Source organism: Notechis scutatus, chromosome 1 (genome assembly GCF_049901735.1).
Source record: "Notechis scutatus isolate UNSWTSFEM ecotype Mainland chromosome 1, rNotScu1.2, whole genome shotgun sequence".
Taxonomy (NCBI): Eukaryota; Metazoa; Chordata; class Lepidosauria; order Squamata; family Elapidae; genus Notechis; species Notechis scutatus.
Window position 1 is genome coordinate 211,917,238 of NC_142009.1, and position 72,089 is coordinate 211,989,326.

At 37.1% G+C, this 72,089-nt stretch overlaps 1 protein-coding gene across 1 annotated transcript; it reads left to right on the forward strand.

Moving 5' to 3' along the window:
• The first annotated feature begins 1,470 nt into the window (after positions 1–1,470).
• ACTR3 (actin related protein 3) lies at positions 1,471–43,564 on the forward strand. The gene is made up of 12 exons (XM_026665402.2): positions 1,471–1,604; positions 26,521–26,576; positions 30,048–30,172; positions 30,566–30,676; positions 31,440–31,535; positions 33,093–33,200; positions 33,973–34,116; positions 35,471–35,644; positions 37,293–37,385; positions 38,244–38,369; positions 41,538–41,621; positions 42,415–43,564. The coding sequence occupies exons 1-12, from the start codon at positions 1,561–1,563 to the stop codon at positions 42,508–42,510; spliced, it is 1,257 nt and encodes a 418-aa protein (XP_026521187.1). The 5' UTR covers positions 1,471–1,560; the 3' UTR covers positions 42,511–43,564.
• Positions 43,565–72,089: the final 28,525 nt, after the last annotated feature.

Here is a 72,089-nt window from a genome sequence, read left to right on the forward strand (position 1 = left end):
GAGCAACTAACTAGGGTGTTTAGTTTGTGGTCCTGATGGAATCTGGACCAGGAAAATTGAGGTATTGAGTAAATCATTGGTCAGTGAATCCTAGAATACATTTACGGAAGCACAAATCGGTTTTGTGGTCGGTCCTTCCACTGTTCTTGGATGATCTGTTCTACCTCTTAATCTCAAATACATATTCAATATTCATTTATAAACATGTTTATAAAAAATGAAATTGAGTATGTTGCTCCCTGGCTTTGAAATATATCTTAGAGGAATTGCATTTAGTAACTACTTTCTCTGCCTTTACAAGAGCAGTCAAGACACATTTCTTTTGTCATGCTTTTAATGCTGAATCAACTATTCTGACAGATTAAATATTTATATTTGCTTTATTGTTTTTTATATTCCATTATTTCATCTTTACAGTTGACAAGCTTCAGTACAGGATTCAGGCTAGTAGAAAGATGGGGTATAAATCAAGTTGATAAATAATAGCTTGTTTAGGAAAAAATCAAGGCTGCAAAAACTGTTCAACATGCTAATCCAAATGCAACTGATAGGTAATCTAAAAATGTAATTTTGAGGAACCTATGTGCTTTTGTATGTTAAGCTATATGACAGTAACTAAATAATTTAGTCTGTACTCCAAAAAGCACTAAGTCAGATCTAGTTAATCCTTGGATGGAAGACCACGGGGAAATCTCATGTTTGTTTATATTGGAATGTAAGAAAAAAATCCCACAAATTTAATAATTTTCTAAGAAGAAACTTTACGAGGCACCCCAATTAATGTTATATATACTTGGTTGAATATGACGCCGGCGCCTTGTCCTTCCCCGTGTATCCTGGGCTCTTCAGGGCGAAATGGTTTTAGAAATACGGATAGAAACGCCGGGCCAAGTCGAAAAAGCATCCGACAAAGGTCTTCCTTTCGCTCTGAAAGAGGCGTGAAAATTCTGCCTAGTATTGCAAGCATTAAGGCTACTGCAAATCTACAAAATGCCTGCCTTTTATAACCGGGATTCTGAAGGCAGCCAGTTAGGAAGGTGGTCGAAGAAAGAGGATTCCATCATCACGTGCTGAATGCCGTAAAAATTCAACCGTGGCTTCCTAAGATGCCAATCTCTGTCACTGGATAAAGCGAGGAGGGCGACTCAAGTCAGCGAGAACCTCCAGCCCCCAACAAAGTGAAAGAAGAAACGCGAGAGCAGAGCCCGCCCGCGTTTCTTTTCCGACCCCGAACGGCGCGCTTCTCCTCTATAAATGCCTGTTTGGTTTGCCGCGCCCGCCCGCCCGCTCTGCCTCTTTCCGCGGCGCCCCTCCCATGGCCGCGTTCAGGGAGGGAGGGAGCGACGGAAGAGGCGGCCATCTTGGGCTCCCTCGCCGGGGCTGTGCGTGTGCGAGCGGGGGGGTGGGGAGGGAGGCAAGGCAAGGCTGGGGTAAGGGAGTGACTCGCTCCTTTGCGGAAGTGGTGCCTTCACTCCCCTAGAGTGAAAGGAGGAGAACGAGAGAAAGAGGCCCGCGGGGTCGTCGGCACCTTTCCTCAGCGGCGTCTCAAACCCGTGGAGGATGGCAGGGCGGCTCCCGGCCTGCGTGGTGGACTGTGGCACCGGGTGAGCCCAGAGAGAGAGAGAGAGAGAGAGAGAAAGAAAGAGAGAGAGAGAGATATGAATGGGTGATTGGGCGCGCGGCAGCGGCGGAGGCTGACAGTTGGCTTCCAGCACCGGAGAGGGCGGGGAAGGGAAGCGGCCGGGCTGCCGCTGCCTTTCATTGGGGCGCGTGGAGCTTCTCTTGCCGTTTCTTCTCCCACCCACCCCTCGCCGGGCATGGCAAGGCTTCCTGCCTCTCACTTAGCCACCCACCTCCCCCTTTATCGATGCAATTTGGGGGTGGCAGGTGGAGGCGGTATTCCCGACTGCCGGGCCCGACTGGCTTCTTCCCGGCAGCTCTTTTCTCTGCCTTTCGGGGCCGGCCGTCAATAGGCGAGGTTTTCGTGGGCAGAAAGGGGCGAGTCACGCCCTAAACTGCCCGGGTTCAAACCGTCCCCCGCTTTCCAACCCTGCGGGAGAGGCTCCGGCCTTTTGCCAGGAGGAGGGCTTCTCATTGTCTCCTCCTGATAAAAGTTACCCGAGGTGGCCTGCGATCTTAATTCATTGTGTGCTTTTGCGAGGATGACAGAGCACCTTCCGTGCCTGGGAAGGAGACCCTTTTGCTCCGCTGAGTCTAGCATTTCCGAGATCTCCTCCCCCCCCGCCCTTGGAGGGAGGAGGGTTGCAAGAGATTAGGTTTGGATTTTTGCTGTTGCATCGGTCCAGGCGTTTTTCCCCTGCATTGCTGTTAGGATGCAATTTTGGAGAAGAACGTCTGTAGCCTTTAGGAAATAGCCATGGGGGGAGGGGGGGGCTGTTCGTGAAAAATACAAATAAAAATCAGGGCCAGCCTTTCTCGGGTCAAACTGGCCTGTGTAGCATTTTCAACTAAGTTCAGTTTACTGGGACGAGGGGAGCCTTCAGATTGGTGGCTTCCTTTTGCAGTGCCATGATTTGTCCATATGTGCCATTTATTCAGCATTACTTCTCTCTGTGTGGGTGGAAAAAAAAAGTCTGCCCTCTGATGAGCAAGCGCAGAAGAACTTCCTTAGTTTTGTCAAAGACGCTTCCTCCTTTCAGGCTTTTATACCTTATAAGGCAGTTTTCAATGACAAACCTGAACCAAATCCTTTTGACAAACCACTTTTCTTATTTTGTAATTACTAATAAATGTGGAGAAAAGGCGCTCAACGTTGCTATTTTCTAACATGTCCCTTATAGAAAAGAGCTTCAATGACATTTCTTTCAGGGAAGAGCAGGCATGGAGGATAGCACTGGAGGTTTCTCTAGGAGGCAAAGACTTCCTGGTACATAGGTACTTTATGGCCTTCATTACAGTTTCTTAAGGAACTGGGTTGAAGCTACTTCATTTTGTGCTTTCACTTTGCTTCATGCTAATAAAAGATGGGTTTCATAGAAAATTTTGCATATAAGTTGGTTGTTGCAGCAGTAACTCAATATAATTGCAAGTAAAACATTCATCCATCAGCCGTAGTTTTCTGTTTAAAAAAGGTTAATTACATTTTAAAAAATATTTTGAGAAATGTGTCATCAAACATTCTTTGGAAATTGTGACCTTACCTTTCCGTTTCAAAAACAAACCAAAACCTAAATGTATTTACATAAGGAATATGATTGCGATAGTTCACTTAAATGGAGCACAGAATATACAGTTGGGTGTAAAATTGCAGTAAATTACAACTTGTACTGGTTGCTGTTCTGCCTATAGTAACTTACAAGACATGTGTAGGTACTGTACATTGAAATTACAGTACAGTGTTCCTTGTAATACACTAATTAAAGAATGTCCTTTTTTTCATACGAAGCTGTTTTTGCATATTGAGAGGCTAACTATACCAATAGGGATCTCTGGTGACATGTTTCATTTGTAAATGAAAATGATGGGAAATAATCAAAAGAGAGAAAGGGATTTAATTTTAGATTCTGCAAAGGGGGCTATCAATGAATTCACAGTCATTGGTGTGCAAAGTGCAGCATCTTTTAATTAGTAACTATGATCACACAATTACTAAATTGAATGCGTCAGTGGCCCTGAAAAATCTGGACTCTGAGATTACAAGCTTTAAAACATTAGATCTGAACATTAGATAATTAGAATTCCAGTATGTTTTAAGGACTCAACTTTTTTATAATCTGTTTTAGTATCACTGTATAGTGATAACCTATATTTCTTGAGGTGACTATATACCCCAATTCTATATGTGCACATGTAAATTTGTGCAAGTTTCCATTGTATTCTGCTAGTCTTACATATTGGTCTCAAAATATAAGGGTAACAGATTAGAATATTAAAGGGAAAAGGATGGATGCCTGTTATGGAAATATGTACAACATGAAAATGTTTTAGAATTGCTTTAGAAAATTTGCCACATATATTTATGCCTTAATAACTTTGGGTATAGCTATAAAGATTTGAATAATTACTGGTTTCCACTGTTGGTTAAAATGTTTCGTTATAATACTTTTTGCAAATGTATTATTACATTTATGATTGCTGTAGTTTACAGTTAAAAGCGCAAAGAAGAATTACAGGTAGTCCTCAACATACGATTACAATTGAGCCCAAAAGTTATGTTGCTAAGTGAGAAATTTGTTACATGAGTTTTGCCCCATTTTACAACTTTTCTCACCACATTTGTTTAGTCAATCACTGCAGTTCTTACACTAGTAACATGGTTGTTAAATGATTCTGGTTTCCCCATTGACTTTGCTTGTCAGAAGGTTGCAAAAGAGGATTACATGACTCTGGGACATTGCAACCATCATCAATCTGAACCTATTGTCAAGTATCCAAATATAAATCATGTGACCATGGGGTTGCTGCAATGGTCATAAGTGTGAAAAATTGTCATAAGTCACTTTTTCAGTGCCGTTGCAACTTTGAACAGTCATTAAATGAATTGTAAGTTGAGGACTATCTGCAGTGGCTTTCCAGGGCACTTATATTTTGCAGCATTCACTTTATGTCCAAGAAGAGATGTATTGGAGAAGAGCAAAACTAAAATACTTCCTATTGCATTAGGAATACATTGCGGTTCCTGAATTAAGTGCATGGGAAGTCTTAAAATGTGACACTATGTCTATTGAACTAAAAAATTAGAATGTGATCAGCTTAACATATCGAAGTGTAGCTTAATTCAGGCATTGTATTAAATCAGGTTTACTATATAAGTATGGACTAGATCAGTGGTTGCCAACCAGTGGGCCGCAGCCCACTGGTGGGCCGCAGCCCACTGGTGGGCCGCAGAGAAGTCTCAACCCCAGAGCACCCCCTCAAAACAATTAATCCAGGCTGCGCAGAAACACGAGGCTGCGCCATCCACATGGCCCACGGGAACCCTCCCCGCCCACTCACTCCTTACCTGGCAAATTTGCCTGCTAAATTTCTATTTTTCCTTTTTCTGACCATCATCTGTTCTGCTGTGCCAGGAGATTTAGATTAGCTAGGAAGCAGGAAATGGTTGGATTTCTTGCTTTCTAGCTAGTCTTTAGATCTTCGGCTTTGCTTTTAAGTACAGTGAACCTCCCTTAGGACTGAAGGTTTGCTTGCAAGCAAATTCAGTGCAGACTCACGGCAAGCAAATTTGAGAGACTGAGCTAGCTGATGGCAGATAGATAGGTCACTGAATGATTCTGTGAGCAACTCAATCTGCCTTCTTTGCCTGATTTTGGGTAAAAGTTGCTCTTTTTTATAAATAATTCAATATTTACATATATGGTGTGTTGTGAGTTAATTTTATTGCCTGCGAGCAAATTTTATGTGACAGACTGAGCTAGCCGATGGCAGATAGATAGATTTCTGAGTGAATCTGTGATTCTGTGAGCAACTCAATCTGCCTGCCTGCTTTGCCTGATTTTGGGTAAAAGTTGCTCTTTTTTTTAAATAAAAAATTCAATATTTATATAAATATTTATAATATTTACATACAAGCCATGCCCAGCCAGTCACATGACCACCAAGCCACGCCCACAAATTAGGCCACGCCCACAGAACCAGTTAGTGGTCCTTGGGATCTAAAATTATGAGTTTGGTGGTCCCTGAGGTCCAAAAGGTTGGCGACCCTTGGACTATATGATATTAATTTGGTCTGCTTTAATTTGGAATCCTGCATTTATCAGGAGATCAGTGACATAAAAGTATGCCTCCAATTCTGGGATTGATGACATAAAAGTCTGCTTCAACTTCCAGAATTCTGGGATTGCAAAATACTGTTTGAATATTTGTGAATGATTTGAATATGTACCTAAATGTGCTTATTGAATTACATTTAGAGAAAAGTAATATTTCTGAATTTACCATATTTTATAAATATATTATGTAACCTTTTTCATCTGGATATCAGGATGTTTAAGTGAAATGCTTATTATGGGTTGTTGTTGATTTATATTTTGAATTCCTTTTGAGATAAAACATCCTATGTGATATATTACTAAATATGGTTAAGATTGTAGTTGCATTAAATGAGAAAACGTTGCATATTCATTTATCAATATATTTTATAAAAATTGTGCACTTGGATGCTTATGCACAAATTCTGCTAATTGTAGTGCTTTTAAATATGTGTAATCAAGCTCCAAATTGTTATACATGAAAAAAAAATGGCTGCAGAAAAAAATGGAATTAGTAAAAACATGAATCAAAAGTCTTATAAGTTTGTATCTTTAGGCCAAGCTGCACAAGTGATGTTGCATTGTATGCTTAAAGACCACACTCCAGAAGTAGAAAAGCAGGACCCCAATGTGGTAAATGGTTTTCAGGAGTAAAATAGTGTATAAAGCTTTTTTGTAAATTCATCATTAAGGGCTCACTTTTTTTCTGCTTTAGGCCTCGGAACTTTTTCAAGAGGCCATATAAATATTCCACTCATAAAGCTACATATTTATTCCCAATAGATAATATGGAATGGTGAAAATAAGATTGAAAAAAAAGTTGAATGGTTATGATTTGGGCTTGCTAATAAAACTACATTCTTCCCAATAGTCTCTACACGTTATCAAAAACTGCCTTGGTTTTGGAATATGGACTTTGGATGATTTTTAGGGATATTGTACACAGAAAAGCAAGGAGGACAGAAGATCTCATTGTATATTATATTATACCATATAATACCTTACGTAGACCAGTGTGCCGATAACTAGTGAGAAATAGTTTCCCCAGCATTGCTTACTAAGAAGTAATATGAGTTGTTTTGCCGGAACAGTTATAACTAACAATTACTGCAAAAAAGTGCTTTATTTTAGGAAGACACTTCGGACTTGATAGCATAAATGAAATAGGTCTCCTGCCTAAATTGTTTTTTTAACATTACAGAATGAATAGGAAATGTACCTCACTGAATGACTATGAGCTAGTCACCCAACCTATCTCAGGGCATGTTTATAGGGAAAAATATGCTTCTATGCTACATTGAGTGTTTGGAAGAAGTTGGAGTATAAATCTAACACATTTATATCCTCTCTTTTATGCAGTACAATAAATTCATTGTTTAGCAGCGCGTTCTCTTTTAGTGGATATAATGGATTATATTTATGTACAGGGATACATAATTTGTGGTTATGTATAATATGTATGTATGTATGTATATACGTATATGTGTGTGTGTGTGTTTATATATGGTTCGGGTATTTTCCCACGTCATTGTAGTTCTTTTAAATTTGTAGAACGTTTCAGCAGAATTCATCTGCCATCATCAGGCTTCTGTATTGCCTGATGATGGCAGATGAGATTCTGCTGAAACGTTGCTACAACTTTAAAAGAACTACAATGACGTGGGAAAATACCCAACCAAGCCGAACACCATACATGTAAGTACCATGAAAACTTAAGAAAACAAATTATATATATATATATATATATATATATATATATATATATATATATATATATATATATATATATTGTAAAATCAATAGGTATGTTTAATAATATAAAAGAAAAATGTAGCCAATTAATGATAATGTAGTATTTGTAGTATTTTAATGATAGCAGTTCAGCTATAAGTACATAATATTACAAGTGTCACATATATCCTGCTTTTCTAAGATTTGTTGTTTTCATCATTTTTATCAGGTAGCAATGTTACAAAGCACAATTGACCAGTATCTCCAGATATATTGAAAAAAGATATCCTTGGTGGAGGTTCAAAAAACTCAAGATGATGGCCTCTGCAGAGGTCCCTGATGTTGAGATTATTGCTGTATCTATTCCTTTACATCACACTTTTATTATTTCTATAAATAAGTCAAGACAACAAACATACTTAATACTCCTTCCTCCTTTTATTTTCCCACAGCAGCCACCTTGTGAGGTAGGTTTGGCTGAGGGAGAATGACTGGCGTAAAGTCTCCCAGCTGGTTTTTCAATCTAAGGCAGGACTAGAACTCTTATGATTTCTAGCCTGGTGCCTTAAACCAGGGATGTCAAACTCACAGCCCATGCGCTGGATGCATCCCGCGTTGGCAACCCCCACCCCTGGTTTAGCAAAGGGGAAAAAAGTTGCAATATATCACAAGATGTGTGGTCACGAATTTGACACCCCTGCCTTAGTGCTGAAGTCAGTGGCATTCCCAGTACAACTGAAAGCAAACTGGGAAGACTGCATTATGTAATCCATAAATATAAATAGTAATGACTTTAACAATCCTTTAAACATTTTGTTTGCTTAGTAGGTATACTGATTTTACTAGTTATATCCTGTTTATCAGGTCAACCTGCAGTAAAGGATAGTTTATTTTATTAACATTATTTAAAATAATCAAACAATGGCTTCCATAACAAGGGAAAATGGAACTACTTTAAGAATTGTGCACAACATGTGAAATAGGTCCCTTGCTATGCATGAAGCCTGTACAGATCTACTTTTTTTGAATTATTAAAGCAGCTACATTTTCAAGCTTGCTGGGAACAAACCAAAGTGTTCCTGTGCATTCATGCACTTGGAATCAATTAGGAGTACCTTTTGAAGCAGCTGTAAAAGCCTTTTAAACAATTGCTTTGTCCATATTACTTGCAACAAATAATAGTTGTCAATATTCCCCAACATTGATATGTTGTATAGAATTCCTTAATAACTTTTAAAAACTGACAATACATAGAATACATGGTGCAGTATATAGAGTCAAATAAAATCTATTATAGGGTGAATAACCATAGTAAAAAATGTTCAGTAAACAAAGGATTCTGCAGAGTTCATTTATGAGCTTACGTGCTTTCTTCAGTAAAATAATCCATGTGATTTCAGATCTGGTACAATGTTACAGGGGCTCCACTTGGTAGACTTCTGTATCTGTAACCCACTGCTTTCTGCGAACCTTTTCTTATTTGCTAGCTGGGAATGTGAAAGTTGTAGTCCAGCAGCAAGTTGGGAAGATGTTAAAATGTATCAGACTGGATAAAGTCATTCAGATGAAACTCACAGGTATGGAAGTGAATAGGTCTGTTACTTCCTGTCACTTGAATTCTTGTTCCTTTACAATTGTCTCATTATAGTACTGACAGAGTTTGGCATGCATTATTGTATACACATTCTTTCCTGTCTTTCTCAGATCTTAATTCCAATGTAATTTCATAGGCTGAAAATATATTTGGGTGGTTTTTAAAAAATTATAACATTCCCTCCACCCCCAATCTCTTCTGCTGCTTCAGTGTCAGCCTGAGTCCACATTCAGAGCAATTGAGCAGACTGATTTGAAAGGCCCTATGCTAGGACTACCAGATCCAAAAATCCAGGAATCAACCAAATGCCACCCCAGATGTGGTAATGCTACCATTTGCTATAATGATCAGTGATAGCCATTGAAAAAAATATTGTTTTAGTTTTTAGTCTTGAGTGTTTATTGACCTCTGCAAGTATACATATACTGGGCCGTAAGCTTATGTGTAAATATTATTTGAAAAGACTAATACTTGTTCCAATAATAATTATTGAACCGAGTAAGCCAGACTCTGGTCTGTCTACGAAGTGTTGCCTTTATTCCATCTTCCTCTTTATAAATTAACAAAGGGTTATTTGTCTGCAACCTTCAAGTATTAGTTTCTTCTTCCAACTTCACAAACTGCAGAATTGAAGTTCCTTATTTTAAATCATTATTAGTTTAAGTACTTAATCAACTAAGAAGAAACCTGCAGACCAATATGCACCATCACAGCACAACCTTGAAAAGGTAGTTTGGTGAATGTTTTAAAGCAAAACCTACTTTTTAAATGAAGTAGATATTGCTTATATTGTTTATATGAATCTGACGTTTACCTAAATTAATTTTCAACTGATTTGAACATGATTTGAGTTATATCACCGTGTCCTATATATGAATAATTTCAGAGCAGGTATTTGTTAGTTACTATTTAGCAATACTGAAATAATATTTGAATTCTAAACATGTTATTTCTTCAATTGCATTCTTAGCTGTAATTTGTCTTAAATTTTTATGAACTAGCTATATTGGAGAATTTCAGTTTATAATACTAAACCATTAATAGTGTGATTAAAAACTGTAAACATAGCAAAAAGTAAAAGTGAATAAATAATTGAATATTATCACAGGTGCTAACTCAATCAAATAGCACTTAACTTTTGAAAGCCCAGTGGAAATTTTTGTCTTAAAAACTTTAAAAAAGGGTGAGCACCAACTGGACCTCTGTGGAAGTGAGCCAATTCCCTGAGGTGCAGTCCACCACAGAGAAGAACTTTTCCTAGGCCTCTGCCATTAGCACCTCTTGAATCTCAGAAAGGCCCAATATTCCCTGTTGAGATGAGCACATTGGACAGGTTGGTTCTATTTGGAAGACGTGTTCCTGCAGATATAGAGCTCTTAAGGTTAATAACCACACATTGAATTGCAGCTGAAGCTTTTCTGCAATATCAATGTTATATGCTTGCAGTTGTTCTCATCTGCTAACATGGATCTATACCAGGGCTGTGAAACTTGTGGCCCATGGGCTGGATGCATCATGCGCTGGCTATGCCCACGGCTGGTTTAGCGAAGGAGAAAAAAGTCACAATACATCACGTGATGCTGCTGTGACAACACGAGTTTGACACCTTTGATCTGTACCAATGGCAGTTTCCAAATAGTTGCAGTAGTCTGTTGTGATGCTAGGAGTATGAACAGGGGTGGGATACGACAGATTTAACTACCGGTTCAGGATTTACAAGCTTCCCTGCCAGCTGTGAGCCGTGCGCCTGTTAATCGTCATTAGCACACTGCGTGTGGAGAAGCAGCCTTTGAAACAGCCCTCTTGTTTTTTTAACTGCAGCTGTGCCTCGTTGGGCAGCTGAAGTTAAAAAATCAGGAAATAAAGATCAGGTAAGAGCCCGGGTGGGCAAAAACATCAGCAGACATAGAACCGGTTCTATGTCTGCTGCTCTTCAGAGCTACCGGTTCTACAGAGGTGGACAGAACCGGTAGAAACCCACCCTGAGTATGAATAAGCATCACCAGAGCCTCTTGCAGGTATATAGATTTAAAGCTGGTAAATCAGACACAGTTGGTTTGTTGATTAACAATCATGATATTGATCATTGAAATCAAATGAGATAGTGGCTAGGAAAACAAGTTTAAAACATCCACAATAGGAATAAAATCAGCATTAAAAAAGTGATGGTGAATTCAGATACCTGCCTTCTAGATTCATGCCTCTGTTGGCTAATTAAAGCTGCCTGGTGGTGATGGGAGGTCAGGGTTATAACAGCAGTGAATTCCTCCTTGGGTGAGGAAGTTGTTCTTCCACTTCTTGAGGAGGTACTGGTTCATCCTGTCTTAAAAATCATAATTGGACCTTCTAGTGAAGGTAATTGAGAAGGTAGTTACAGAGCAGCCTCGGGACCCTGGCTAAAGAGGATTAATTGGACCCCTTTCAGTCAGGATTCAGGCCTGAGTATGGGTCAGAAGTGGCATTGGTTCATTTTCAGTGACCTCTTGCAAGGACAGGATTGGGAATCTGCATCCATCCTTGTCCTGCTTACCCTTTTGATGGTCTTATGTACCATTGGTCATTATATCTCTCTGGATTGGCTCCCAGGCTTGGGGGTAGGTGGCACAGTGTTGTACTGGTTCACCTTCCTCCAGAGTTAATTCCAGTTGGTGCTGATTAGGGAGAAGATGTCTCACCCTTGGCCCCTAGTATGTGGAGTGCTGCAGGATTTTTGCTCTCTGACTGGTACAAAATATAGTGGCATGGGTACAGCTAGAATGACACATTACACCTCTGCTCTCTGAGCTGCGTTAGTTGCTAGTTTGCTTCCAGTTCAATTAAATATGCTGTTTTGACCCTTAATGTCTTTTTATTATTGGGGTTGGATTATTTGAGGTAGTGAGTCATGACTTTTCCCAGTTATTTCTGCTCATTCCATGAAGTGGGTCCTATCTGCTAAGGAACTACACCTGGTGGGACCCAGGAGGCAACGCTTTTCTGCCAAGGCCCCTGCCCTGTGGAAGAACATCTCCCCCAGGGTGAAATTGGCTCCATCTTTGAAGTTCTTTTAGAAGTTCCTCAAAAGCATCACTTGAACACCATCAGCATTGACCAGTCAATTGCAAAAGGCAGCGTTGCTTGTAACATCTTACATACTTGTAACGCCTTACTTGTAAGTTGTTACAAGCAAACCTCCTCCCTTTAATACTATCCAGCAACAGTATGTGCTTATCCCAGATCCTTAGTGGATAAATAAGTGGATAAAAATGCCAAATCCACTCTAAACATTTGGCTGACTGTTTGACAAACCATAATAATGTTTTTAATTGTAAATTTTAAAAAATTACTTTATGGTTTTTATTATACACAGCCCAGAATCACAGTTTGGGAGATGAGTGGTATATAAATGATAAACATGACCGTTCAAAACAAACATGGACTGATCAGAAAGAACAGAATACATCTTTCTAAATATATGATCAGGGAGGGCCAGCTTGATGCTTCAGTGAGACTATTCTTCAAAAATTGTACTTCTTGAGAAGGAATGTATTCTGGAGAAATAGCAACACTGCTTGTTAGAGTTGAAACTCAACTCCAACTTGTCCTATGCAGACTTTGACTGCCTTTAAACTTTGAGTCAGGAGTTCCACAGCATCTCTGGCCTGATCTGGAATGCATAACAGATGACCTCTTACCATGGACTGAACAGTTAATCTGTCCCTTTAGTCTTCTGTGTTTGTTAAAAAGTGGGAAAGAAAAGAATGATTCCAAGTAGCATAGTGGCTATTTAATTATTTGTTCAGTGTGTTTCCTCTGTATTGAATTGGAAACAATTGGAATATTTTAAAGCTTATCCTTTTTTCGCAGTGTAGTCTGATTCAGTTCTTTAACTTAAAAATCTAGGAAGGTAAAAGGAACTATTTATCTGGTCCTGCAAAATGGCATTGGAATACTTCCAACTCTGAATCGGATATAATAATTTGCTCTCTATAAGCTAAGTTGTACATTACCTACTCAGAAAATAGGAGATTATAACATATTGCCAGTAACAGGTCTGCCAGATAATTAAGACTAGTGTTTGTAATTAAATTGGAAATTAAAGATGTATGTCTTTTTCAGGTTTTAAAATAATGTGCTGAGATAAAAAAATTCTTAAATATCATTTTCTTTGAAAAAAAAATCTAGATCTGTGTATTGCTGAGTATCATTATTTCTCCTGTTCTACTTGTCCATTATTTTCTTGCACAGTATAACTTGGTATCTGTCTTATTCTGAATGAGAAATTACTGTTTAAAATGAACTTTAAGTTTTTGAACGATAAAGTAGTAAAAGAGCAAATGGGCTTGGTATTAGGTGTCCTCAGTGTCTGCCAATAACCATGGTTATTTTCATGATTCATTCTTCTACATTTTTGCTAAAGTAGCTATGAATATTTTTAGATATGCTGAATTGTGCAGTATAGGGTTTACTGGAAATAAGAGTAACAATTTTTTTCTAATCCTTAAAATACATTGCAGAGGATATTTTCCTTCATAAGATACTAAATTTTATATAGTGAATCTATTTTAGTTTTCCAAATTTATCATTTCTGGAAGTTGGAGTATTGCTTGACTTATGTTCTTTTATTGGATCTTCTTTTCCACTAATAGTCTGATCTCAAGAGTCTTTAAAGTAACTCCTGATTAGTAATATTATGGTATCATGCAAATAAGCAAGTGTAGTACTAAATACTAAATTTTCAGTTTCTTAGGTTATTTCAAAACTTACTAGCACATGTAATCCTTGATTAACAATTGTTCTATTTAGTAAAATTAAGATGGCGCTGAAAAAATAATTTTATGACCAGTCCTCAAACTTATGATTATTGCAGCATCCCTGCAATCGTGTGATTACTTTGGAGGCTTTTCAACCAGTGTGTGTTTATGACTGTTGAAGCATCTCGAAGTCATGATTGCAATTTAGAAACTTCACAGCTGGCTTCTGACAAGCCAAGTCAACAGAGAACCTGGCAAGTCGCAGTCATGTGATGTCTCCCTAAACTGTGGGTGATTTGCTTAATAGCCATAATGGTGTTAAGCCGGCATGATCAAGTGATGTTTCATTTAATGACCATGTCAATTAGCAATGGAATTTCTGTTCCCAGTTGTGACTGTTAAGTTAGGACTACCTGTACTTTCTAGCATAAGATTTCTCATCTTCACAGGTAAACTTTTTGTGATCAAAATTTGGGTGCTTGGCAGCTTGCCCATGTTTATGATCTCTGTGCAGTTCAACTCCCCCACCTACTTGCCCCTCCTTCATCTTTGCCCTTTTGGCAAACCCTTCCACCACCTCTGCCTACCTCTGCCTCTGCTGTCTTTTTCCTTCCACTGCTTTTTTTTTAAATAAAAGTTTTTTATTTTTATCACAACAAAAACATAAAACCTTCTTTCTGTTCCACAGTGTGTCAATTGAGTACATATTTCTTTGTGCACAAAATAATATCATACATATTTAACTTGTATATATTTATAATTGTTCTTATCAATATTTTATATCACATTTGTCACTTATTCTATTATCCTTAACTTTTAAGTCCTTAACTTTCAATAATATATTTCAAGTTCATTTTCTTATTCTGTCTAACTCATCTATTTATCAGTAACAATATGTTATACTATACTTATATAATTCAATTCTTTACTCTTCTATCCAACCATTCATAAAATAAATTCCAAATTTTATAATAGTCTCTTTCTTCTTGTTCTCTAATCTCCATTGTTAATCTACTCATTTCTGCACATTCCATTATTTTCTTAATTATTTCCTCTTCTGTCGGAATTTTTTCATTTCTCCAATTTTGTGCAAATACAATCCTAGCTGCTGTTAAAGTATTAATAAATACGTTATTTCTTTGTTATAACCCTCAGGCAAAATTCCCAATAAAAATGTCTCTGGTTTTAAGTCTATAGGTTGTTTTATCATCTTCTCCAGCCACATGTGTATTTTAGCCCAATATTTTTTAGTCTCTGTGCATGTCCACCACATGTGGTAATATGATCCTGGTAACTTCTGGCATTTCCAACACTTCACTGACTTATCTTCAAACATCTTAGCAATTCTCATTGGGGGTAAATGCCACCTGTAAAACATCTTATACAAATTCTCTTTATAGGCTGTTGACATAGTTAATTTATAATTTCTAGACCATAATATCTGCCATTTATCAAGATCTATTCCACATCCAAATTTTTCCCCCCATGCAATCGTTTCTTTTAGTTGTTCATCCTCTAACTTCACTCCTAATAGATAACCATATAGTTTTTTAATCAACTTCTCATCAGTGCCTGTTAGGATTTTATCTAATTCAGTCAATTCCTTATAAAACCCAGTCATCTTAATTTTTTTTTCATACCTTGTATGTATTTGCAAGTACGAGTACCAATTTATATTTATCCCTTGTAAATCAAATTCTTGCTTTGTTTTGAGTTCACCCTTTTCATTTAAAATTTAATCATATCTAATTATGTGTTCCTTTTTAAATATCTGTGGATATGAAAAGGCTTCTAAAGTTGATAACCAGACTGGTATTTTCAAATAATGATAGTCTCTTATCTTTTCCCATGCTGTTAATAAAGCATCTCTAATATAATGTCTCCTAAAATATCCATGTGCCTTACTTTCTTTATACCATACAATGCATGCCAACCCAATTGTAAATCATGTCATTCTAACGTTAGTAATCTGGCATTTTTCAATACAATCCATTCCTTCACCCACATCAATATTGTTGCCTGATAGTATAATTCCCAATTGGGTAATCCAAAACCCCCTCTCAACCTTGCTTCCTGTAGTAATTTTATCTTGATTCTTGCCTCCCCCCACCCGCCAAATAAATTTCATCATCATTCTCCCATGAGCTGTTCAGAGCATCCAGTGATGGGAAGGTACTTCAGTCCCTTCTAGGAAGGCTGGGCTTAAACTTGAGGACACTCCTCCTCCTCCATGAGACTCCTCCTTAGCGCCCCCAGTTTTAGCTCAGCCTTTCTTCAGACAGGTTGTGTTATTGTTTTCCTGGTCAGAACAGAACACTGGATTTAGCTGATTTAGCTGATTTATTTCTCAGGTCAGGTAATACCATAGTTTCTGTCACCAACCACCCCTCTGGGAACCTCCAAAAGTCATTTCGCTCGGTTTTTTGTTTTTGTTTTTTTACGTTCCAGCCTCCCGAGGCTAAAGCCTCATAAACGGGGAGGCTTATCTTTCCAATCTGCCCTGAGGGTAAAAGCCTCTCCTTTCAGAGACTTCTAAACAAGGAGGCTTATATCTTTGATATCCCAGCTGGCTGAGTAAATGCTCTGTCCCTTCGAGGTTTGAAACTTCCATTTAAAAGTGCAGCCTTTTCCCCTTTTTATTACGTGGCTTTGCCTGCAGAACACCTCAGGGCACGGAATTAGCCCTTGCACCTTCCCGCTGAGCGGTTTTGCTTTCAGCAGGCTGGGCGGTGATAGCTGCTTTTGTTTTTATTCTGCCACGAGGCAGCCAGCATTTTAAAGGCCGCGTGGTTAAATTTGCTGAGTAATTGTTACTGTCTGTGAGGCAAGTTACCCAACAAGGTTTCCCTTTTTGGGGACCTGGGAAAGGGAGGTCCCTACTGGATGATAGAGGACTTGAACTGCTAGATTCCACAGGCAATGTGCAGCTAAACGGATCTAATTATCAGTTACAGACCTCTGTGCCCTCATATAGGTGCCAGGTCTGGAGAAGGGTGTTCTGGTCTCCATATTTGATATTACAAGTACTTTATTCAAAAATTGACTTGATTGACTTAAATTCTACAAATCTTTAAGTTGTTAAAAGATAGATAGATAGATAGATAGATAGATAGATAGATAGATAGATAGATAGAGCAAAACAGAACAAGGAGACAACATTTGCTAAAGGCATTGGGGAACTATTTATTCCAGGATCCCCTGCCACTTAAGGGAGCAGGCCCCTAGGTGTTCCAGCCACCTAATTTCATAGCCTCTTTCCATTGCTATCAATGGAGGCATTACCATGGCCAGCAACTACAACTCCAGATCTAGACTAACTGCTAAAAATAGAGATAAGTCCACGGAGCCCAAAAAGACCTTTAAGGCAGCAGAGAAAGATGCATGCAGATGCCATCAGGCATTAGAAAGGCAGGTTGAAAAACATACACGAGCAGCTGCACAGCCCATCTCTTCACCACTCATCATACCCTCTACCTCATAGGCCCAGAACCCTCCAACCGCCCCTCTGGATTTATCCAGAAGGAGCAGTATATCGATACAATCTCCCCAGGAGGCTCTTTCTAACATTGTCTCCCCAAGGAGGGCCCCAGAGGCAACATTTACGCCAACTGCAGCTGGCCTCAGACAAGAGGAGGAACTTCCGGAGGAAATCCCTGCCAACATGAGGGCGTGGATGGAGCTAGCTATCCAGAAGGGCATATCAGCAGGCATCCAAGAGGCTATTCAGGCAAGACGAACACCCTCAGCTTCGGTTTGCAGATCTCTTTCTGAATGATCTCTGGGCATCACGGATCCACATCTTCATCAGGTACACCCCCCCCCCCGCAGAACTATCCTTGCCCACTGTCCGAGACCCTCAGTACACACAGGATATGGGAGATCAAGGGGATCCAATGGATCAAATGGAGGAGGGGTCGGTACACACCGTTGACCAGGTATTGTCAGAGGTGGATCCGCTAGAAAGGGGGATGTCTGACGATGAAGGCCTCTCACCTGACCTCCCCATATTTACAGGATTATTCTGCCCACAATTATTTAAATCCCCGCTGTTTAAGGCCAAGAACAACGTATGGCTGGATAATACAGGTACCCTTCCCCCACCAAATACTCCAAGGGAAGCAGAGGATCTCATGTTCTCTCAACCAGTCACTGAGGCAGAGGTTATCCCTGTGCCACACATGTTTTCCAATTTAGTACAAAAACAATGGGCTGCAGCAGCCTCATATCCTGCTCCCACAGGACATGATAAAAAATACTATAACTTGGCACCCAAGTTCTCTAAATTTCTAAACACTCCGGAAGTGGATGAGCCTATCATTGCACTTTTATCTTCTTCAGCCATCCCAAGTGAAGCTGAAGAGGCTCTCAAGCCTAAGGAAAAGAGGGCAGAACTAGTCCTCCGCAGGGCACACGTCTCGGATGCATGGGCCATCAGAGCAGCCACAGCCTCCTCCTTTTTCACCAGATCATCTCTCAGATGGCTCCGCCACCTGAGGGATACCATTCCAGCTTCAAACATTAGGGCACATCAAGATGTGGCTAAATTAGTCGCCGCTGCAGAGTTTTCAGCAGACGCTACCTTCAATGTAGTTAAATTTTCCTCTAGGGCCATTGCTTCCCAAATTGCAGCTAGAAGGTTACTTTGGCTTAGGCATTGGCAGGCAGACGTCAAGCACAAGTGGCGGCTTGCCTCAGCTCCCATCTCGGAGAACAAACTATTTGACAGTGCGCTTGAACCCCTCCTAATTGAAACCAGAACCAAAAAGAATATTCTTCCCTCTTTTTTTTTGTCAATCAGAGTCCAGATCACCACAGCCCTTTCATAGGGGTTCCTTTCGCCCCTTCTACCAACCCTGCTATCCAAGATTTCAAAGACAGCCTGGATTCAGACAACAGGCAGATAGAATTGAACCTGGGGACAGATATAGAAGGGGACTCCATCCTAGGAGACAATTTAGAGGAACAGGATTTAGGCCCTTCCGCAGGTCCAAGTAACAACCACAACGAGATTCCCATTGGCGGTCACCTAAAAAGCTTTGCCGACCAATGGGACTCCTCTACCACTGACGCATGGGTTAGGAACACAGTACGATTTAGTCTGGCACTGGAGTTCAGCTCCACCCTACCCCCACCCGGATTTTTTTATGAAGTCCCCAATTTCCAGGGATGCAGAAAAAAGGTTTCTCATGGACACAGCCATAGCACATCTAGAGATCCGGGCCATACAACCCATCCCTTCTAATCAGAAAGGTCTTGGTTTTTATTCGCATCTCTTCGTGGTCCCTAAAAGTTCAGAGGGATGGAGGGCAATCCTGGACTTAAAACGTCTAAACCAATATTTAGTTTACCGAAAATTTAAAATGACCATTTTCCAATCCATCTTACTCAGCATCAGAAAAAACGATGTCCTTACCTCCATAGATCTCACAGAAGCTTACTTACATATCTCAATTACATATCCTCACATTTCAATTCCTTCGTTTCTGTTACAACATCGTCCATTACAAATATATTGCTCTCCCATTTGGCCTAGCTTCAGCTCCCAGAACTTTTACAAAGGTCTTGGCTGCCTTGGCAGCATCACTCAGAGATAGTTCCATCCGACTTCAATGCTACTTGGATGACATTCTTATTCTGGCATCTTCCATCAATCAAGCAAATTCAAACACTCAAACTACACTTGTAACCCTACAACAACATGGGTTCTCAATCAATTGGTCAAAAAGTCATTTAACACCCTCTACTAGACTCATTCACCTTGGCGCCATCATTGACACCCTGGAAGGCAAAGTTTTCCTCTCCCCTGACAGACAAGAAAGCATTAGAGATTTGGCTCAACAGATCAGAACTCTTAGGAAAGTACAACTATGTCTCCTTTCTAAATTGCTCGGAAAAATGATTTCTTGTATTTCTATTATCCCTTGGGCCCGGTTCCATGCAAGAACCCTGCAATGGTTCCTGTTGCCATCCCAATGCGCCGGGAGAGACGACGCCAGGACTTGTGTAAAAGTTCCATCAACCATTCTCAGGTCTCTACGATGATGGACACGACCCAAAATCAACAAGGGATGCCCTTTCAAGGATCCACACAGGTCGATTGTTACAACAGATGCCAGTCTAGTGGGATGAGGGGGGCACTTCCAATCACATACAGCGGAAGGCCTTTGGACGGATTCAGAGAAGGCACACAATATCAACTGGCTAGAACTGAGAGTGGTGTACTTGGCACTTCGACAATTCCTCCCGCATCTCCATTGCAAACGTGCTCATCTTAACAGACAACGTAACTACAAAGGCCCATATCAACAAACAAGGGAGCACTCATTCCAATCTACTAATGAGGGAAGCAAAAACACTATTCCTGTGGGCCGAAATCCATCTTCTCTCTCTAAAGGCGGAGCACATATCTGGACTAGCGAATGTACAAGCGGATTGGCTCAGCAGAGCCACGTTGGACCAATCAGAGTGGCGTCTGGACCCCAAGATCTTTCTGGAGGCTACTCGGAGGTTGGGCCAACCGGTCGTCGACCTGTTTGCCTCCCCACTCAATGCACAGCTTCCCTGAATCATTTCTTGTTACCCATCGCAGGGAGCGGAGGACGTGAACGCCCTCTGATGTCACTGGCCCACCGGACTGCTGTACGCCTTTCCTCCCCTCCCTGTGATCCCCAAATTGATTCAGAAGTTGCTAGAAGAAAAAGCAGACCTGCTATTAGTAGCTCTTTATTGGCCAAGGCGAGCATGGTTCGCGGACCTGAAGGACCTCTCGACGGTACCACCGTGGAGGATCCCATCGTAGGTCGTATCACTGTCTCAAGGCCCAGTGCTACACCCGGACCCCCAATGGCTAAACTTAGCCGTATGGAAGTTGAACGGTGACGTCTGAGAGATGAACACCTTTCTACTCAAGTTATTCACACTATTCAGTGGGCTCGACGTCCTTCGACGAACCAAATCTATGAGGCCATCTGGTGTAGCTTCTGCCGTTGGCGTCAGAAGGTTCAGATCAACCCCACTTCCCCATCAGTAGCGCAGTTATTAGAATTTTTACAGGAGGGCCTAACCAAAGGGTTATCACCCAATACTCTGCGGAGACAGGTGTCGGCCCTGGCTTCGGTCATATCTTGGGATGATCTTATCTCCATATCTCATCACCCTCGATTCGCAGTTTTCTGTGCGGTGCCAAGAACTTGAGGCCCCCGTAGTGCACCGATATCCAACTTGGGACTTAAATAAGGTACTATTGGCCCTTACTACAGGTCTCTTCGAGCCACTAAGGACCACGACACTTTGATTTCTAACCTACAAAGTAGTTTTCCTGATAGCAATTATATCTGCCCAAAGAATCTCCGAACTAGCTGCATTATCGGTGCGCAAGGATCTCTGCATTTTCTGATAGAGTGGTTCTCAGACCAGATCCTCCTTCATTCCAAAAGTTAATTCGGCATTCCATAGAGCTCAAGAGCTGGTGCTCCCAAATTTTTGCTCACGTCCATCACACAGGCTCGAACACCAATGGTACCGCTTGGATGTAAGAAGAGCCTTAAGCATCTACATAGAGCGCACGGTGCCCTCCAGAAAGACAGAAGCCCTCTTCGTGTCCTTTCAGCCTAACACCCTGGGGCGCAAGGTTTCACCCTCTACCATAGGTAGATGGCTAAGAGCCACCATCGCTAAGTCTTATGACTCTCACTCGATTCCAGTGCCCCAAGGCATTACTGCTCACTCCACCAGGAGTGCAGCCACCACAGCAGCATGAGCGACCCAAGCTACAATAGAGGAGATGTGCCGAGCTGCAACCTGGGCTTTTCCATCTCCATTTATTAGAAATTATAAAATTGACGTATTTGCTTCTGCTGAGGCTTCATTTGGTAGGTGAGTTTTGCAGTTATTTCAGAGACAGTTAGGTCTGCAACCCAGATGGAGTCCCTCCCTTAGGACAGTGCCAAGTTTTGGTATGTCCTATCACTGGATGCTCTGAATAGCTCATGGGAGAAAGGGCGTTGGTACTTACTTGATACACCCATTTTCTGTGAGCTGTGAAGAGCATCCAGCCCCTCCCTTTTATTCCGTTTGGTAGGGGGTCTGTTCCAGCCAGGGTTATTACATAGGCTTAAGCATATAGGGTATCAATACCTTGGCTTCGCAAAACGGGGGATGCTAAGGAAGAGTCTCGTGGAGGAGGAGTGTCCTCAAGTTTAAGCCCAGCCTTCCTAGAAGGGACTGAAGCACCTTCCCATCACTGGATGTTCTGAACAGTTCACAGAGAACGGGCGTATCAGGTAAGTACCAACGCCCTTTTTATTTAAATCTTCAAAGTATTTTTTTTTCAGTCTTATTGGAATCATTTGAAATAGATACAATATTTTTGGCAGTATGTTCATTTTAATTGTCGCTATTCTACCTATTAAGGATAGTTGTATATTTTTCCATTTTTCTAGATCTATCACGATCTGTTGTAATAAACTGTCATAGTTATTTTCTTTAAGTGTTCCACACCTAGCTGTCATTTGTATCTCTTAAGTATTTCACTTTTTTTGTAATTTGAATATTTAATTTGTCCATTAGTCTTTTCTTTTGTTTTTCTGTCATATTTTTCACCAAAATTTTTGTTTTTTCTTGGTTTATTTTCAGTCCTGCTACTTCACCAAACTCCTCTATTTCTCTAATCAACTTTGGGCCTTTTCCAATGGTTCTTCCAATATAAAAACCAAATCATCTGCGAATGCTTGTAATTTATACTCTTCATTTTTTATTTTCATTCCTTTTATTTCTCAATTTTTTCTAATATTTCTATTCAAGACTTCCAATGTCAATACAAATAATAGTGGGGATAACGGACAGCCTTGTCTAGTTCCTTTTAAAATATTGAAGTTTTCTGTCAATTTCCTTCCACTGCTGATGAGATGCACCTGGCCTCTTGCGATCTCTATGCCAGGCATCAGTAGCAAGAGAAAGAGGATTGGGATCCTTCCTCCCTTCCCTTCCCTTCCAATTAGTAGTACACAGACAGACAGACAGACAGACATATATCCATGTGTGTACACATGCACACACAATAAAAGCCTGGCACCAAAGTGAAGATTTCATATGCAATTTTCTCATCCACCTCACCATATCCCATACCTGGGGAGCCAGGTCTTTTCAGAAGTCTAGGAGCATAAAACCCTGTCAAACTTCAAGAGTTGTGCAAATAAGTCTTGGAACTATATCTATTCACCAGTTTTATTTTCTGACATCAAAGACATTCTCTTAAATAGGGATGATAGCAAAACCTGGTTATTTGGTTTCTGAGATGCCAGTTTCTCAATCAGTGTTTTAAAATAAGCTTTTAAATAAAAAAATATATGAGCAGGGATCCTGACAAGCACTAAGAGTGCCCATAGTTACCATAGAAACATATTGCCTGTTTCTCTTATATATAGTTCACAAATTAGCTTTTTAGATAGGGATGTAATAGTATTGTATTGCATGGCATCATTATATGAATGACTAAAGACATACAAATAATAACCCTAACCCCCTTTTATGACTGATCTTTAAAAATGTCAGGTACAGGAAAAAGAGGAGGAGGCAAATTATTCAGATCCAACATACATATACTTCATTGAATGCCAGATGGTGAGAGCAAATTGGATTCTGAAAAATAACAAGTAGAAAGGCATTTCAAAAATCTCCATGAAAATCTCCTGCTTTTAATTAGGGAATATGGCCCATTTGAGAACCAAGAGCAATCAATGGTGCAGCTATTGCAAAGGGGAAAAATGTGATATTTACAGAGAAAGATGAAAGTTAATGCAGACAACAAAGACAGGACAGATGAACTGTTGAATACATATGGATGAGCAACAAAGCTGAAGTGAGGGACAGATTTGCTAGGTTGTGCAGTACTAAATATGACTGAATCTTTGTAGTGGCTAGTATAGTAAGGTACATTGCTTATGGACACAGGTTCACAATGTTTGGCTTTATAACTGACTTAAATATCAAGCAATTCTGGAAACAATTATTTAAATTTTCAGCCTCTATTCAGCATAATATGGTGTTTGATTATTGCATTTATAGTTCTTTGGGAATATATATTTCTTTGGGAATTCAAGACACAAAGATAGGGAACTTCTCATTTTATCACTACATCAAGTATCCTGATGTAGGTTTGGAGGAAAGTTGAGTTAAGCATTCATTTCACAAACTCCATAGTTGAATGGGAAGTTTCACTCAAATGGCATTTAATAATGACATAGAAGACGATGAGGCTGTAACTGAAACATTTGATTTCAGTAGTGGAATAATGCTTCCTCTACTTCTTGGAAAGTAGGATATTTATCTTTTTTTCCTTAACAGCCTAATAATGTGAGACTAGAACTATAAAACCAGGCATGTCTCAGACACATTTATTCGTAGGACTTACAGGTAGTCCTCAACTTATGAACACAATTGTGACCATAATTTCTGTCACTATGAGTTGTGGTTGTTAAGTGAGCCACACATAATTTTATGACCTTGCTGTTAAATGAATCACATGGTTTTTAAATGAATTTGACTTCCCCCATTGACTTAATTGTTGGAAGTCCCTGGGAAGATCAGAAATGGTGATTGTGTGACCCCCCCCCCCGGGTACTAAAATAAAAAATGGTGATCATGTGACCATGGGGCCGTTTCAACAGTCATAAATGTAAGGACCGATAGTAAGTCAGTTTTTTCACCACTGTTGTAATTTCAAATGCTCACTTAAAAAACTACCTGTATGTGGGTGCCTATTTCATATGATGACTCACAATAAGAGAATGATTTTAATTACAAGCAGTCCTCAACTTACAACAGTTAATTTAGTGACCATTACAGCAGCACTGAAAAAAGTGACATGACTATTTGTCATACTTACAACTGCTGCAGCATCCTAATAGTGACATGATCAAAATTCAGGTGTTTGGCAACTGGTTCGTATTTATGATGGCTATAGTGTCCTAAGGTCATGTGATCAACTTCTGCAACCTTCTGACAAGCAAGGTCAATATGTAAGACAGATTCATTTTATAACCATGTTACTAACTTAACAAATGCAATGATTCACTTAACATCTGTGGCAAGAAAAGATGTAAAATAGGGCAAACTCACTTAACAAATGTTTCAGTTAGCAACATAATGTTGGGCTCAATTGTGCTGGTAACTCAAGGACTATCTGTATATGGCTCATCAAACTAGTGTATTCTAAATGGAAAAGCTTTTTTTAAACTTGAATGTTCAGTTGCAGTGAAGCTTTAAACATTGCTGAGTGGGTGTGCCTCATTATTTGGCTGCCACATTTCACAAGAAGTTCTTTAACAGCTACAGCCAGTGTCAGTGCCGTAAGGCAGCTTAGCAACCATAGCTATCTTTGTTCTCTAATTCTAATCAATAAGGTATACAACAGCAAAATAGTCCCAATGATTATATAAAGTCAGAAATGTTCCCTTATTGGAACACATATAGAAAAGTTTCAAAGAAAGGATCTTGGATGTTGCTGCCCAAGATGATATCACATCTGCCACAAATTAGCCTCCCAGATGGAAAAGTATTTAATAACTATTTAGACCAGCTTTTTACTAGAGCACATTTTAACAAATAGATTCTATGATAAGGTATGGAAGGTTCCATACAGTTCTGTTTAAAGAAAGACTATAAATGGTGCACTAGCTGTTAAGACATACCTTGCTTGAATACAAATAGTATTCACTCAAGAAAACTGAAAATTTCTTGCAGGTAATAAACCTGCGTATCCCTAGCAAGACAGCATTTTTTATATCAGATCATTTTGAAGAGAATAGACCAGTGGTGGCGAACCTTTTGGGGCTTCTATGCCAAAAATTGTGCGCATGCTCGCACTCGCATGCCAGCACCCAGAAGGCAATGCGTGCACCCCCACGCCCTCCTATGCATGCATGCGTAATAACCACCCACCGACCGCTGCTGCCCCCTTACCTGCACTGCGCTTTGCAGCTGATTTTCGGCCAGTTCGAGGCCTTTTTCAGCCTCCCAAAGGCTTGAGGAAGGCTTCTGCAGGCTTTGCAGGCCGAAAACTAGCTCTGTTTCGTCACTTCCGGTATTTTCAGAAAAACAGGAAGTGATGAAACGGGGCTGGTTTTCAGCCTGCAAAGCCTGTAGAAGCCTTCCTCAAGCCTTTGGGAGACCGAAAAAGGCCTCAAACCAGCCGAAAATCAGCTGTGAGGTGTGCACATGCCCAATGAGTAAGTTTGCCTGCAGCTCACGTGCCGGTACAGATGGCTCTGCGTGCCACCTGTGGCACGCATGCCATAGGTTTGCCATCACGGGAATAGACTATTTAGAAGAGATTGGGATTGACTGTAAGGGTGACAGTTTATTATAAATATGCTCTACAATTTTTTTATTGTTTTTATAGTTTTTTTTGTTATGGTCAAATAATTAATCAGTACAAGATATTGTATTATATTGTTTCTGTATCTGTTTTCAATATATCTTAGGATTGTCACTTGGAACAAAAATATTATCTTGTGCAGTCTGACTTCACAGTTCTTATGGGCCTTGTTTTGACAGATTTATAGTTGGCATCAAGCACTACCTTTTCAGTACAGTCCTGAAAAAATTAGGCTAATGACTCTCAGTGAGGAGACTGTGCCTCTGATTAGTATCTTTTGTACATCAGTATTAGATCATGTGATTTTGATTTGTAAATGCTGCAATTTTGCTGATCATTTTTTAAGTAGCTTGTTTATATTGCTTTGTCTTACAGGTATACTAAACTGGGATATGCTGGTAATACAGAGCCACAGTTCATCATTCCTTCATGTAAGTGTTTTGGGTACACTGTTGTGGTTTTAAAGGATGTAACTGCATTATCACTTTATTTTAGCTCACAGTTTCAAGAATAGTCATACTTTTGAAATCCCATTTAAATGAGGTTTTATACTGTATATTATAGATTTCTTTTTGACACCACTTTAAATGTGCTTTCAGATTACTTGATACATTTAGAATTTACATAATGTTTGAATTTATAAGGAGGCAATCATATTTCGCCAATGAACTTTTTGATCATTGTATTATTTGGCTAATGGAAAAACCTGAAAAAAATATGTAACAACATTAGTAATGAGTTTATTTAGGCCCTCTTTTGCTGTTTATCAAACTATGTCTTTTAGTTAAAGCTATTCTGATTAGAAAATAGAACAAAAATTAACTATCTGTTCAAAATTTTTATCCTTTCTGGTAGTTTGGCACTAGTTGAATGATTAGTTGAGTCTTACTGGAGCAGGACAATTCATTTCACTGATTAATAAATAGAAGCAGGTGCTATTAGAACAAAAGATGATTAAATGAGAAAGTTTTATCAATTGTCAGGAGAATTGCAGTCTTGGCTCTTATACTGAACCAGGATTTTATCATTCCCCCTTCCTTTTTTTGGTGCTTGGCTATTCTGGATTAGTAATAGCATTATTCTATGGGGGACCAGCTGGTATGAAATTGCTGGTTTGATTTGGCTTATCTGCATAGCAGTTTATCTTTGGAAGCCTTTCCTGGTTTTTCCTTTCTAAATGCATGTGAAATTTGGATGTATTCTGGAGAGAAGTTTTTCATAACAGTTTAATTTAACTTACGCCTGGTTATTAAGCATGTCAAAATAAATTCCCAAAATACAGTGAAGAACATATGTATGAGAAGCAAGAGAATGGGCTATGTCATGCCATTGTTGAAAGGATAAATAATATTCTCCTTGATGATGAGTTGAAGTAGTTAAATGCTGAAAGAAGTCAGAGTGTGGCCATTGGTGAATAAGAGAGAAGAAACAGTATGTTGAAGTAAAAGATACAGGGATTCAAAAAGTTAAGTTGAACATAGAGCATCCCAAAATAAATCAGAAAACAAAGTAAAAGAAAAACAAAGTGAGAATTGAATGGGATTGGTGCTACCACAAACTGCAAGATGTTTGAAAATGAGAACTAGAGTGATTATGTAATGACTTTTCTTGGTTGAACCCCTTAGCAAGCTCTTATAGTGTCCTAGATTTATTTTATTATTTTATTTTAAACATTTATATAGCCACCCATCTTATATCAAACTGAAATTATGAAAAAGCCTATTTGGCCTAAAAATGTCATTATTGTTATGGGGTAAGGATTTTGTAAATATTTTATGGCAGATCCTATAGTGTCTTGAGAGCCATTTATTGTGATGCTTTAATTTGGATATTTGAAGTGGGCAGAGGGTTTTGTTCCATGGCCCTTCTGTCTCCATGACTCATTGTAACATTTTGCTAACCGTATCATTGGTGTCTTAAATAATGCCTTGCATACATAGCACAGCAAGTGGCAAGCTCAAATCCACTTTAACTCATTTTATTAAATCTAAACATGTTCGAACTAAGTTGATACAGGGCTTCAAGGATCTTTCCCCTTCCAATAACTTGGATGTTGGAAAAAGATACACTGGAAAAAGGCAGTAACAAATCACTTCCATATTGCCTATGAGTTAGTATGACTATCTTTGTGCAATCATTAGGTAAAACTCTATTTGGGATAGATTTTACTTTTTACCTTACAAAAGGATATGTATTTTACTGCAGAAATAACACATTCATTAACAAGAAATTTAAAAGTATCTACAATATTTTTTGAAAAATCTTTTGGCCTGTTTTCTTTGCTATTGTCATATTTTCAATAATTTTTCCTCAGTATATGACATTTCAATGTAAAAATGCTAATTTATTTTTATTCAGCACACTGAGCATTTATAGGTTGTAAAATCATCAACAATATATGTAATTTGTATATTTTACTTATTTTAATAAGCTTCCTTTACATTTTATTAATTATCTTTAAGAGGTTGGAGTAATGACTTAATCATTGAAAGTGCTTAAAATATCACATTTGTTTCAGAGCTTTTTAAAATTCTCATGCAGCATAAATCCAAGGCAGTCATTTTATATTGCAGGAATAAGTCCTGTCTTTAAACACCATGGTAACCTATTTTTTTTAATTATCCAGATATAATTTTTAGTTCACAGTGTCAGGTGCGTTTCTTTTTTCAGATCTATTTTTCTTTTTTAATATCTTAATTAGCCATTGATGTTGCATGATTTACCAGCCAGATTTTATATTTTATATATGATAGCTTGTTATTTCTGTAATCTAGAATCAGACAAATAGATAAGTGTCATTAGTAGTGCACTTGAGAAATAGAATCTGATAATGTATTTCAGCATTGGTTAAGGGCCAGGAAGGGAGGTGGAGGAAGGAACACAGGGTTTATAATCTGTTCAGGCAGTCTGTCCTTCCATTGATTTATCACTTATCAAGTATTGTGATAATTTGATTATTTCTGTTCTTTTATTAGTATTTCTATTATTTCCATTCTATTGTTATTTCTACTCTCTGTCTATTCAGATTTATTTATTATTTACATCTTTTAATGAAGAGTGTTAATGCTCTGTGTTAAAGATAAAAGTTTTGTCTGCTTATAGTGATCAATTGATTATATACTATCAGGTTGTCAATTCTCAGTGATCTCTTTTCTAAAAAATGGCTTCTGTACTATTTAATTTATAATTATGCATTTTTACACATATTTAGAATGTATAGTGAACATTTTGACAAACAGAGCATGGATAATAAATGTTTGCTATACAAAAGAAAGTTAAGAAATAAGAAGAAAGCTCCATGAAACAATATTCCTAGAATTTATTGTTAAATAACTGGTATTATATAAATGTGATTAGGCTGTGTTTCTGGTATAATTGTGCTTGGCATAAAAAATAAGATTCCTACTCCATTTATATATTTGAAGCATACTATATTTAAGCCCTTTTTATTGAATCAAAAATAGTGAAATTACAATTTGAATGTTTAATGTAGAAAACCAGATTTGTACGTTGGCTTTATCCCTTAAAGTCCATAGTTACTGAGGTGTGTCTGTATTGTTGGTTCTAGTACTTCTGTGCAGAATGTTCTTATCTCTCAACTCTGCTTGATTCAGGCAAACATTTAATACTGCCCATATCTATGAGCTTTGCACACTTTTTTTATAGTTAAAAAAGATAACATGTCCCTTGGACATTTGCAATATCAACCCCCACCCCCCATTGTAGTGTTTCTTTAAGTAGAGGGTTGACTTGTATTTGAAATTTATTTTTTCTAGAAAACTGGATAAATATATCAACAATAATATCCTTCAGAGTAACAAATCTTTTTAGAAGAATTAACTTTTTATTAAAAATTAAGGGTATAATTCTATCTAATTTGCCCTTGTTTTCTTATAATAAAGGTATTGCCATTAAAGAATCGGCCAAAGTTGTCGATCAGGCACAAAGAAGGGTTACGAAAGGTGTGGATGACTTAGACTTCTTTATCGGGGATGAAGCAATAGAAAAACCCACATATGCAACAAAGGTATTTAAAATAAAAAGTGGCATTTTAAAATCTTTTTTGAGCAAAGAAAGAAAAATTGTCTAACTTTCAAGGATGAGTAGTAATTTGAACTTAATTTTCCTCATACAAATTAATGTTTTATTTATTGTATAATTTATTATAAACAGCAGTATGTTAATATTTCAGGTTCAGATAAAGTTTTAAGATGCTTATCAGTATATTTTAAAACAAGTTATGATAATTGCTTTAATTTAAAAAGAGCAATATCATGTAAAATATAAACTGTATACTAAGCAGTGTACAAATAAGCTAGAGCTAAGTTGAAGGCTGCCTTCTATATTTATTCATATTTATGTGATTCTACCATAAGTTTAAATTTAGTATTTTATTTAATAATGTGCACATTTTAAACAGTGGCCCATTCGCCATGGCATAGTTGAAGATTGGGACTTGATGGAGAGATTTATGGAACAAATTATCTTTAAATATTTAAGGGCAGAACCTGAAGACCATTATTTTCTTTTGGTGAGTATAAAATGGATTCTTTCCATTTAGGAGGGAGTTGGATTCAGTAGCCCAATTGTTCCCTTCTATATCTATAATTATAGCAATTATTGTGACAATAACAAACTTAAAGTATTCCTCTAAAGTGCTTCTGCATTTTATAGCTTCAACATCTTCAAATAATATTTGTAGTCTCTGAAGCCAGATGAGAGAAGAAAATCATAGCTTACCTATTTAACGGCTGTAAGGCTATTATAATAAAATACATAATTGCAATATATGAAAGAATATGTAAAATTGCTGACCTCATTTAGCTCACTAAAGAATTCTTAAGGAGCAGTCTTGATTTTTAAGACAAAATGTTTATGAAGTTATGTATATTGTCTCGCTATTAAACCTTTTCCTCACTCATTAACATTAACAAGGTTTCCAATTTGTATGTAGAGTTTCTTAACAGAGTTAAGAGAATTAACAGAGTTCCTCTGTTTGAGAAGGTAATGTCTGGAAATAATGGGACAACAATGTTCTGTATTTGCAGGCACTACTTTCTTTTTGTGGGGGAAAAATAAGCATACTTAGGAAGTTAAAAAAAGTCTCAACTCAATTCAAGCACAATATAGCAGAGAGAGAACTTACAGTTCTTTTGGTAAGAAATCTGTTCATCTGTGGTGTTGGATATATTAGATCCTGTAAAGCTATCAAAACAAGTAAAATGAAGTGTAATTTATTACATGGCCTACAAAAAGTAGATTAGATTGAGCTGAATAGTTATTTTTCTTCACAGACTGAACCTCCTCTAAATACTCCAGAAAACAGGGAATATACTGCTGAAATCATGTTTGAATCCTTCAATGTTCCTGGGCTTTACATTGCTGTTCAGGTGAGATGTAGAGTTCTGATTTTATTAAGTAATACTCCTTAAGAAACTATATGTATTTTGTGTCAGTTGCCCTAGAGTTAGCCTGTTCTGCATCAGCTGCACTTAAAGCTTTTCTTCTGGCATCTGACCTAAATGATAATGGTAATTTTATGGGAACTTCTTTCCTGCTATGTCCCAACTGGCCCACTGGGCGGACAATGAGGTCATCCCAGTTTAAGGTAAGAGGCCTTTTGCATGAAACTCAAGCATTTGGAAATGTTCCCAGATATGTTCTGAAGTATAATATAAAGTTTTGTAAAGTCTGTGTTTGAAATGACTAAAATGCACTCCTTTATCAACTTTGTTTTCTTCGGAACTTTAATTTGGGATACATAAATCACTGTTCCTAGTATGAGGCATAAATCACTGTTCCTAGTTGGGGCATTCTTTTTCCTTTCATTGGATGGCATGCTTAAACAGTGAGCACTAGTGATGCTGCTTGGGAGGGGTCGCTCATAGTTTCTGTACAAAACGCACTAACTGCCTCTTATGATTAGGTGTGATGTGGAAATACCACCAATGTGCAAATTACACTAATGTAGAATTTCATAAAGTAATACAAATTAACTTTCTATCAAATCGAGGTAAGAGCAAAATCATCTCATAAAGTATAGTTGACTGTTTTACATGATCTATAATTGTGTGTGAACTCTGCTTCTTGGAGGAAAGAATGATAATTAGCGCAGCAATTGCTATGTAAATTGTCAATCAGAATTTCACTTCTGCCTACTTTAGGATATAGAGCACCTTATAATAAGTGTTTATTGGATAAAAGAGCAGATGGCACCTATAGTTTTATTATTTCTATACTTAACTCTTCTAGAGTATGTCCATGGTTTACTACCACAGTATTACTTGTGATAGAATTTATTTTTTGTTTAACATTTACAAGATATTTGTTATTACTTTGCAGTTGAAGATAATATTTTAAGTCATGATTCTGACATTAACATTTCTTATAAATATTTATTGAATATGTATATTACACTTCTTAACAAAGGAGTGATAATAAACCTAATTGCTATATTGGAAAGATTACATAGTATGAAACCGATTGTAATACAGTGAATAGTACAATAAGAAAGGATATTCTTAACACAATACTATGTTGAGTTCTTCTTATACCTGAACTCATCATATTTGCAATCACTTTATGCCAGAAAGGTAACATGAAAAAGAATATTATATTTTCAGCCAGTTTAAAATTAATGTAGCTTTAGTGAGATAGTGCTGCTTTCCATCAATACTTTGCCTACTGAGATTGTCTCAGTGCTTGAGTGTGAATTTCAGAAGAGTGCTAATTTTCTTTTCTATAGTGCTGCTGCAATTATTTACAATTTAACAAACTGTATCTGTATCTGTTCTTATATGTTCTTCATTTTCTTTTGCACTTTAATCTTGTGTATAATTTTCTTGGGCTACGTAATGCAGTATAAATATATTGTATGATTTTGTCTCATGTAGTATTCATTTTTTGGAGATTATGAAACACTTATGCTCAAACTGCTTCCTTGCTAGGCTGTCCTTGCTTTAGCTGCATCTTGGACATCAAGACAAGTAGGAGAACGGACACTGACTGGAACGGTTATAGATAGCGGGGATGGTGTCACTCATGTCATTCCTGTGGTGAGATATAATTACACAGTTTCATTTATTAAAGTACAGTTCCTAATACTGTAATTATTATTGAAAGCACAATCTTTTCTTTCAGCCTCTTCCTCATGAGTTCAGAGCTATATAACTATCCCCTACAAATTACAAAGTATGCAAAATTTTAACACTTTTATTATTTTTAACTAATGTTAAAATATGTTTTCTTAGTTTAGAAATTATAAGGCACTTAAACTGCCTGTTTATTTTATTTAAAAATAATTTAGTGATAGCTAACCTGGTGTCTTCAAGATGTTTCATTAACAATTTCTAAAATTCCATACTTGTGGTAATTTAAGTCTAGAAATTAAAGAAATTAAGTCTAAAATATCAGCAAGAACACCATTTGATATATCTGCTGAAAAGTTATGCTCTTCAAAGATTTCATGACATAGAGAATTCTAACACTGAAATTGTTTTGGTTCTCTTATTCTTGAGAAAGTGATATTAGATATTATTATTAGATTGGGCTGTAGGCTGCCTTGAAAGTTATATAAATAGAAAGGCAGGATATAAATGCATTATTGAAATGTCCTACAGGTGATATGTAGCCCTGTAGGGAGTGGGAGGAAGGGGGAAGGATTATTAGATTATTATCTTTTCACCTGCTTAATGTGACATCATCAAAATTGCTTCTGATGAGGTAGAGTGGTCAAGTACATTCCTGCCCAGGAGTGCACCAGTGGGAAGCAGAAGATCAAAGATAGTCTTTATGATTATCTACTGAGGACATTTCTTTTATTTCCAGGCTGAAGGTTATGTAATTGGTAGCTGCATCAAACATATTCCAATAGCCGGACGAGATATAACTTACTTTATTCAGCAGCTGCTAAGAGAACGAGAAGTAGGAATCCCTCCAGAGCAATCATTGGAAACTGCTAAAGCAGTCAAGGTAATATATTTGGTTAATTTAAATGGACATATTCATTTACTTTTAATGAATATTTATTTATTAAGACCCAAATGCAAATTGATATATTAAAATGCAATGCCTGACTTTGCATATGTATATTCTGTGCCATCCAGCAGCCTTCATAGCAAACTGGAATGAAGCTCAAAAATGACAACCCACTCTACAATTATGCACTTACATCAAGATTTTGTGATGCACCAGAAATGGCTACTTTCAGTCTGGTGCTCTTTAGATGGCTTTTATTTCTGCTTCCATAATCCAGAGCCTCAAAATGTACATCCAATCTTTTCTATCCAGCTTCTGCTGAAGGTTATCTATTTCTAGTTTGAGCAGAGAGTAATGAAATGGAAGGAAAATGACAGAGATAATCAATAGCTGAAAAGAGTTTCTCCTTCTGCTCCCAATAAAGCCAACGGCAACAGTGAGGAAGATATTAGAAAGGTCAGGAACAATAATCTGGAAACAACTAGTTTTTTTGTCTACTCGGCTCTTTACAGTCCTGTATTATTTATTTGGATTGCTTAATTTTTTCAAGACATTTGCATTCCCTGTAGCAAGATTCCCTTCATGTTTGGGTATACTACAGCTTTCTAACTAGAACCGCCTTTGAAGAGTGGACATTTTAATAGGTTCAGTATCTTCATGCAAAATGATGACTCAATCTTTGTACAATTCTAAATTACAAGAATTTGAGTTTAACCCTTTATTGTAAGTCAATAATTGCTTTACATCACTAAGTTAATTTTATTTACTTGTCAACTCTGATAGATTTTATGCGAATCCATGAATAAATGTAAAATAATTAATATTAGGAACTGAGAAGGTAACTCGCCAGCAACTCCCCCCCCCCCTGTATGTTATAATTCTAAATAGATTTCTGGTTTTACATTGCAAAGACCTATAATTCCTTTTCTGGAAATTCTTTGTCTATATCTTCTCATAAACACATCTTTTATTGATAGGTTTTTGGTTATACGAGAGTGCAGTATGTTACTATAGCAACAATATGTATGATTGCATTTTTCCGTTACTGTCTTGCTGTTGAAAGAATTAAAACTATTCGAACTCTTTGGATTCTATAATTTTTGTTAATGAGGCATGTACCAAGTACTTATTATCTAAACATAGGTAATTAATATTAATTTTTGATATCCTCCCATTATGCCATTTGTAAACTGCCTATAGTCACTTAGATGAGAAATAAATAAATACTAGTCTGTATCTTAGTTTTCAAAGAAACTTTTAGTCCTGTTATATTTAAAAAAAGATCATATTTAAAAAAAGATCATGGATATTTAATCATTTTGATAAATATGTGTACTTGTTTTTCCAGGAACGTTTTAGTTATGTCTGTCCTGACTTAGTAAAAGAATTTAATAAATATGATTTAGATGGTACCAAGTGGATTAAACAATATACTGGAATCAATGCTATCTCAAAGAAAGAATTTACCATTGATGTTGGCTATGAAAGATTCTTAGGGCCAGAAATCTTCTTTCATCCTGAGGTAAATTGAAGCATATTATGTGTATGTGTGATTTCTTCCTAAATAATATTTGAAGTAAAAGAAGGGATGGTTGTTACATTTTAAATCTACACCAATGGTGTATCTCTCTTCCTGCAGTGAATTGGTTTAATTATACCACCAGTGTAGATTTTATGCTGAGTTGTAAGGTTCAGTGTTTCTCCCAGCTGATACCATTTTTTTATATTGAACTGCTTGATTCATTGCTTAGTATTTGAGATGTGTAGGTGGACTCTGAATTGTTCAGCATAAGATAACAGCAGGAAAAATAGAAAGAGGAAAGTGATCAGAGGACACATTCTGGCTTTCAGTGGGCTGAATCTGGCCTTTACAAATGCCCTTTCTCTCAGAACAAATGTTTCTATTCTGTTTTCCCTCTGCAGTTCTGTGTGGCCCTGCGTTCCACATCTGTGTGCATGATTAAGCACATTGCATCCCTTTATCTGTATTATGAAACTGGAATGTTTTGCTTTAAATCATAATGATACTGTTAGTCACTTTTGATGTGGTATGATTGAAGGGCTGAATTGCATCCTCCTAGATCAAAATAAGTTTATCTGAGATGTTAGATATTTGAAAGCAAAACCCTACTTCTACATTTACATATGTCTTAAGATTGGGCAACTGGGTACTTTAGAGCTATATTGACCTAAAATTTCCACAATTGCTGAAAATGGTGGCATGGTTTCCATTATTTAGACGTAAGAAAACAATAAGTCTAGTATAAGTTCTCAAATACCTTAACAGAGCTTTAAAAAAAAAATGAAGGAAATGCTCAAATTTTAGCAATAGCACTTACTTATATACTGCCTCATAGTGCTTTATAGCACTCTGTAAACAGTTTACAGAGTCAATATATTGCCCCAACAATTTGGGTCCTCATTTTATTGATCTCAGAAGGATGAAAGGCTGAGTCAACCTTGAGCCAGTCAGATCAAACTCCAGGCTGTGGGCAGAGTTTGCTGCAATACTGCATTCTAACCACTGCACCACCACAGCTCAGGGTATTTTCCCTTATAACCCAAAGCTATTACTGCAGAAAACATGTTCCTATCTATTTTATATTACTACCTCACCACAATTGTCCTAGATGTCTACAGACATGTTAAATACAATCACAAAAAGCTTATCCAGGCCTATTATAACAGAAAACAAGGCAGAAGTTGTGGATGTTTGTTTTCCTTCACTTTTCTAACTTCACTTTCTTTTTAATTAGAAATAATTCTTCCCTAAATCATGCCATTTTTAATATAAAACTCTAGCCAAATCACAATTTCTTTTCATACATTGATTCCCATTTAATTTCTGGGTTAATTATCTCTAGTTGTTAAATTTATTCCATCTTTCTTCTAGTTTATTTTCTTGAGGATGCTAATCATATCCTTTTTTAAAAAAATGTGGGATAGTGATTAAGGCATCAGGCTAGAAACCAAGAGCCTGGGAGTTCTAGGCTTGCTTTAGTAATAAAAATTGGGTGATTGGGCTAGTCATTTTCTGTCAGACCACCCTCCCAAAGTGGTTGTTGTAGGGAAAACAGAGGCAGGAATATTAGGTATGTTACAAGATAAAATACAACAACAACAACAACAACAACAACAATAATAGTAGGAATACCTACTTTTGTTTTCAGTTTGCTAATCCAGACTTCACACAGCCCATCTCAGAAGTAGTAGATGAAGTTATTCAGAACTGTCCTATTGATGTTAGACGCCCACTGTATAAGGTTAGTGAAATGAGAAGGTAAGAAATTATGGATGTAAAAAGGTGTTGCAAAGCATCTATTTTTTTCTATTTCCTAAGAATTTCCCTCCCTCTCTTTTAGATAAAAGCAGTTTTTAAAAAGTCTTAATATAGATAACTAAAAATATTTGAAAGTATGGGGGCTGTATTTATTATTTGATATAAATGTCAGGATAATAACAATTGAGCATGATATTAGCTGATTCTACTTTTTGCTTTACCTGTGCTGTCTTCCACTATGTCTGATGGGATTTGTACATGAAAAGTACAATTTTTTGATGTGAAGAATTAACATTTTGGTCATAGTCAAACATAGACAAACTTCTGAAATCAGTTGTCATGTGATCAGGGGGCCAGTTTAGTTTGTGAAACTGAAAAAGGGGGTTTTGTGATCTCTGGATTCTGACTCCCCCAGAATTAATGTCTCCTTGGAGACCTTTGCACAGGAATCCCTGGGCCTTGAGGATAACTCTGTTAGCTAGCTTGGAAATGCTTTTTGTCAACAGAAGGTCATTTTATCTCATCTGAATCCTCTCAACTCCTGCCTGACTTTTAAAATTTGCTTTTGTTCTGTAAATTTGTTCGGTTCAAATTTATTAAATTTTGTTGGATTGGTGAAAGCATATTTGAGCAATGCTATTCTCCCTTCTTCAGAGTGCTCAATGTGTTACTTAAAAGATACAACGTTGCCTTCTGTGTAGGAAATAAAGTCTTAGAAGAGGTCACATGTATGGAAATTGCAGCTGTCTTTTATGACTGGTTAGAAATGTCATTATTACCACTATTCCTAATTCCAGAAGTGAATATCTCATTTAACTTTGTTTGTGCAATTTTAATTCAGAATATTGTCCTTTCTGGAGGCTCAACAATGTTCAGGGATTTTGGACGGCGTTTGCAGCGGGACTTGAAGAGGACTGTGGATGCCAGACTGAAACTCAGTGAAGAACTGAGTGGTGGCAGACTGAAGGTTTGTTTCTTAGACAATGGGATGCATTGATGTGGATGGAGTGCCCTCTGGTTTAAATGCTTGTTCGGAATGGAAACTTTTAACAATGTCCTTATAGTACTGAATAGAATAGTATTAATCTGATTTTCCTTGTTATCTTCGTAATTTTTTTATTGCTGTAGAAAGTACTCAAATCTGACTTTTGAAATGAACAGTTATGAAGTGGAAATCTTTACCACCTGATGCAGGCAGCTGAATACTTGGTGTTTCAGAAATTCATAGGCAGTTGATCTTTTGATCGCCTAGTGCTTAGGGTCCTTCATTTTCTCTCTGCACCTCTTCCAGTTGGCTCAGTTTCATTTTACCTCATTATTTGATAGTGTTTACTTGATTTTATTCATTATTATTGTATTTAATTTCTGTATTTTTCATTATCCCTGATGGATGATGTATATCCTAAAACATGAAAAGCAGATACTAAAAGCATATTCCTTTTAGTATTATTCAGCAATTGCAGTTAAATATTGCTTGGGCCTGCAAGTATTAGTGAGCTAATAGTGGCAATAACCAGCTATGGCATTCATCTATCTCAAGGAAAGTTTTCATTCTCTGTTATGAAAGAACTTGCCATAGAAGCTTCAGTACTACCCCCTACAAAGCAAGTATCAGAAATGATTAATAAGATTAATTTGAAGCATCTCAATTTTGCAAATTTGTAGTGGCCTGTTCTATACATTCAGAAAGTGTTTCAAGTTTGAAAAGCAGCGACAAACAATCCCTTACCTGTTCAAAATACCCTTTCAAGATTCACACCTCTAATTTTGAGAATCTTTTTCTTGTTTAAAAATTCATTTTGGTCTTTACTAACATGTACTAAACTAGATGTTATTTTGCTTCAGCTCTGGATGATGCTCTGACTCAAGCAGCATATTAGGAATAACCAGTATTTAATTGAACAGTATTCTCTATATAGTGATTACAATAAAATGTGATGAACTTAAAATAAATTTATTAGAATTTAAGAAATAAATTGCTATTATTATATGTTACTATTATAAATAAATTTAATAAGAGTGGCTTGGTACTTTGTTAAACTTTAACTGCTAAATTATTTTGACTACTTTTACGTGGAAATGCAGTAGAATTCAAACAGATATTCCCAAAGATAGAATACAAGTATTAATACCGTGTTTCTCCAACAATACGGCCTCCACCAATAGGAAGTCCCAGCATGTTTTTGGGGCATAAAATCAAATTAAGCCCCTCCCCCCAAATTTAGGCCTATCTTAAAATATGCAAAATAAGGGGGAAGGGCGGGAGACTTGCCATTAGGAGTGCCCGGCGGGCAGGAATTCCTCGCCACCAGCCGCTCCATGGCAAAGCGCGGGGAGCTCCCTACTCCCACTAAACACCTTTGCTGCAGACACCTTTGGCACCCGCCGCTGTTGCTTTCCCTTCTGCCCATTCCGCCGCCACGTTTGGAGCTGGCGCTTCCGTGTTGGAGTGCCGCCGCCATTTGGAGCTCCAAACGCAGAAGTGGCAGCTCAAACATGACGGCGGGCGATCTTTTTATTTTGGTCGGCGCGAAGTTCAGAGCGAGCAAGAGAGGGAGACTGCGATGCCTCCATCCGAGATGGCAACCTCACTAGTGGATCACAACGTGGCTGGAAGCCCGAATCGGCGGGATACGATGACAATCTTTTGGAGCGAGAGGAAAGGGAGAGAAGAGTTGCGGCGTAATTTGCAGGAGGAAGTGGGTGTGTACCCCACGGCAGGGAGCCCAAGGAAGAAGGGCGGTAGGCAACGGAGAGCGTCCCATAGCTCCGGAAGCAGCCTAGAGACACGCCCGGGAAGAGCGCAGATGCTGCCTTGTAGTCCCCAAACCAACTGCGTGCGCCGCCTTTAGTTATGTGCGCTCCGCTCTCTGGGCATCTCCGTGTGATCGTGACCCTGTCCTTTCCACCTGGTGCCCTTGCTGCTTTCTGGCTCTTTAGCGACCGGCTTCGCGTTTGGAACACGTTCGCGTTTGGAGTTGGTTTGGGGACTACAAGGCAGCATCTGTGCCTCTTCCCGGGCGCGTCTCTAGGCTGCTTCCGGAGCTACGGGACGCTCTCCGTTGCCTACTGGCCCTTCTTCCTTGGGCTCCCTGCCGTGGGGTACACCCACTTCCTCCTGCAAATTACGCCTCGCAACTCTTCTCTCCCTTTCCTCTCGCTCCAAAAAGATTGTCATCGTATCCCACCGATTCGGGCTTCCAGCCACGTTGTGATCCACTAGTGAGGTTGCCATCTCAGATGGAGGCATCGCAGTCTCCCTCTCTTGCTCGCTCTGAACTTCGCACGGACCAAAATAAAAAGATCGCCCGCCGTCATGTTTGGCGCTGCCACTTCCGCATTTGGAGCTCCAAATGGCGGCGGCACTCCAAACATGGAAGCGCCAGCTCCAAACATGGTGGCAGAATGGGCAGAAGGGAAAGGAACAGCGGCGGGTGCCAAAGGTGTCTGCAGCAAAGGTGGGAGTAGGGAGCTCTCTGCGCTTCGCCATGATCACCCGTTAGGAGCGGCTGTTGGCGAGGATGCAAGGGGGGAATTAAGTCACCCCCGAAAAGACGGCCTAGCCGTTTTTCGGGGCTCAAAAAAAAAATAAGGCCCGGCCTTATGTGAGAAACACGGTATTAATTTGAGATAAAATATTGGAACCTTATTTATATTACACTATATAGACTATTTACCAGTAAGGTTTTTGCTAAAAATCTACCCTACTCTTTTTATATGGAAGTGCCAGGAATTAAATATAGAAATTAAGCCTCCAAAGTATACTTTTTCAAATAGGAAATTGATTATTGATCTATAAATTATATTTTTAATGTTATTTCTTGAAGCTGTTCAGCAATGAGACTATATGAGAATTGGGTTACAAATAATCAGAGTCAATCTTCCTCCTCTCTAGGGATATGCAGATCATATTAATCAGTCAAGTGATTCTTGTTAAACTAAACAAAAAAGTTAAATAAAACTGAATAAAAATTGAGTTAAAGTTGTGTAAATCTATTCTCAATAGATTGTAAGTATGGAATAATGTTAAAGAATTCATTTTTATACAAAGTAATATTGCAATATAGTAAATTTTATATGTAGATTTGTACTTTTTGTGGAATTAATCTTATATTGATTTTGTTTTCCACTATAGCCAAAACCTATTGATGTACAAGTTATTACTCATCATATGCAAAGATACGCTGTTTGGTTTGGAGGATCCATGCTGGCTTCCACAGTAAGTTTACAACAATGGAAAAGGAATCTGAAGAATTTACTACAACAGTTATTGTAATATTACAATAGGTAATAGGCATAACAATAAAAGTTGTAAAAATATTCAGAAAGAACTTTAAGATTTCTTTGACAGGAGCTGCCCAGAGTTGGCTGAAAGATGCATGGCTATATCAATGTTTTAAATAAAAAATAAATTTTGGTAAATAGAATAAGATTATCAAAGGCCCAGTCATAACTGCATAAGTGTCTTTTTCTCCTCCTGGTCCAGATGATATTCTGAAGTTTTAGAACAAGCAATAGATAGCACTTTTATCTAGGATAAGCTATAACACTTATGAATTTGTAGAAGCTTAAATTATTTGGCTTTAAGACTTTTCAAATGGGAAAAAACACCAAACTCTTTGAGTAGTTCATGATTTTTAATAGGAGTATGAGTGCCTCAAACCACTTGAGATGGCTTCCTGAGAATAAAAGGAAAGACTTTAAAAGTTCAGGTCCATCTTCTCTGAAATTCCATATACCTAGCCTATGTATATTAAAAATGAAATGTACATTAAAAACTGAAAAAAATATTCAAGAACACCAATTTACCACTTATATCTTCATTTCAAAGATTGCAAACATTTTTATAGGGTAGCTTCATCATTTGCGATGCACATAACACAAGGACAAAAGTCTCATCTTTTTTGTGGATTTTTTTTTGTCCTTTTGCCAAAATGTTTATTTTAATCAATATAAAATTGCAATATGATCCAGTGCATTAATTTAATTTTATCTTATGTCCTTTTTTTCAGCCTGAATTCTACCAAGTATGCCACACCAAAAAAGATTATGAAGAAATTGGTCCTAGCATCTGTCGTCACAACCCAGTTTTTGGAGTTATGTCTTAAATCTGACATTTAATGAATTGAGTTTAGCGAGGCAAGGAAATGGTCTTTCTCAGTGCTTGTTTGTCTGGATGGTCGAAATTAAGATAAGAAACATGACTTGAAAATAAGAAAAAAAAAAAGACCAAACACAATTAAACAGGAATATTTTAATAACTGTCTCAACATGCTGATATAGTGGGAAGCCAAAACAATTCAAAGTGTTTTTTCTTTTCTTTTGACTGAATATTTGAAGCTGTGCATAACAAAACAAAAGAAGTTGGTCTTTGTTCTTTTTGTGCCCTAATATTTTGTATATTAATGGAATATCCAAGATTTGATGGTATGTAGATAGTCAGCTCTATAATTCTTCTATTGTACTCTTAATTGTGTACAATGCAAGAACCTGTTTATATTTCCTACTTTTTTATACATTGAGAAAAAATATCAGTGATTGAAAGTAATGTTAATATTGACAAGAAAAAATACCAGTGACCAATTGGAGGGGAATGTGAAAATTAATAATGCCCACATGGAGTTTCATCATGTAAATCTCTAATAATGTCAAAATATGACCAATCTTCCACTTGCATTCCATACACAATGCAACTTGGCAAATGTTTTTGGACCTGAGGGACTAGAATCTTGGATTAAGTGATGCCTGCTAGTGCTTTCTGATTATTCGGTGCATTTTCATTCTATTTCTTGCTTGGGGAAGGGGCGGGAAAGTAAAGACAAGACTGTTGGACAAGTATTGCAGTTCTGTAGTGTCATTTTTAATTGCAACCAAATATTCCAATTATGAAAATGGGTGTATTCCACCATTCCAATAAAGACACAACATTCTTTTTTAATATTCATGTGAGGCCTTTCAATTTCGTTGTTTAATCATTTGTGAAGGTCCTTCTAATCTGCAATTACAGTTTCTCACTCCCTAATTTGGAAAAGATGAGAGGGGATACATGTATGCAAGTGGTGTGTTATCTATTTAATAGCATAATGCAGTTTTAGAAGCGTAATTCTAATTAAATATATGTTTTTCATGAGATTTTGGTAAATAAAGCTGTTGCATTCCTGGCGTCTAGTGTCACAGATTTGATACTGTAACTCAAGAGAATCAAGTATAAGAACTATATTGATAGTATGTTTAGTCAGAAGCAGACTTGGTGGGGCTGAGTGAGTATCAAGTATGTAGATTATGTAAAAATAGAAATATTGCTGCATTTACCTGAATGTCATGACAAAGCTTTCCTTGACTGGAAGCCTTGAACAGAGAAAATTTCTGATCATTCAGATTTATAATAAATTTCCATCTTAAACATTTAGGTAAGTGTTGGGTGGTCATAACAGAAAACTGGGACTTAAAGTGCATCTTGGCTGTGATTCAACTTTGCAAATGTTGAATGTCTGAACAAAATTATAACCAAGTATGACATCTGAATCTAGAATTATGTTAGATATGCTCACACAATGCAGGATAATAAGCTTGCTAGGGTTTATTAAGGGCTTACAAATCCATCTTAAAATCTATTTTTTTAAAAATAGTTTTTATTGAAGTTTAAAAATGCAGAGAGAAAAAAACTAATGCAAAGTAAGAAAAATACAAAAAAACAAAAAAGTGCAGAGAGAAAAATAGCAGGGGAGAGAAAGAAGAAAAAAAAAACAGTCCAAATTTGGATATACCATGAAACTATCCCCATACTGGTTGGTTTATCTGCTGATGTGAAAAAATGAGTAAAGCAGAAATTGGAACCTGCATGTAAATGACTTCATTCACAAGTCAGGATTCCTTATGTCTTAGTGTAGCTCTAACACTTGTCTCCTAAAGTATAGGGGTTTCTTCACCGTAACACAGACTGAACTATATGAAGCCTGAAGTGAAGTATCATATATGATAACCTATCTATTTTGTGGATTTCCTCATGGAACCTAGGATTAGCAAATTGCCATAGATTTGTGCCAGAAGATGCCTTTTGGTATCTAACTCTGACTATCAAATAAACTCACCAGAAAGAAGTTGTGCTTCTGTGTATTTAAGATTCAATTATATTTTTTTCAGTGAGTTTAGTTTAAAAATTAAGGATATTTATATAAAATCTTGATTTTAAGGCCAATTATGTGGAAGAAATATCCATTAAATTTATGTTTACATAAGTGATATATGTATGTCAGTTGTATCATTATGGAAGTGATATAATTACATAATTTGCATAATTATGCAGATCAAGTAAATTGTATCAGTTACATAATTATGGAACTTGACATAATGTTACTTGTCTGAACTGCTTACAATGGACATTGGGGGGCTAAGATATGAGTTGACTTTGCATTTAAGGTTGGCTGAACCAGGGATTCATAAAATCTTGCATCAAACTGAATAATGATTTACTTAACATCTGGAGAAACAGTACTTTACTTCAGGAGCTACCAGCTCTTGATTCTGAAAAAGTCAATGGTGTTACACATCAATCCTATACAGATTTGCACAGAAGTAAGTTCTATGTTACACAATTCAGTAGGACTCACGTGGAATTCTTTGTGGTCAAGTTTGCACTCCTGGTCTTCAAGTAAATAATCTTGTTTATTTTTGCATTGTAGAGATGATGCTGAAACCTGTTCCTCATCTCCAGCTCTTTAAATCTTGGTTTGTAAAACAGTTACTTTTAGTTACCAGCTGATACGATTCGTTGGTAGTAACCTGTGTTTATAGCAATTTAAATTATTTAAATGCTTATTACAGAAATAAAAAGAGTCAAATAAGGTTTTTCTTCTTGATAATTTCTATCAGTCCATCCTGCATGTGTTAATAAGTAAAAGTTAATGGCAAGAATTTACTTACTCTAAGTAACTTGTAAAGGAACTGGATAATTACTTGTTTTTTGTAGCAACTGGAATGCATTAAATTAACTTTTTTAAAAAAAAAATATCAAAATTTCAGTGAAAAATTACATAAATGAAAGCCTCTGTTCAGTACCTTAATAAACTCATTGTAAGTAAAATGTATGGATTTTCTATTTAAAATGAAATTTGTTGAAAAATTATATGAAAATCCTGTGTAATAATAATAAAGAATTGGCATTACCAGAAAATTGTGAAAGACAATTTTGAAAATAATATCTTGCATGTAACTGCTAAATATTAGATTCCATATATTGTACTGTTCTAATCTTTAATAAAAGCTTTTGCTGACTTCTAGAAAGCTGATAGCAGAGAAAATTCTGCACAAAATATTGGTTCTTATCTCCTAAACTTCAGCATTTAAAATATGACCTTTGTCAGTTTGCATCTGGAGAGGTTAAAATAGTATATTTTTTATTTTATGCAGAATTGTAATACTAGGATTTCTCTTTTGGTGTACCTACATAGAATTTGTCTTTTTCCCATGAAACTATTTCATAGAGAGGACTAATTTATATGTTGTCTGAAATAGGCTGATGATCATGAAACAAATTGATATCAATTCCAGTGTAATTTTGGGCTTCCAAGACTCCTTGAGGGCAGAGCCTTCTAATCTAGGATAGGTGTTTTCTAGGCAGCTTGAATCCATATGTAAAGTTAAAATATTCCCCACCCCTGTCCCTATGATTGTGCCTTCCAATATGAATATACCTAAGCAAAAATTTTAGGAAAAAATTCATGGTTAAATCTTTTGAAGTGTCAACAAGGGTTGTTGGTTTTTTCGAGTAGTGCTTTTCATTGCCATTCTAACTGTCTCTCTGTTCAATAGTCAAATCATTGGGGGAGGAAATGGTTTCCAAATTATGGCCCTCTACTTTTACTGCCTTATAAAATAACTAAGGAACCATCATAATAAAACAGTCTAGATTCCTCTGCATGATTGTCCTGTTGAGATTCATCACTGACCCTATAATGCAGCTTGTAGTCTTGACCACTAGGTAAACTTCTATTATGATATTATTTATTCAGTGTAATACACTGAGGCTTTTAAAAGGAACATGTTGATTTCCCCCTTAATAAGCTGTACCATATTTCAAAATCTGTTTTTAAGAAGCATTTATCTTAATTTTGGAAGCTGTTTTTAAGGTCAGAGAATTAGGGAATGAGATCTAGAGACCTTGCGTGGCCAGACGAGGCCCTCAAATCATTAAATAAAAAGCCATTCTGGTTCAGATTATGTGTAGTGTTTATTTTTGAATATCATGTAGGGAGACCTTGTTCTGCATCTCTCTGTTTTTCTACCTGTTACCAGTTGTATATACTGTATAAACAAAAGGATGCACGCATATGAAGGTATCCTTAGTACTGAAAGCTAATTCCTATTTAAAATGCTCTTTTGATAGCATTTAGGCTGCAGTTTCAAATCCAGAACAAATAATTGTGTAATTTGTTTATTTGACTATAATAATGTTCCCCCTTTTATTTTTTAAAAGCAGTCACATTGCACTGGAATTTAATATTATGTAATAATACAGTATTGTATATACAAATGCAGGTATGCTTACCAGCTTAAACTTTGAATATTTATTGAACACAGAAATATGTTAATTGCCATTTAATTGTAGCAATTGAACATGAAATTGAAAGCTAGAAATTGATATAATAGTATTAAATTATAATAATTAACAATGAGATAGAGTCCTGACATAGAACTCCACAGGTCTTTTTATGTTGTATGTTCAAAATCACCTCCAATGTCTCTAAGGAATGCAGCATTTCTAAATGAAAAGTGCTCTAAAATCCTTATAATACTTTATTAGAAAAAAATTAAATCTATGCTAATCTCTTTCTTCTTTTGAACCAGTAATATTGATCTTTAAACTAACTACATTCAATATTCCTCATTTCAGCATTATTATAAAATAACTTCTGACTGAAGAATCAGATAAAAATCAGTAGTTATTAAATCAGAAGTAGTGATTTCCATTGGTCTTTGGAGCCAACTTTCTGCTTATACTTGGAATATTATGCACTTCTGCAATATATATTTTCCAATATCTGCTCTGAACTTTATAATGAATCAGGAATCTGAATACGGATGTATATTATTATAGTGACAACCACAATAAGCCTCTTAAAGCATGCTTCCAACATAAGACTAGAGAATGCAGAACTCCAGTCAGTCCAAGTCAATGATACTTGTAGAAAATGATTATTAGTCCTGAATTTTTAGACTGCATATCTTCAAAGCTATCCTTATGTCAATAGCACCAACCATCTGATAAATGTTGGCTGACATTTTAACAGCTCACAAAGAAATTGAATACATCTTCCATTTCTGAAGAGGCTTAATATGTCGGAAAGAAGTAGAAGCCAATGCTCTATAATTGGAAGTATGAATCATTTATTAAACATCTTGGCACTAAGACACTGATATGTTAATTTTTATCCTGATAGAAATCTTAAATGTAGATACAATCAAGTGGTAAATATGTTGTTAGCTCCCCATTTAACTACAGATAGTCCTTGATTTACAACAGTTAGTTTAGTGACTGTTCAAACTTGCAATGGCACTGAAAAAAGGGACTTATGACTATTTTTCACACTTACGACAGGCAGCATCCTCATGTGATTTACATTTGGATGCTTGGCTATTAACTCGCATGATGGTCATATATCCTGTGATCCCCTTTTGTGACCTTGGGACAAGCAAAGTCAATGGGGAAACCAGATTCACTTAACAACCATGTTACTAATTTAACAAGTGCATTGATTCACTTAACAAATATGGCAAGAAAATTCGTAAAATGGGGCAAAACTCACTAACAAATTTCTCATTTAGCAACATAAATTTTGGGCTCAATTGTCGTAAATTGAGGACTACCTATAATTGCGGAGCAAGGATATTAACATGAGAGAAGAGATGTTTTCTCTTTGCCTTGTCATTTGATCAGCTATACAATCTGGATTTTAAATAAGTAAACAGAATTGTGAGATGCTCATTTTACTTTAAAAAAATTTTTTTTTTACTTAGGTTCATAATTTCGTTTATTATTCACTTTGGGAACTAACCCTTTGGGTCCCTCTCTCAATTGCATTTTATGTCTTAATTTGCTTTTCTGTACAAATTTGTTTTTCTGTAAAAAACTCTTGTTCCAAACCTAACTTGCCTATCTTAACAATAAAAGTATAATGTATAATTCTGGAATGCAAGTCAGTATGATCTAATGTGTGCATAGCTGTTGTTTTTCTCTTTTAATTATTATTTTATACAAAAGTGTAATCCAGCTAATCACATATGAATGATTCATGCTAGAAAAGAAATATATGCACACAAAGTGCTTCAGAATACTGTAATTGCCCATTGAGAAAAAATAAAAACTTTAATCTTATGATTTATTTAAACCTCTGGACACAATGCTTATTCCACCCCACTTCAAGAGAGCCTTGAAGAGTTAGCTCTTTCCTCAGCCATCCGATAGGATGATATGTCTGCCCGTGGTTGAGGCTGAATTGTGAACAGTGTAATAGTTTTCCTTCCCCAATGTTGAAACAATGCTATTTTGTTTCTGTTTTAATTGTTAACTAAAAGGTTTGTTTTTAACCTTTATTAGCCACTGAGAGTTGAATATGAATGGGAAACCATAGAAATGGGGGGAGAGTTATATATTATTTAGCCAAGGAAGTAAATACTCTTATACCACAGACTTAATTCCTTAATTCTCCAGTTGCCTGATAACTTAAATTTTTAATCTGTCCTGAACATCCCATTTTCATTGGATGACCCTGGCTTCTCTATAAGAAAACATTTTCCTTTTTCTCCTCTCCATAGCTCCTAATGTACCTACCTTTGTCAGATCAATTCTATACTTACTTCCTTTTTTCTTCCCAAAGTCCAAATGTTGAAACCATTCAACACAAAAAGTTACTTTAGTCTTTGGTCACCTTGGTTGCCTACTGATGCCCAATTTCCAACTCTAGCCAATCTTTCTGATGGGAAACAATAGGCAATGTACAATATATATTTTTTATTCACCACTATTCTAAGTTTTCCTTCCTGATCAATTGCTGCATGCCAGATGAGATTTCTTCAGAGTAGATTGTCAGACTCTGAGGTGTGTGCATTAATTCCCAACCCCGCAGTCTACAGAGATGCTTTGAGAGTTTTTTTGTTTGGACTAGTCTGAATAAGGTGTCATCAGTAAAGTTGGCCACTCTGCTTAATTGTTAGATGTTTATGAACAACTTAAAACACGCTGATCCCCACATTCTTTTCCGCTGTACTTAGTGTGCATCTTTATCTGTTCTTCAATGAATGATTCATAAGAGACAAGTAACTTGTCAACTGCAGGCAGACCTAGAAGAATTTTTGATAATTTCATCCTGCTAAAACTGGCTTCAGGGTGAATGTACAATAGGGATCAGAATGGGAGGGAGATGATTGATGGTTGGCTTTTACCTCAGTTTTTTCAGTGCTATCCAATGTGCCCTGCTGAATCTTTAGAGAGAGCTAGGAAGAGACGCTACTGCTTCTCTCCGGTAGATTTCAGACTATATTATGTGAAAACTATGTTTTTAAAAAAACACACGTGTGGGGGCTCTGGTGTATCTCCAGTGCTTTTCAATATCTATATGAAAATGCTGGAACCTCACAATATTTACAGCCATTTTTCTAAAATATCCATTTGATGACACACTTTTAATAAATGTCTGCTTGTAAAAAGGTGAGTTAAAGAATGAATGATTCTTCCCTTCTTGTGAGAGTCACAGTTCCAGAGAAGTAGATTTTTATGATTTCCCAGGAGATGATTATATATGATTTGTGGTATTTTAGGATCCAAATCTATCTGGTTCCTTTGATAGAAGCAATAATCAAGACTGCTTTGTGTTAGTTTGATACACCAGCCACATGTCTTTGTGGAAGAAAATATCTTTAATACTGTACATGAGCTATTAATCTCTAGGTTTCACTAGTATAATGAATTCTTTGCAGGGGCTCCTCTGTATCTAGAGTGGAAAATTTGGTTGGTACAGAACTAGACAGATAACAGAAATAACTGCTAAAAACTGGCAACTTCTTTTCTGAGTAAAATACAAAATACCCATTCTTCCTTTCTATATAGCTATTTCCAAACCTGCCCATTCATGAGATCATTGGATGAAAGTCAGTTAAACTAGCCCAGGTCAAATTTCATCTGCAACAAAACTCAGATAAGAAGAGGTTCCTGCTGGGAGGGTGCCTTTCCAGTAGGTCTTATAATGATGACCATCAAGGACAAGCAATTTGGTGAAAGGAAAAGTGCTCCTTCTGATAACCTCATCTCATTTTAAATCAGGTCCAAAACTTCATTGGTAATCAGAGCCATCATTATAATACAGATCTTGCATTGTTCTTCTGGGATTGTATGCATCGCAAAAGTTTTTGAAATTGGTTTTAAAATTGGTATTACCAGAGTAAAAATGCAGAAAAGAATTTTCTCAGTAAAGGAATGGATAGCTGGCAGCATATAGAATGGTATTTCTACTTGAAGGAATCCAATAGGCCACTGTCCCATTTTGTAACCACAATTGTGGTTTGTTTGTTTTCTTTAATATCAGATTATCAGCTATGTGGAAACACTGATAAAACAGAAGGGGACTATTTCATAAGGCTGCTTTTCTTTTTTTACTATTGATTTAAAACTGCTTTCTGTAATTAAACATTGAGCAAGTTGCTGGGAATTTGTGCCTTGCACATCCATGCCTGTTTTAATTGGGGTCATCTCAGGATTACCTTTTCTAAATATTTAAACTTAAGAATTCACTTCTATAAATGTTAAAATCTTGAAGAAATTCTCCAGAATTGAACACAAGTAGCATGTCAGGAGGAGGAATGAATAACTTAGCATGAGCTATTTAAATATAGCACTGGAAAGTATTACAAAAGCAGCATGTTCTGGAATAATGATTAGTTTGAAGAGCTAATACACAGACTCCAGCTTTTCAGCTATGCCTTTAAAATACAGCACTTAACTATTGCAGTCCTGAAATTGCACTCATAATATTTTGGAATAGACTAGATCTTTTTCAAGAGGCAATTGGACTTTCTGGTTTTCTTCGAAGACGTTTCAAGATGTCTCTTGAAAAAGCACATTTGGGACAGCCATGACCTCGATGACTGAGATTCTCCATAGACATCTAGGTCTTTATACTTTGTGGCCATCATAGATATGAAGCAAACTTATCAGAGGTTTTAAGCAGTGTCATTATCAGGTTGTGCCTGAAGTAACGTCATTAGTCACTGCCAGCCGCCTGAAGTGATAAAAGTCACCTCTGGTCATCACAAAATGATGTCATCAGTTGCCACCTGATTGCGCTAGTAGTGGTATATATAACTTTTCCCCAGATGTTCATAACTCCTCCCTCCCCGAGGTTTGATATCTTCCTGGAATGAAACTTTTATTACAAGCTAAGCCAATCTAATCAATTTTTTAAACTTGTGAGCAAAATAATGGGACTTATTGGGGGTAAAATAATGTCAGACTTATGATTCTGTGAAGGTGTGATTGTGACATCTATTAAGGGAGAGGAAGGGACAGATAGGATGAATTTACTGGCTTGTCCAGACTTGTTATACAGTAATCCACTATTCTGTGTAGGTGTTGAGTTATTGATGTAGTCACTATAGTTCAAAATTCCTGCATGCTTTTGAAAAATAAGATGGCAGACTCTGATGGGGACTTGTCTGAGGTAAAACGATCAGTGGTGAACTCTGTGGTCTCTGGGCAGTCCAGAATCCAATGGCTTATTACTATAGACCAAATGTGGAGATGACCTCCAGGTCATACATCAAGGTCATCCAGGATGCATTGAACATGCCTGATATAAGTTTGCTTATTTTTTTCTAACAGCTGTTGAATGCTGTCACAGTCACCCACTTTTCAAAGACAAATGCCACCTCTTTCTCTCCATAGCAATTTCAAATGCCCATCTGAAGTTAACATCTTCCAACTATGTAGATGCTCTCCTACTGTCCACAAGTCCTGCTTCCTGAGTGAGCCTGGAAAACCCGGATATCTTGCTGGTTGAGTAGTAAAATTAGAACTTTTATTTCAGGCAAAAGCTGTTGTCGATGCGTTGCTGGGAAGGGTGATATAAAATCCTGCCTTCAGTCATCTTAACCCAGATGATGAACTTCTCTACTAGACAATCCTTAAACTAGAATTTTTCCATGTTTTTCACGTCCTCCTTTTTGATCACTTTTTTCAAATAGAATCTTTATGAACTCTCAGGGTAAAAAGATCCCTTTATAGGATTGTTGCTGCAATCTTTTTGTCTATATACCAACCATTTTTCCTCCAAATTCTTTGATGATGAATATTTCATTCATATAATTTGCTCATACCCCTAAACGATCTGGATACTTGAAACAATCTCCCCCCTTAACATATTTTTAAAATCTTTTAAACATTTCCTTATACAGCTGTATCCACATTTCCCTCTTGTAAGAGAAATGTACAGTATTGGGAGCAGTATGGATGCTACATACAGTATGGGAAGGGCTATTGTACCACTGAAGAAGAGCAGGTAAAATGTCTTCCTAACAATGGTTGTTTCTAGCTGTAAAATATCTCCACATTTTATTTTTCAGAGCATGATTAAGCTTTTATATAATGGCTGATTGAGTCTCATTATGGATGACAAAATTATGAATGCCATAATGCATAAGACATAGTAAATGATAGGAGTGTCAAACTCAAGACCCGGGGGCCGGATTCGGCCTGCAGGATGCTTAGATCTGGGATCGGAGCTTGGGAGCCCATTTTCTCTGGCAGAGCTCTTGGGCCACCACAGGCACCCAGACACGAATGATGTTGAGTTGGGCACACCCATTCTGGCCACAGTCCCTAGCCCTCCAGAGGTCAAACACAACCCTGATGTGATCCTAAATGAAATCGAGTTTCACACCCCTGCTATATTATACGTATAATATTTAAAATGTAAAATCCAAGATTAAACAATCTACAAATTAAACAGATCTTCTCCAGAAACACAACCAGATGTATAATAAATAACCCTTAGAATATTTTCATATTTCATTCTACCAAAACACCACTGACAAATCACACATTTTCCTTTAACATATGATTTTATTGGTAACTAAAAGTTCAGAGTGGCATATTTATGCTATTGGAAAAAATACCCCTCATCATCACTAGAAAATAAAGTGTCATAACATACTATTTTACAGACTATCCTGCAATCATGCCCACAGTCACAAGCAAGCACATCTTCAGTTGAATTGCAACTCTTTAATAGACAATAGCAAATAGAACCTGTCCCTAAACTGATCTTCCAACAATCTTACCTATCACCACTGTAATTGAATTCATTCCCCTTGCTGCTTTCCATATTAGAGTCTTCTCCGGAAACCTAGGCTTTTTCCTAATGTGTTTGAAGAAGGATAATTTTGAATGAAGCCTGGTAATTTTTGTCTCTCATGGCAACTTCAGATTGATTTGTTGGATGATCTGTTGCTTTGTTTTCTTGACTGCCACAGGATTTTTCACCAACACCAAATTAAAAAAAAAATATCAATACTCCTCCTGTCCTGTTCTTCAAAGTCCAACTTTCACTTCCATAGAGCATCACCAGGAACACCATGATTTACAGGTTTCTGGTGTTTGTAGGTATAGACACATCACAGCATCTGAATATCATTTCCAAGGCCTTCATGACTGCTCTATCAAGTACTAGTCTCTGGTGTATTTCTTGACTGCTTGTTCCTTTGTTGTTAATTGTTACCTTTAAAAGGCAGAAGCTATCCATCACTTTGCTATTTTCATTGTCAATTCTAAAGCTGATTGACCTACTTGTTATCATTAGTTTGGTCTTGCTCATATTTAATTCAAGACCTGTTTTTTTCCACACTACTCCTTGACTTATATTACCAGCCCTTGTAGATCCTTTTGCATTTTTGGCTAATAGTGTAGGGCCATCAGCATAGGCTACTAAGTGTAAATAATAGCCATAAGTTACTTTTTTCAGTGCCATTGTAACTTCAAACCATCACTAAATGAATGGTTGTATGTCAAGGACTACCTCTATTGCATACAGGTTCCTGGGTGTACAAAAGACTTCAGGATGAAGCAGAAAGCTATCAACCTACTTTGCAAAGGCTGACAGGTCTGTGATTACAGCACTGATTAAAAATTGCACTTAGCAATGAAAGTTAACTCAGGATCTTAGCTAACATTTATCCTAAGGGTTGGCAATGCCCTCAAGCTTATTTCATTGCTCATTCTGGTTGAGCTGATAGGGATCAAAGTGCTAAACATTCAAAAGATTCTAGATTGCTGACTTTGGAGAATGTACTGAAACAAAACTCTTTCCTGCCATATAGCACAAATAAACAATCATTGGCTCTCCAGCTGTGGCGGTCCTGAATATATTTATAATATACCTACCATTTATTTCTGTCAAATGTATAATTTATTGAAAATGTTAACCATGGTCTAGTCAAAGCAAATTTTGAAATATGGTTTCAGTTCTAAATACCTACTTTTTTATTTAAACCACAATGACTAAATTTTGAAATAAATCTATTCTTAATGCAGGGCAGGAAAACTGATGTCTAACAATTATTGCCTACTCTGAGCAATTAACTCCTTTTTAACTCTAATTAACTGACTTGACTTTTAATAATTTTGCTAATTTTACAACTAATTGTGTAGTCAACAAATATCCATGTTCTATGTTACCACCACAATTCTTCTTTATTAGATGTCTTAACCCCATTTTCAGAAGGACTTACATTCTCCTTGTGAAAGCAAATTTAGAATAGAATAGAATAGAATAGAATAGAATAGAATAGAATAGAATAGAATAGAATAGAATAGAATAGAATAGAATAGAATAGAATAGAATAATAGAATTCTTTATTGGCCAAGTGTGATTGGACACACAAGGAATTTGTCTTGGGGTAAATACTCTCAGTATACATAAAGAAAAGGTACATTCATTAAGAATCAAGAATCATAACGTACAACACTTAATGATAATCATAGGATACAATCAACAATCAAATCATACTAGGAAACAGTCAAGTGGGAGGGGATGGGAAGATAAGGAGTGGTGAGAAGATTAACAGTAATAGTAGTGTACACTTTGTAAATAGTTGAACAGTGTTGAGGGAATTATTTGTTTAGCAGAGTAATGGCTTTCGGGAAAAAACTGTTCTTGTGTCTAGTTGTTCTGGTGTGCAGTGCTCTATAGGCTAGAAAGAAGGAAATGAGAGGGAGGGAGAGAGAGAGTGGGAGAGGGAGGGAGAAGGAGAGGGAGAGAGGGAGAGAGAGAGAGAGAAATTTTTAAGTTGTTGTATGCATGTTCCTATTGACCGCAAAAGATTTCCTTGAACAGTTTGAATCCTATTTATGGTGATTTTCTGTGGATTAATCAGTAACTGTAAAAAACCATAGAAGAAACAATTTAACAAATACCAGAATAGATGTTCCTAAAAAAAAATTCCACTTTACATTAAGAACAGAAGTAGAAAATAAACTTGTAATATAAGTTCAAAATTCACCAAATCTGTTGAAATATGAATATTCAATTACTTTTTTTTTTTTTGCCAATCATTGGTACTGCCAGTTGTTGATTAGTTTGCAACAATGTTTTTAAAAAGTGCATTTTTATATCAAAGGAATTTTCATTTGATCTATTTCAGTAAACAGAAATCTAATGGTTGTGCCTATGTTTTTATAGATATAGTGTTTTTATTAACTCACAAAGCTAAATATGAGTGGCCTCCAGTCAGATCTGGATTAAGACCAACTAATACTTAAGCACAGCCCAACAATGGCATCCCTTAATTGAAGCCAAACTCTCAAGACATAAGATGGAAACAATTGTGATATGTGAACATATTCAAACCAAACTTCTGAACTTTATGTACTGTAGGAAAAAAAGGAGTTAATATTGCAGATTAAAAATGAACATGGCAAATAAGGACAAATTACATAACATTTGTGTAAAGCTGAGTGTACAGAGAAAGAGTGAAAGGCATGGCATTTAGAGAAAAATATCTGTGGTATTTCTTCCCCTTGGTGCCCTAAGCATAGGCTTCTTTTGTTGTTGTTCAGCCTCTTAGTTATGTACGACTCTTTGTGATCCCATGGACCATAGCATGCCAGACTCCTCTGTCCTCCACTGTTTCCTGGACTTTGCCCAAATTCAGGTTCATTGTGTCAATGACACTATCTAGCCATTTCATCCTTTGCCGTCCGCTTCTCCTTTTGCTTTCAATCTTTCCCAACATCAGAGTCTTTTCCAAGGAGTCCTCTCTTCTCATTAGGTGCTTATTATTGGTTAATTCAGAGCTGCCTCCGGTACACGAGGATTGATTACACTTAGACTTAGCAATAGCATTTAGTCTCATATACCGCCCCACAGTGTTTTACAACCCTCTCTAAGCGGTTTACAGAGTCAACATACTGTGCCCAACCATCATTTCACCTACCTCAGAAAGATGGAAGGTTGAGTCAACCTTGAGCCAGTCAGGATCGAACTCCAGATTGTGGGCAGAGTTTGCCTGAAATATTGCATTCGAACCATTGCACCACCATGGCTCCTATGATGGACTTTTGTCATAGTTTTCATGCTTTTACTTTCTATTATCCACTGGTAGAATAGAAATAAAGATAAAATGATTACATAGCTGAACATAAAATCCCAATGCGTCTCAATGGACTCTTCCCACCTTCACTATCTTTACTTTTACTTTTACTTTTACTTGTACCTTTACTTTTCATATTCTTCCACCTAAATGAGAGACAGTACCACACAGAACTTGCTGCGGCATTCAGCCTCTTCTTTATTTCCAAGACTAGAACTTCTAGACTCCATGCAATTTTAAAAAATGAAACTGTTACATGGCTGCAGCCCAGAGCTTTGTTTGGCACTGTGGCCAGTTGCCTAGGTTTTTTTTTAAACTGCATTATACAGAAAGTCCTCAACTTATGACCACAATTGAGCCCAATGTTTATGTTGTTAAGCAAGACACTTGTTGAGTGAGTTTTGCCCCATTTTACAACCTTTCTTGCCATTGTTAAGTGAATCACTGCAGTTTTAGTTGAATCTGGCCTCCCCATTGACTCGGCTTGTCAAAAGTTTGCAAAAGGTGATCACATGACCCAAGGACACTGCAACCGTCACAAATATGAATCAGTTGCCAAGCATCTGAATTTTGATCACATGATCATGGGGATGCCACAATGATCGTAAGTGTGAAAAATGGTCATAAGTCTTTTTTTTTCTAGGATTGTTGTAACTTTGAGCAGTCACTCAGTGAACTGTTGTAAGTCAAGGACTACTTGTAATCACTTGGAGGCAGCATGTGACTTATTAGCAATCATTGGATATAAGACAGATCTGATTTTATAGAGTTCTTTTGCCAGGGATTAAACTCAAGGATCTTTGCGCTTTAGATGACTATATATGGGGCATTTGCTTTAGGAAATGTTGAGATCCCGATACTCATCAGTGTGGCAAGAATTGATACATAAAATAAATCAGAATGGTGAGAGACAGTATGGTGCAGTGGTTAAGGATCAGACTAGAAACCAGGAGACTTTGAGTTCTAGTCCCGCTTTGGGTACAGACAGAGTCAGCTGGGTGACCTTGGACCAGCTCTCCTTCTCAGCCCTCGGAAAGAAGCAATGGCAAACCATTTCTGAAAAACCTTGTCAAGAAAACTGTGCAGACTTGTCCAGGTAATTCTGGAGAACTGGATATGATTGAATAGAAGCAAAAAATAAATAAATCAGAATGGTATATAAACAACTACCTTTCCTTACAGTCAGAGTTCCAGTACATTTTGTGGCCAATCATTTGGAAAGGACAGCATAGGGGAACGGCAAATACTGTCCCCCCATTAATGATATTCTAAGCAAACTATATTAAAAAGGTAGCTGTTCAATCTTACCTTTAAAAAAAGCAGAAGAGAAAATTCTACTGTATTCTTTGCTTAAGGGAGAACCAACAGCTTCCGTAGGAAAAGCTCAAATTCATTTTTATATTTTGGGCAGACAGTTAACAATTAAAGTAATGGGCTGGATTACTGCTTTGGGGCATTATCACCCCAGTTTGTGTAATGCATCTGTAAACATGGCCCAGGTCACGGCTGAATTAAATAAATCGTTAAGTTAAATTAAATTGTGTTAATGTAAGCTACAGCTATTAGCTGGATTGGGCCACAGACCCATTTGTACTTTCTGGAGAAAAAAAACATCATCTCTAGTATTTCAGTAATCTTGACAATGAGGCTACAAGATGGGCAATTCTTTTATATCTGGAACACCAGAATAAGGCAATTAATCATATGAATTTCTGTGCAATTAATATCTGTATCATTGCATGGGAATCACATTAGGGAAAATAGCACACACACACACAAAAAGGAAAATTGGGGCCTACCTGTCAAAAGTTAAACGGCATTCCTCATTAGCATAACATAATTTGTAGTGTCCTACAGCAGGGGTCCTCAACCACTAGGCCGCGGACCGGTCCCGATCCGTGGAGCACTCTGTACCGGGCCGCAAAGATTTTTTTTTTAAAAAAATGGCGGCTTTCTTCGCCTTCGGTGAATGCTGCTGGGATCGGGGATCAAGGACACAAATGAGAGAAGGGGAGGGAGGAAGCAACCAAGCCTGTCCTGCTCTCTGGCTCAGCAGCTTGGTTTCCTCCCGCCTCGTTCCTCTCTCAGTCGCTCTCTCGCTGCTCCACCAGCCCAGGAAGAAACTGCTTCAAAGAAGCCGGGGTGGCTTTTCCTGTCGCTGCAGCTCCTCCGAGCGCGTTTACCCCACCCGCCCGCCCGCGCGTGCTTCAATTCAGTGCTCCGTTCTGCCTGCCTGCCTGTCTGGTTGTTTGGGAGCAGCTTCGCTGAGAATAATAACTATTCGCCTCTTTTTATCAGCCGAAGCTGCTCTGAAACGAAGGCAGGCAGGCAGGCAGGCAGAACGGAGCACTGGGTTGAACCGCGGGCGGGCGGGCGGGCGGGGTGGGGGTAAACGGGCGCTTCGGAGGAGCTGCGGCGACAGGAAAAGCCACCCCCCCAGCTTCTTTGAAGCAGTTTCTTCCTGGGCTGGTGGAGCAGCGAGAGAGCGACTGAGAGAAGAACGAGGCAGACACCTGAGGGAGGGAGGGATACACCTGAGGGATGGGGCTGAGGGAGGCAGGGCCGAGGCGCCCTGAACTTGGTGGTTTGCTGGCAGACGTTTTATTCCCGACTAGGTAACAACATCAGATGTTACCTAGTCAGGTAATAAAACGTCTGCAAGCAAAACCACCAAACTCGGATTCTCCCCGGTCCTTGAAAAATGTTTGTGCTTGAAACTGGTCCCTGGTACAAAAAAGGTTGGGGACCACTGTCCTACAGCACTTCAATTTGCAGCAGGTAGAAGTAACTCATTTATACAGCATGAAGTAGCGGAATTCTTTCCATAGACTGTTCCAAGTTATTTATGAAATATGAACTATAATGGAAATATTGTTTTAGAAACAAATTTATTTTTGGTCTCCAGTGTGAGTTGCTATATTAGAGAAGTACTTCGTACCAAGGTTATCCATGCTCATATATATCTGATATCTTAGGCAGTATCTAATACTTCCTCTTCCTGCTCCTATTTTTCCCACAACAACAACCGTGTAAAGTGAGTTGGCCTGAGACAGAGTGACTGGCCCAAAGTCAGCCAGCCAGCTTTCATGCCTGTGACAAGACTAGAACTCACAGTTGTACAGTTGTTGGAGATTTCAAGGCAGCCAACAAAGCATTCCTGTCATTTATCAACAACCCTGCAAGGTAGATTGAACTTAAAGATGGTGAATTGATAGAGAACCACCCAATGAGCTTTCATGGCTAAATATCTATGTGAATCAGGGTTTTCCGGCCCATAATCAAACTCCTTTGCCATTATACCACACCGGATCTCATATTAATATATAAATATAAATTTAACTAACAACAGTTTGAAGACTTCCTTATTGATATAACTAAATAAATGTTTGTTTATTTAACTTCGACTAAGTCACTAGGCATTAGAACATGACATGACTTTTTAATAATTCACTGACAGTATTGATTTCCCTATCATATCCTCAACTATAAATTAACTATAAATATGCTATTCTACAAGTACTGCTAGAACTATTTCCCATAAGTTGCTGGGGCTGCTGGAAATTACATCTAATTGCATCTCTCATCTTTGTGAAAGTCAAATGGTAACTTCTAGCAAATCAGCCACTCTATCCTGAACCCACTATTTTAGAATTATCTTCTCTCCATGACTTGAATTTAAGACATAAGTGAAGAAAAAAACAGATGTCATATTGCGGTTTTCCAGAATGGAACAAAAAGAAAGGAATGACCTCTCCAGCTTTGTAAGACAGAATGGGTGGAATTCTTCCTAGGAGTATCAAGAACAGAAGCTGAAATATATATATAACAAATTACTTCTGAAAGCTTTGAAAACAAATTTTTGAAGACCAACTTCAGTGGGCACTAGAATTGAAAGGTATTTCAAACTTACAGAAAGGGTTAAAAAGGAGAAGAATAACTCCTCGCTCCATTTTTCTGGAATTTTAAAATAGTCTTCAAGAGATATCCCGAGGATGGAAGAATAATCAAAAACATTTTTGTTTTTTCTTTCAGTGGTTTGTCTTGTATATTGATATTTGCTGCTTATGCTATAAGTAATTGGATTTGCATATTACTTTAAAAAAAAGTAACAAAACCAATATCCCTTTGGGCATAAAAAAAATTATAAATATAAACTTGAGTCAAAGTTAAACGTACATTCACTTAACCAGTACAACTACAATTAATAATAATAATAATAATAATAATAATAGAATATTTACTGCATTTCTTTCCAAAGCAGCTTATTAAAAATGAATTGTATTGTAGAGGGAATGGAAAGGTAATTTTTTGCCCATTTCCTATTTCTGGTATCTAGTTTTTCACGAATATCCATTTTAAAGAATTGGGCACCTTCTGAAACAATGTTTATTTATTTATTTTAATTTGTTACGCAGTCAGCCAAATGTTCACATTGGATTTGGCCTTTTAAATCCATTTATTGGTTCCTTCCCAAGGACCTGGGAGAGATAGATGTTATTTGATGACATTAGAGGTAACCTCTCAGGATGTAAGCAGAATAAAGCTACCTTTTGCAATTGACTGATGGTGTTTTTGTCAATACAAAAATGGTGCCCAAGACAGAGGTGGTATTCAGCCAGTTCTGACAGGTTCTGGAGAACTGGTTGTGGCAATTTTGAGTAGTTTGGAGAACCAGTAAATACCACCTCTGGGTGGCCCCGCCCCCATCTATTTGCTGCCTCCCGAATCCCAGCTGATCATCTGGGTCTTCTTTTGTTGCCCTGCATAGGAGAACAGAGCTGGAAATCAGGTTAGTGGGGTGGGGAGGGAATGGGATTTTATAGTATCCTTCCCCTGGAGTGGGGTGGAAATGGAATTTTTACAGTATCCACCCCCACCAAGCCACCCCCACCAAGCCATGCCACCACCACCAAGCCATGCCCACAGAACCGGTAGTAAAAAAAATTTGAATACCACCCAGATATTTTGAGATTGCACTCAATGCACACTCTCATACTATCTTTGCTTTCCTGCTATAACCACTATCCAGACATTTCCCCCCTTAATTGTTAAGTCTGGCATGTTATGCAGGAGATGCCTCTCAATTTGAATTCTTATGTCCCAGAGCACTTTTATTTTATATTAATATATCTTTTTCTTGTTTTACTCTTTATGTACCACTGAAAATATTTTAATTTTTTCAGTAGGAAAAGAAGAACATTCTCTTCAGGGAAGATGTTTCAGAGGTAGGAATGAAACATTTTTCATTCCCACATTCTGGGTGCAGTTTTCTGCGGATTCAGAAATCTTCTGTTGGGATCCACCCTCCAAAATAGGAGGAGACATTACAGAAACACACCTTTAGCAAAAACAGATGAGTGGTAAGTCACATAACTATATTCCCATTTCAGAATGAATGTCATCCTTTCTATGGCATTTCCCAAATTAATATATGTAAAACATTCAAAACAGGCACTTGGCAATTTTACTTTGAATTCTTAAAGCAGCTGTATCTTTAGTATGGTGGTTTCAAAAGTTGTTCCTTGTTGCCTGCACAACAATACACATGCTAAGATTATCTGCAAAAGAAAGCAACTGCATTCACACGTATGTGGTTGGGAGAGAGCCATGGATAATTTTGAAGCAAGTGCGTGCATCTTGCCGAAAGCATGACAACTTGAGTAAGTCAAAAAGAGATGCTAGAACGAGTTGTGAAAAATCTTTGCCAGTCAGTTTGTGAAGTGATCAACTGAGTATTTCTACAGACTATTGCAGTTTCCAAAATTTCCACTAGATGGTACTTTCTTACAAGAAATTAATATTAATACACTAAAGTCTTGTAAAACTTGATGTACAATTTCCTATTTTGGCAGTCTTAGATGAAAGCAAATACTTTTGAACAGTAACCCTAAATGAGGATTTTATTTAAAACAAACAAAATGTTCTGCTGAAGAGAACACAACAACCTAGTTTATATAAAAATGTCGAACAACGAAGAGTTCATTAGCAAATTCCTTCAACTGTCTCAATGCCATTATAAATTGTTTTTCAGAAATTTCATATCTACATTTTACCGCAGAGTACAAAATTAAATCACATTAATTTTACTGTCTGTCTAGCTTTGTGGTACATTGTGGACAGGGAGTATTTGTCTATAAAAATCCAAATATGCAGGCAACTGAAATTTCTACAATTTTATGAACATAATAGAAATTGAAATGGTTATGAACAATAATTTTAAATAAATGAGAATTGTATAAGGTCAGAGCAATGTGTAATTTTATTAACATATTTCAATTGTAGAATAAGATTAGCTATAAGATTAACATATGGTAATATGTTGTCTAAATTGGCAATATATTTTCCAAGGCAGAATATATATCTTTTCCACCCTTGAGTATGCATGTAGACATATTAGGCTTGTGCATGCTTGATAAATGGTTTAAAGGAAGTACTTTGCACCCTATGTGGATAGTTCAACTCTTTGCTGTTCATTAACGCTGCTCTATGTTTTTCCATTTGGAAAAATAATCTGTTTTGTAAAAGAGTTACTGCAGTGAGCTCCCACATTTGAGAGAGAGGGGGGGGGGGAGGGAGGGAGGGAGGGAGGGAGAGAAGATTAATATTAGTATTCATTAATTGCCTATTTATTCAGCTATTTTTGCTGCAGCAATTTTCTGACTTTATATGAGTGCAGAAAATATAGCTGAGATACACATGAGTATAGACAGACCACTTCTCTACTAAGTCCCCTTGGCAGGTTAATTATTGGTGGTTCTTAGTAGCAACATGCCATCTATAGCAGTCATATAATTACCCATAATACCCTGGTGCAGCCCAACAGCGCCTTGGGAAAAGGAAACTGGCATTACAAATGAGCTTTGTTTTTCCATTCAGTAAGCCTGGGGCCAAACAAAGAGGCTGACTTTAAACCAAAGAAGTTTTTAACTATTCAGCCATCAAAATCAGCAGCTGGATGAGTAGGTTGCTTGCAAAACCAACTATGTTATATTTTATTATAAAAATAATATTATTTTTTTATTGTTTTGTATTAATCTTTTGTACAACATTGTATATTTGATAGTTATCTTTGATAAATAAATTGCATTTGGAATATCCCAGCCATTAAAATACACACAGGACTTACTAACCCCAACTGATGCTTTCTCTAGTGTGTAAACAATTTTTTTCTCTTGACCATTAAGTTCTGGGTTTGATTCTCACACATTGAGTTGAGCCATGACTTATTGTGAGCATGTTTTCAGTCTTCCTTTTGACCCATTCATTTTTCCTCCCTAGACTTGCTCTGCTATTTGGTACTAAATCATTCTCTCTGTATGAGCAACCCACCTCAATGTACTTTGTTTTGCACTGGACACTTAGTGTAAAAGTGTGAATCCCTAGATTGCAACCTGCTAGCCATAAGTTTAAGAATGTCAGTGAAAAACTGAAACATACCCCTTGGAAATATTTACAGCTCAGAGGATATTCTGTATTATCTTGTATTTGAAAGATTCCAGCCTTGTAGTATCACCTCCTCTTTTTCCGACATATTAAAATACAATGTAGGTTGGAAGCTTTGATGCTGAATGTATAGAAGCCTTAGACAGCCAGAGATGTTTGGCAGCGATCATTTTTGTTCTTCTCCTCTTACTGTAACATTTTTGACAGCTTTAACAAGATAGCTGCTTAAAAGCTGTCTTTGTATCACTTGTCATTTCAGTTATAGGGAGATTATAAACCTCATTGCGTTTTCTGTGTAGCAGCTTTATTATTATTTTTTTATATTGTATAAAGAGGCAAAACCCCAAATTGCATCTAGCAGAAGGTTTAAAAGTGAACTAACACAAACTTATGTGCATTTTCTTGGGGGATGGGGAATGTCATTCTGAATTCAGGGGAATTTCGTTACAGGGTTGGTTGTGTAGATTTGCTTCCCCAAATTGCATACTGTGAATTTAATTTCAGAATCCAGTATTTGGGATTAAACAAGCATTGGAAGTCACCTCTTTAAAGTGTTTAATTAAAATACTTTGATATTGTATAAAACACTTTCACAGTTACAGGACAACATTCCTGAAAGCCCAAACAATTTCTTTGTTGATAACGGGGCTGTTGGGACATAATGGTCAATTCAATTATCAAAGCCAGAGGCTGGAAGGATTCAGATAATCACTTAACTTCCCTATTAAATTACAGCACTGCAATTTTATGGCAAGCATCAAAAAGTCAAGCGCTCACCTGCTGACCAAGCATTTGAATGATAGCCTAATTAATTTCATTACCTGGTGCTTCTTCTGCCCTGCTCTTGTTTTGTGGGTATTTTTCTACAGTATGAGCTACACAGAGCGATTAGCAGGATGTCTACAGACTGAAGAGTGTGGCCAGACAAAACTAGAGTCCTACTGTTCAGATAGGATTTTAAGCAAAATTGGTCATGAATAAATTATACCTTTTGCTGCCGCTTCAATTAAACCCAGTAGTTCCCTTAAAAAGAATCTTGGGAGGTGATCCTGTGACCGGTGGTTAGAAGGAGGTTTCAAAAATTAAAGCTGCAATTAAATCAAAGCAAAGATCTAAAGCTGTCTAGCTCTTTGAGCGACTTGATGCTTCCCTGTAGTACATGAGAAAGCATGAAACTCAACCCTATTTTAAGACATAAACGAATGAATAAATAATTAAACCTGCCATGCCCAACCTGTTATTTTCTTCCTTTCTAAAAAGTCGCCTGGCTAAAGGACATATTCCCTGGACAATTCTTTGAATAATTGCCATCCTCCAAGCTAAATGAAATGGAAGAAAAGCATACTTTGTAGCATCTCTCAGAGAGCTGCCAGTCGTTGTCTCTTGATTCAATAAATCAGTTTAATTCAATAAATCACTTAAAAAACATGTGACACCCAACTTTATGGGTGTCTGTGAGCATGAGATATATTTACCCATCATACCATTGATCAGAAATGTGTCACATGTACCTGTAGATATACCACTGCCCTGTCTTCCTGATGAATTTACTAAAGGATCCATCATTTTTAAAAGAAAGAATTGTGCTGAGGTTCACTCTAGCATGGCAGTATTTGAAGGGGCTTTAAAACATATACATAGCAGAAGTAAACTTTCCTTTAATAACACATTTGCAAAAATACATGTGTGTGCATGGTGTGTGTGGGTGTGGGTGTGTTTTTTTAAAAGTAAAGAAGCCTTGTGGAATTGGTGGTACAAAGCAATAATTCTTTATTAGAGCTCATTTATCCTGGTCTTTTAGTAACACATTAGAATTAATCCAAGAACTAGGCACAGCCAAGACAAAATCTTCATTTCCTTTCATTGAAATGACTACAATTAGAAACAGTAGTTTACAATTTCCCCAATTTGAAACATTACAATCTTTTGGCAATTTTGAAAGTGCTGAGGATCACAGCCAAAGCTTTCAGTGATCTCACACGTCCCCGGGGCCTGAAGTTGCACATCACTGACTTACAATGTAATGTCAGAGCTTTGCTTATCCAAATCACACTCTTGGTTTGCTATTTGTATATCCCTTTTAATTATTAAGATATCAGCCACTTTCTTATGCCCAGTGTAACATCTTTTTTCCATGCTTGACTCTTTGAATTTATTGACATCTTGCAACTTATTTGGAGGAAAAAGTCCTGAAGTTGGTGTGGCAAGAGTTGGTACAGTCCAATGACTCTTTGACTTTCTGCCTAACCAATTTTGCTCTGACTGATGAAGTTGCTTGGATGAGCAATGAAACATCTCAGATTCACAAAGATTGCCCTAGTTGCCATGTTTCAACCGTTAGACACCTTTGGCCTGGGTGATTGAGTCTTCATTGACTTTTTCCATGTCATTCTTATAGCCCGTCATTTTAAAAAGCACTTTCAAATCAGTCTTAAACTTGTTGTTCTTTGTAATATCTTTTAAATGCAGCATAACTATAGAGGCAAACACTCTTATAATTACCTTCTTTGTCCATTGTTTAAAAATAGAGTTCAATATGTTCACGGTTCCACTAAAGGAGAATATGTCTAGCTCAGGGTGCTTTTTATCTATGTATCTCAAAAAGCAGGAAAAAAAATCCATTTCATAATGTATTTGGTCAGTAAACTCCTTACAAACTACTGTATATACAGTTTCCAAAAAAGATAGAATCTCTTTGTCATAATTATCCTAAGGCATCAGCAAAAAGTAGGAACTTATAGCCAGTGGTTTCTTGTGCCACCCAAATTATTCTGGCACTTGCTTTTCATAACTGCAAGAAGCTCTTGGGTGATGGACATGTCTACTTTAAGATTAACAATAAAATGTTCCACCAGACCCCCTACTGTTTTGTGGCTCAGTAGAAATAAAGACAGAGTCCAGGTATATTAGCCTCAATAAGCTACACTTGTTTATTCAGCTGAATAAAGACAGGCCCCTCTCAGCAAGAGGGAACCATTAACATACTTTGACACTCCACTCAGAAGGACTGGCACACCCCACCCAGACAAGTTGGCACACTCTAAACAAGATAAAGAAATAGAGAAATAGTCATCTACCTGCTTTGGAAGTCTTCCAAAGACATTGAGTGTCATCTCAGGGACATTGGTATTTCCTGAGGACCTTCTATGACCTTAAAGGCCTGCAGAGGCACATATGGTCCCTCAAGACTGTCAAGAGAAGATTTCCGGTGACGAGGTATGGACGAATGGAGGTGCTGAAGCTCGCTCTGGGTTTTATGTTACCTTTTCTTGCTGTTGGAGTGACCCTTAGGGGTGCCCGGATCCTGTAGAGAAACGTGCCAGTGTGGGGAGACTCGAGTTGCGGTGTGGAGAAGGCGATTCTCATCACGATGCAGAGAGCCCCTGTAGAGACCAACATCAAGAGACCGCTAGTAATGGTGGTCCTAGTAAAGTCTGGATTATTACATACAAGAGGAAGCGAGTGAGTGACAGACTGTGGTGAATGAGGAGTGCGAGTGAAAGAATTTGCGATCTTGATTGAGCGTGGAGTATTGGAGAAAATCAGTCAGAGCGAAGCCCGAAAGTAGCAGCCAAAGTAGATACGAGTGGCAGTGAAAGCGAAAGGGCTCGTGAGATGGAAGAGGGTAAGGACACAAGTGGTCAGATAGAGAAGATAAGAAAATCAAAGAGATTTCAGTGACTGACAATAACTGGGGGGAGGGGAAAGAACAACGAGCTTAATTTTCGGAAAGTGTGAGAGACTTGCTTTGTGGATTTTGGGAAGATTGGAAGGATGAATCTGAGACTGGGGAGAGATCTGAAGTGAGGAAACAAACAGCTTTATCATAACTTTAAATATTCCTTGAACGAAACCTAATAACTTACTGGACTCTTTTTGGATTATTGGCTTGGAGCTGTAATAAGTGGAGGAGATCTGTTAAATGAAAAGACTATATGAAATTTAGAGAGTGACCTACAAGACTTTTAAATGAAAGGAGGAATGGTTATAGCGGAGAGTGCGGTGAGACTGTAAAACCAGAGACATTACTCAGCAAGATTGTGCTTCCGGTGTGTTTGGTGAAGGAACTCTCTGATTTAGAGACGAAGAATTGAATAGCTATATCAAGACACTTTATGCCTTTAACTCCTGCTGATTGTATTAATTATTTCCGGACACCAACTCAACTGTTTTTCAAATGTGGTAAACGTGATTCATATATGGTTTTTATTGATATATTAGTAAATATTGAAGTTCATATCTGGGTTTAATACATAGAGGAAAAAAAAGAGGTGATAATTAATTAATTATTTAAATATTGATATTTGACCATAGGAATTGATTGTAGTAGATTAAATAATTAATTGTGATTAATTTTGATTACTATAGATTAAATAATTAACTGTTGTATAGCAAGGTTAATATATCTTGTTAGATTTGTAAACATTTGAAATACTATTCTATAATATTGATATTTAGATTAGGGATTTCATAGCACTTATAGATATATAGATTAGTAGTACTTAAAATATAAACAGAGGAATTTGATACAATGTTAAGATCTACAAACCCAGGTGTTTGACTTAGAAAATAGCCTTAAAACTGTTTTGGAGAATATATATATTGATAAGGGTGATTAGTTTACTAATATATTAAATTAATTAGAGCAGTAGCCATTGCCATTTGATACTCTTCAATAGCGAATGCTAATTTGGGATAACGTATTTAGTATAATACAAAAACAGAAACAAATGACCTCTACAACTAATACAACACTTAAATCTGGGAAGAAGATTACCCCAACACAAACAACTGTGGTGGCATCGCCCTCTGTGATGGCACAACAGACAATTAAGGAAACACTATCTGGAGAGAAACAACCTCCCATCACGAATGCCAATATCCAAGTGACTCTTCTTACTTTACAAGAATCTATACTGAAACTTCAGGAAATAATGATGAAAAACCACACTGAAACAAGAGCTGATACAAACGGTTTAAAAGAAGAGATGGGGAACTTAAAGGCAGAAATGAAATTAGACATCTCAAAGCTGGATCAAAAAATTGAAATAATACAGCAAGCACTAGAGAGAAATGAATCAACAATAAAGGAGGTTGAGAAAAGGACAGAACAAACTGAGAAGAAGCTGGAAATGGTTGGTGAGCAACTAAGAAATGTGAGCAAAGAAATGGATGACTCCTTGGTCTATCTGGAAATGGACAAGGCCGCAGCATATCTGAGATTCTAGAACATAATGGAACAAGTGATGGCAGGAATATTAGCAGAATTGTTGGAAAAAGATAAGGAGAATATTCTGAAAGAACTAGACGAAGTCTACAGAGTGAGCACAAATTACACAAGATAAATATCCAAAAGAGGTCCATGTAATATTTGCCAGAAGAAAGGTTCGGGATGTTATATATAAAATATCTAAAGAAGAAACAATTACATATAAAGGAAAAGAAGTCTTGGTGCTTAAACAAATCCCAAGAAGAGTGAGAGAGCAAAGGCGAGACTATAAATTCTTGGCGAACCAATTAAACCAAAAAGGCATTATTTTTAGATGGCTAATCCCAGAGGGGATGTTAATTTCATGGGAAGAAAGAAAAATCAGAGTAGATTCCATGGAAAAAGCCAAAGAATTCTATGAATGATTGGTAGGTCCCGAAGAATTGAGTAGTAAAGATGAACTAGAATCAAGTTTGCAAGATGATCAAAACTATCAAAAGAATAGAGATGGGAATTTTAGGGACTCAAAAAACATACAACAAGAGAGAGAAGAACCGAAGACACATAATCAGCTACAAGGAGAGACAGGAGTAACTACAAGACAAAGAGCGAGAATTAATTAGGTAATGGACAAGGAAAAGAAAATATTATCAATTAATATAAATGGCCTGAACTCTAGGATAAAAAGGAAAAGAATACTAACCAAACTAATTAAACAAAATGCAGATATAATATGCTTACAAGAAACTCATATAAGGAAGGAAGATGAAAAATATCTAAAATGCCGCAAGCTAGGGAATTTGTATAAGTCACCAGCAGACCTCGGGAAAAAGAAAGGGATAGCAGTATACGTGAAAGAGGATATGAAAGCAGAGATAATTTGGACAGATCCCAATGGAAGAATTCTGGTGTTACAAAATCAGATTAAATCAATCCCAAATCTACTAGCAGTAATTTATGCTCCTAACGACAACCAAAAAGAATTTTTTAAACAACTACATGGAAAAATAGTGGAACTAGAAAAAAGGAATATTTGTATCTTGGGGGACTTCAATGCCATTGTGGATCATCAGAAAGATCACAGTAGTGGGGGGGAAAAGAGGAAAAAGAGAGAATTACTGAAAGCATGTGAGGAAATGATGATTGAACTAAATTTGATAGATATATGGAGGAAATTAAATCCGGAGAAAAAGCAATTTACATTTTATTCCAATCCACATCAGTCATGGACACGAATTGATATGGTGTGAATGAATGGTGAGCTAGCAAATGTGTTAAAAGATATTGAAATTTTACCTAACAAATGGGCAGATCATAATCCGATTCAGATAGTGTGGAAAGGTAGGAAAAAACCAAGGAAAAGGTGGACTCTAAATACACAGCTAATTAAAGAGAAAGAATTTATGAATAAACTTAAGGAGGAATTAGACTACTTCTTAAAAGAAAATAATAATGAGGCAACTACAAAACAGGATATTTGGGACACAATGAAGGCAATAATAAGAGGCACAACGATATCATACATTGCTAGGAGAAATAAAGAAAAATATGCCGAACAAAACAAATTAAAACAAAGAATTAAAGAATTAGAAATCCAGTTACAAAACACCCCAAAAGATCGTAAATTGCAAAACCAGATGATAATAACTAAAAACAAATTAAATTTAATTGAACAGGAAGGAATGGTTTCAAAGTTGAATATAGCTAGACAGATATACTTTGAACAGGCCAATAAACCAGGAAGATGGTTGTCCTATAAACTTAAAAAAGAGAAACAGAAAAGATTGATTTACCAATTAATAGATGAAAATGGGGATGCCCAACAGGGAATAGAACAGAAAAAAGAAATTGCATGTAAATTTTTTGAAGACCTTTATAAAAAGGAGGCGGCAAATGAAGACATGATAAGAAATTATTTGGGTGCAACGAAAGATAAAATAATCAGGGACGAGATGAAGGAAATGTTAATTAGAGATATTACTTGGTCTGAGCTAAAAACAGCAATAGAAAATCAAAAGAACAATAAAACCCCAGTACCTGATGGGATTCCAGGGGAACTATATAAGAAAATAGGAGAACAAATAGGACCTCCCATGGTGGAAGTATATAATGAGGTTCTACTTGCAGCTAGAATGCCGGATTCATGGAAGGAGACACTGATCTCATTGATCCCGAAAGAAGACTCAGATTCACCACTCATACAAAATTATAGACCAATCTCTCTGTTAAATACTGATTATAAAATATTTACTACAATTATAGCAAATAGACTAAAAAAAATAGTGAATGAATATTGTTAGGTATAACATTGATACCAAATATGGTTTGGGTGAATAAATATATAAAACTTAGATATCATGGTTTAAGTGCTTATCACTTTAAGCACAATGCAGCAGGCAA

What these genes read in the sequence shown, in the direction of transcription:
- ACTR3 (XM_026665402.2), top strand. Translation starts at nt 1,561, where the DNA reads ATGGCAGGGCGGCTCCCGGCCTGCGTGGTGGACTGTGGCACCGG. An exon ending in GTGGTGGACTGTGGCACCGG is followed by an intron (nt 1,605 to 26,520) that starts GTGAGCCCAGAG and finishes TTTGTCTTACAG; the next exon opens with GTATACTAAACTGGGATATG. An exon ending in TTAGACGCCCACTGTATAAG is followed by an intron (nt 37,386 to 38,243) that starts GTTAGTGAAATG and finishes ATTTTAATTCAG; the next exon opens with AATATTGTCCTTTCTGGAGG.